This window comes from Astatotilapia calliptera, chromosome 17 (genome assembly GCF_900246225.1).
Source record: "Astatotilapia calliptera chromosome 17, fAstCal1.2, whole genome shotgun sequence".
Classification (NCBI taxonomy): Eukaryota; Metazoa; Chordata; class Actinopteri; order Cichliformes; family Cichlidae; genus Astatotilapia; species Astatotilapia calliptera.
In genome coordinates this window covers 36,052,750-36,113,697 of record NC_039318.1, presented here as the reverse complement: position 1 = coordinate 36,113,697, position 60,948 = coordinate 36,052,750, and the positions used below count along the sequence as shown (strand labels likewise).

Genomic DNA, 60,948 nt, shown 5'->3' with positions numbered 1-60,948 from the left:
ATTCATTCATTTCACACTCAACGTTTCAATCATATGTAAAGGCTGATATGTCACACTATCACACATTTATACCACATTTAACTTTAATTTTGCTGCATTTGTTGGAGTTACATACACTCTTAGAAAGGATGTGTTAAAAAATGACACAAAAAATGTGTTGTTACACTATTAACACATTTTGTGTAAATTTTAACATAACATGTGTAAGAAAATGTGTAAACATTGAAAAAATGTGTAAAACGCTTAACACACTTGATGTGTTGCACAGTTTAACACATTTTGTGTGTTATTTTCAGAATCTAACAACAGGACCTAAAATTAGCAGCTCAGTAATTTGATACTAGCCCTGTGTTTAGTGAAATAAATTGTAGATTAACAATGTATTATAACTATATTAACTGAATAAATAAAATGTTTAGTTATTGTTTGTTTTCCTTAATCCTTTCCTCATTACTTTCAACAAATAAAACATTTTATAATGTAATGTGGACCAAGGTATGGTGTACTAAAATTCTGAAAGAGGATTAATTTTTTATTTCTCAATATGTATGGCATACCAATTAATGGCCATGGCTATACTATAAGCATAAGTATCCACAAAGAACAGGCTTAATTTTGACCGTAACATGTGAATACAATTGAAGCAAAAGTAGAAAATGAAATGAGTAAGAACACACATGCTTAAAATTGAAACAAATTCTGCCCAGCAACATGACATACCGGCGGCGGCGGGAAGGGGGCGCTATCTTTCGCGCCAATGAGACAAAGGAGACAAAGATGGAGGTTACGTCGCCTAGTATGTTGTCAGACCTTACAGTAAGTATCATTTACCAGTTTATCTTAATGTACTGAAAATATGCCGGGTTTCTGGAAGAATGTGAATTTATATAAAATATAGGAGTTTAGAGTTTAAGTTAATTACTGCTTAACTATACCTAGCTAACCTTAATGTAACAGTCTTGCTAACATATCCTACTCTTAATTTTATTATTAGTTCTTGGATTTCGTGCCATACTCCATTAGAGTTAATGTGTTTTGGTAGTATTTTTATGTATTACTTTATTCATGTATTTATCTATTTACTTTATTTATGTATTAGAGTATTCAGAAATTGCTCTTAGAACCAGTGTGGTAGTTGGCTAGCGGCTCCGACAGGCATTATGTTGTCTACGAGCAACGCCAGAGTCAGCACCTAACCGTAGCAGTGTTGAGTAAAATGACAATATTGTCGTTAGCTCTGAATATAGCAAATGTAGTTATCACCGCGACCATTCGTTTACTAGCAGAGAATAGGAATAAAGACTGAGTAACTTTAACATGAAATATACCTCATATTGACAGAGATAATTATTTTTTCAAGCAGTTAAAGCAGTTTTTGCATCTAGTATGATTAACTAAAGTATGTGCACATTCTTTTTTAAGGCTTATTGCTGGAAACATGCTCTGATATAGTTTCTTTTTTATGCAGAACTTCTGAGGAAGTAATAGTCAGTGTTATTTAAAAAACCAAACAACAGCAACTTGACCATGCAAATTATCTTACTTATTTAGCCATGTGTTTCATTTTTTCAGCACACATATGACAACTTAGAATCTGTCAAAGTCCTTGTAACCACTTTTATAGATGAGAAAGAAATTTGTAAAAAAAAATAAATTCTTATTGTCAGCAGTGCCACAGACATCAGACATCACTATTAGTCAGGATCAGATTTATTCACCAAGTAGCAACTAGAAGATTATTGCAGAGAGGTAAAGTGTCTGGTGTTGCCTTTACACAGTCTACCATTACCACAGAAGAACAAAGTCAACCCCTGAAGTCACTCAGGAAAGCCCCACAGATTCTTAAGGAGTATGAAACCTGTCGGTGCCATCGAGGAGGCTCCTTGTGAAGACTTGCATTGGGGATTTGGTGGAGAGGTGTGGTTAGTAAGTATTGCACTTTACTGTACTTTGTTAAAATTTTGCAATGAATGTTTTCCTTTAAAAATGTTGAAGTGCACAGAAGTAAAAAAGTTTACCTTTGTTTTCCAGTTACCCTCTTAGTGCAGAGAAGCTAACTGTAGCAAAAAGCATCCTCACCACTTTTCCACCCTTAAGTGGCAGGACAGGGGGAAGGATTTGTAAGTAAATTTAGCATTTTAATAATGTAAATTCCACTACATACTGTAAATTGCACTTGTTCCCACTTACTGTGTATCGTTTAACCTTTATCTAATTATTTATTAGAGCTTTTTTTCTCAGTTAAAATTGCTCAGCTGTTACCCATATACCTCTGTCCTTTCTTCCTCAGGAGCATTATTATGATCCAGTCTCTCATTGTGGATTCCTAGAGACTAAACTGCGCAACCTTAGACGGAATCTCGACCAGGGGCAGAGACATTATAAGAAGCGAAAAGTGACAGATGACTGTGGTGAAGACAAGAAGCTCAGGCGAGAGGATGGGAATACCAGCAGCACAGATGAGTGGGTCACCCAAGTTATTGCGGCCCTCAGCTGAGAACCTTCCAATTATCATGTCAGGCATGGAGGAAACATACACCAGTCTCAGAGCCTGGAATATTCGGAGAGTACCCACGGTTTTTGGACATGCCAAGTCTGGTAAGTTGCTTGGTTCTCTGGTAATGGTTTATGTACTCCTTCTCCACTCAGTTGTGTTTTGCATACAAAGTATGTAACAGGAGTCGATACATTTGGAGGTATGTTTATGAGCTCCTAGTGAATATTTTGAAAGTTTTATAACTTCAGAGTTTGATCATTACTCCCTGCGCACTGATTACAATGAGCATCACTTTTCACATGGTCCAAAATCTTAGTCGTACCACCAAATGACTATCTAATAGTAGGGACATCAAATGACAATGCAGAAAGTGCTGCTCGTGGAAGTGAAAACCCTACAAAAAAATCACCTAAACCTGTATGAAACTCTGCTTTCAGCAGCACTATTTTCAACAAAAAAGCTCTACAGGACAAACCGCAGATAGACAACATAAGAAATTGTCTGCTAGAAAGTTGAACATCAGCTAAAAAGTCCTAATTTTTTCTCAGGGTCTGATGGGACCCAAATCATAGCTAAAATTAAGGAATAATGGACTTGTATTCAAATACCACTCCAAGTAAATTGTTGTTTAACTGTGTAGGTAAGCTAGATGTGGAATGAGTAACAGAAATGTGATACTGTAAAGTTTGATCTTAGCCATACAGCTACCAAATGGACAGAATGTACTTTTGATTTAATGTATTTAATGCTTCATTTTAAACTTAAACACTTCTTTTATTTCCGTAGGCTGGACTTGGAGTTTGGCAATTTTACAGGAGGAAAGGTGGATCTCTTTTTGCGAAAATGGGAAGCCAGTATCATTCCGAAGCTCAAATCAATAGCTGCCCTGGAAACAAGAACCCCCCCGCCATGTGTTAACACACCTACTCCCACCAGTTGGTGCCAGTCGTTGCAGCCTTTTTTGCACTGGTATGTATTCAGTAAAGTTCTCACGGTATTTACCTGAGGAAAGCATTTGTCTACACCTCACTGAATACTATCTTTATCTTCCCCCATCTCCAAGCCTGGAACAAGTATTGCATCGCTTTGCAGTGATCCTGAAGCATCATCCACAACACACCAACCCCAGCTGATATGCATCGGTGATCTAAAGAGGGCAACCAGGCAGTACATCATTGTTGCTAAGAATGACAGAGTAACCATTTCTCTGAATGATGGCCTGACGTGTGCTGTGGATAAGCTTTTCAAACTGTACTGGGTATGTAACTTGTCCTATCCAGCACCACTTGGCTCCGTCTTCACCTTCTTTGATTTTGTCTATGACCTGCCGCTGTCCACCCAAAGGAAAACCAAAGTACTGGAGCTGATTGCACAGATTAAAGGATGCAAGTAAAATGTTCACCTGTCCAAAATGTAGAGAGTCTCTGTTCACAGAGGTGAGAAACCTCATTTGGCATCTTTGTCAAATACACTGCTTATCAGGACTGACCATTTTTATGCCTATGCAGTGGAAAGGTCAGACAATATAAACTGATTGGCTGAAATTTTTGATTTTTGTATTTAAACCCAAGGTACAAAATTGTATAACCTGGATGCTATATTCGCCAAAATGTATGTTTTTCTGTTTGCATGCAACTGCACATTTGTTAAATGTTGACAATTTGTTGAAGATGACAATTGTTACCTTTAAAAATTTTAATTCATGTATTGTCTGGATTATATCAGAACATTATATATATACACTCAACAAAAATATAAACGCAACACCTTTGTTACTGCTCCCATTCCCCATGGGATGGACGTAGAGACCTAAAATTCATTCCAGATACACAATATAACCATCCCTCCCAAACAGTGGTCACAAATCAGTCCAAATGTGTGGTAGTGGGCACATCTGCTATATTGAGATAATCCATCCCACCTCACAGGTGTGCCACATCAGGATGCTGATCTGACATCATGAGTAGTGCACAGGTGTACCTCAGACTGCCCACAACAAAAGGCCACCCTGGAATGTGCAGTTTTTTGCGCTATTGGAGGTCTGGGGACCCAGAACCGGTCAGTATCTGGTGTGACCACCATTTGCCTCATGCAGTGCAACACATGGTCGCATGGAGTCTATCAGATTGTCAATTGTGGCCTGTGGAATGTTGGTCCACTCCACTTCAATGGCTGTGCGAGGTTGTTGGATATTCGTGGGAACTGGTACACGCTGTCGTATACGCCGGTCAGGCACATCCCGAACATGCTCAATGGGTGACATGTCCGGTGAGTATGCTGGCCATGCAAGAACTGGGACATTCTCAGCTGCCATCTGCCCTGAACAATGTGAACCATGATTCATCTGTGAAGCGCACACCTCTCCAACGTGCCAGACGCCATCGAATGTGAGCATTTGCCCACACAAGTCTGTTACGGCGACGAGCTGGAGTCAGGTCAAGACCCCGATGAGGACGACGGGCATGCAGTTGAGCTTCCCTGAGACGGTTTCTGACAGTTTGTGCAGAAATTGTTTGGTTGTGCAAACCAATTGTTCCAGCAGCTGTCTGGGTGGCTGGTCTCAGACGATCTTGGAGGTGAACCTGCTGGATGTGGAAGTCCTGGGCTGGTGTGGTTACACGAGGTCTGCGGTTGTGAGGCCGGTTGGATGTGCTGCCATATTCTCTGAAACGCCTGTGGAGACGGCTTATGGTTGAGAAATGAACATTCAGTGCACGGGCGACAGATCTGGTTGACATTCCTGCTGTCAGCATGCCAGTTGCACGCTCCCTCATTGCTTGTGGCATCTGTGGCATTTTGCTGTAAGACAAAACTGCACATTCCAGGGTGGCCTTTTGTTGTGGGCAGTCTGAGGTACACCTGTGCACTACTCATGATGTCAGATCAGCATCCTGATGTGGCACACCTGTGAGGTGGGATGGATTATCTCAATATAGCAGATGTGCCCACTACCACACATTTGGACTGATTTGTGACCACTGTTTGGGAGGGATGGTTATATTGTGTATCTGGAATGAATTTTAGGTCTCTACGTCCATCCCATGGGGAATGGGAGCAGTAACAAAGGTGTTGCGTTTATATTTTTGTTGAGTGTATATTGAAAAAATTGAAAAATTGAAAAAAGGGCAATCATATATATGATTGCCCTTTTTTCAATTTTTTTTTGACATTTTAATGATCTAGAGAGATAGAAAGCTAGTCAGATATGAATTTTGTTTGATTTTGTAAAGTAAAAATTGTGATATAGCTTTGGCTAAAATTGAATTTAAAACATTTTAATTGAAAAGATTCTGACAGTTGTTGTTCATTCAGTTTGTAATGATTTATAATATGCCAAATAAAAAATGGAATTCAATAAGTGTATAATATATACCCATCTTTTTTCTCCTTTTTTAAAAAAAATTTGAAATGTACACATTTTAACACATCTTTGTGTCAAAATAACACATCTTTGTGTTTACATTTTTTAACACAGAAGATGTGTTAAAGGAGGAGACACATTAATTGTGTTAAAACTGACACATCATGTGTTGTCCCTAATCTGATGCAGCACATGTGTTAAAATTTAACACATGATGTGTCAATTTTAACACATCCCTTCTAAGAGTGTAGTAATAATTAGTGTATTTGGCAGTATAATATATGTATGTACAACTTCTTTATTATGAGGTACGATGTCTTCTGCACATGTATCCAGATCTCTTGTTCAGGAATGGCTCTCCATTACTAGATGAGTGCAGTTGGGCAGGGAAGTGTCACGATATGCTCCTGATCCAGAAAGTCCTGCACTACTGCTTATCTAGTACTAAATCTGACAATAACAAGTGGTGGCTTTAGCAATAGTAGCAATTAAACTAACCGTAAATTAACTGCATTATTGGCTAATTATATAAATCACAACTCTATCAAAGTATCAAAAATAAAACTATTTGTTCTGCAGAAAAGAATCTTCCCTGTCAGTTTTATGTGGATCAATATTATTGCTGTGGATGTTTAAGGTTAAGGTTTTTACCTAGAAACAGCTAATGACATCAGACTTAAAGAGCGGGTAGTAAGTCTTCTGCTTCATCTTGTTCTGCTGTATTTGTGACTAAGTTGCTGTTTAAACCACATTTTCACATAACAGTGTTTAACTCTCAGTGAAGCTGCAGCGTTTGTTTGACTTTGGGACCTGAAACAGAGTTTGGACATGGAAATGGATAATGATGTGAGACTTGAAGACCGGATTTTGACGTCTATTGAACTTCTAGTGTTGACGTAAGTAGGAGCTCAGTGGGCGGGCTATTTATTGTCCAGATGTGGTTGCTGTGAATATCTTTTCATTGTCAAACTCAGACTCATTTTTAAAATGCTTCTACATGTATATGCTCTGTAGAAACAGTTATGTGTGAAGGAATGCAGACTGATCAGCGGACATCTCCAAGTGAGCAGATGCACGGTGGACGTCTCCAGCTTCTCATAGGCAGTCTGCAAAATGTGTGCATCGATAAAGACTGTCGAGCAGATAGTCCAGTTCATGCATACGCACAACTACCGATCACAACCACATTGACTTCCTCTTCACAATAAAACAGGATACAAACCTCACTAAAATAAAAACGAGCCATATTTAATGTAAATGTTCTTTTAAACTATGTTGTAGTCCTCTTAAAGGTTTACTAAATACTTTAACCATTATTAGTTTACATTTTAACATGGATTTCAACGGTTTTAATATTTCAACACATTTTAATAAATGACAGTCTTAACCTGGTTACAAACAAATAAGTTGATTAATTAAAAATAAATGAATCAGGTATAGAAAAACAGGAAAATGTAAAATGACAAAAACAAAAAACCTCACATGTACTGAATAAATCAATAGAAATCTTGTTTGTTTGCTTGTTAGTAAATAAGTGATATCTATCATTTTGATAACAACATTAATCTGGGACTCTCCTCAGCTCTTACTGGGACAGTGGCGCGGCTGCCCCTCTGTTGGTCTTCCTTGGTCTCTTGTGTTCTGGGGGCCTCTGGATGTCTGGAGTTTTGATCTCCTCCATACCTGCTTCACGCCCTGGAGGACGGGGCTGTGGCCCCCCCACACCCTCTAGCAGATTATTACATGAAGGAACCTTTTAAAAAAAACAAAAAACAAGCGCGTCCATGCTCACAGGTGTACACACGGGTGCTCACACCCACAAACTACACCCTTTTTGGCTCCTACCTCAAAGCACACTGTGTTCTGTTGATCTTATGTGCTGCACAATAATGTTTAACATTTAGTATTTACTGTCATATTCCCATATATCATTGTGATGTTGTTTATTCTATTACTCTTGTTCTCTTCTGCTTGTTTTCTTTTTTCTTTCTCAGCAGGTGATCCAGGTGATTGATATATGCATTTTTTTTTCTCTGCCTGTTCTGTTGGTTTTTGTCTTTTGCCCTTCTCCCCCGTCCCTCTTCTCAGCTGTTTCTCTTTCCCTCTTTCTTTCTCCCCCTCTTTCCCCCAGTCAAGTCTGTCCCATGTTCAGTAAGTGAAAATAAAATAAACAATAAAAGGTGAATCAAATGGGAAAATAAATAAATAAATAAATAAATAAATAAATAAATAAATAAACCAGGTATAGAAAAACAGGAAAATGTAAAATGACAAAAACAAAAAACCTCACATGTACTGAATAAATCAATAGAAATCTTGTTTGTTTGCTTGTTAGTAAATAAGTGATATCTATCATTTTGATAACAACATTAATATTTGTAAATAAAAAATATTTTTCCTCCAAAGACATGCAGTTAGTGGGGACAGGTTAATTGGAAACACTTAATTGCCCACTGGTGTGAAAGTGGAGATGACTGTGAGTGCGATGGTTGTCTCTGTCCATGTGTCAGCCCTGCGGCAGACTGGTGACCTGTCCACGGTGTACCCTGCCTCTCGCCCTAAGACAGCTGGGATAGGTCCAGGCAGAAGCGAGTGGATGCACAGTGATGGTGCTAAATTTATATTGGTTTGTCACCATTACTCTTATCTCTATGTGCTATTATGTATCTGGTGCTCCGGTCTGTCCTGGCTGAACAAAAGAGGACGTGAGGGTGGAGCTGACATGACAGAGGGAAGGAGGGTTCTTTGTGCCTGGTTTACTTATTCGCGCTGTGGTGTAATCACTTTGTGTTTACAGTGGTTTGCTCTGCTACATAGGCTGAGTTCTTGCTTTGGTTTGGTCAGTTTAAGTTCACGGTCTGTTTAAAGCAGCGTTCTGGTTATTTTACCTGCAGTTGTTTGGTATTCTTCAAATAAAATCCACTTTTTGAACAATGCACCTGTACCTGTGTGTTCTGCTCAGTTCCTGAATATAAAAATCAAATATTATTTGTGATTATCTGTTTGACTTTAAAGATGTGGTTGGACCATACTACGTGTCCTTTGGAATTGTACAACCAGCCACAGACCAAGTCACACAGCTGTGTGCTGGCTGAATAAAATCAAATGGTCTGAACATGCAGTCATTTATTGGCTGTACTAAAGCCAAGTTAAAGACTGGCGCTACAGGCAATTATATTATTGCCATTTTTGTAGAAATAGTGTTCCTCTCCCTTCGTCCCCCACGACTGGATCATACTCTATACAAATACTATATAATTGCCTACATAATGTATTTTATGTGAGTGCATGGTTGTATGGGCTACTAGCCCCATGCTAATGAGACAATCACAAGAAAAAACAGACATTTGTGAGGTAATAAAAAAAATGTGTGAAATTTTAAATGCCTTCAAAATGAACAAAGAAATGCAAAGAAACCATTTTATTAAAATTATTATTATTACTATAAATTATCAAAGTATTTGGAGTTAAATGTTTCATTTTATTATTTATTTACTTGTTAACCTTTATTTAACCAGGAAGATCCCATTGAGATTAAAAACCTGGCCAAGATAGGCAGCAAGTGTCTCACAGTTACAGAAATTACTCAATTAAGCACAGGCAGCAACAACACACATGCGAAAAAATAAAAAATAAAATTCAATAAAATTCAATAAAGTTCAAATAAAAAATCAGTTAAAATCAATCGAATTGAAACAGTTGCATGTTATGGACTTGGCCTCAAGGATTCGTAGTTTAGATTTAAAAGCACTTCATGAAATGAATTCAGTCATTTTTGTTCTGCAGTTTGTTCCAAGCCGACGGTGCTAAATCGACAAAAGCTCTTTTACCAAATGACCTTTGTCAAACTGACAGATACTGGCACAGTACAAGTGTCCTCATGCAGAAAACAACACAGACATAAGTAAATACATATATAATGTTTGTCTAGTATTACTGACCACACAAAGTGCTTTGGCTAAAAGTGTCTTGTTCTCATACTTTGTAAAATGCTTCATTCTTTACACTTGAAGCACTTTATTTACCTTTCAGTGCTGGACAATTTTGAATCACCAGTTAACCTCACAGGCATGCCTTTGGACTGCAGGAGGAAGCTGGAAAACTGAATAAACCTGCAAAGGCACAGAGCATGCAGACTCAAGAGTTGGAGTTCAAACCAGGAACCTTTCTCCTGTGAGATGACAGTGCTAAACACTTCACCACTGTGCCATCTATGCATGGACCGCAGGTTTGTTAACCCAAAATAAAAATACATACTGGAAAATTGCTGAATTAGAGCTGATTTGATAAGTGTACCTAATAAAGTGGTTACTGATATTGTCAAGCTAAAGGATTAATAGTACCTTCGTGCTCTAAAACTTGTGTCAGTTTCCCAAAATATATGAAAATGGGGGAAGTGAATTTTCTTCTTCTTCTTTTAAAGCTCCACCTGTCAGTAATTATGTTATCTAATGACTGTGTGTAACGGAAAACAGCTCTTTATCCGGTTGTTCAGTGATGCCGCGACGAATCCTACTTCCGGGTCTAAAGTAGTCTGCGTTTAATATGGCTTTTGTGTTGTTAACATGTTTAATGTTATGTATTTTCTTCTATTTGATCTCAAAAAGCTCCTAAAACAGTCAGTGATCACTGTTGACCTCCCTCGGCTTTTATTACCGCTAATCATTTATTTAAGCTCAGTTTTTAAAACCTTAGGATGTAACTACAGCCCAGCCCATGCAGCAGTATATGAATGACTAACCTCGTATTGTGGATGGATTATCTCAGTTGTTCTCCTGGCTGAAGTTTGGTCCTTTTACAGCATCCTGCCATGCGATTACATTTGTTCCTGACCACCGAGAACACTCACGGTAACTTTTATCGAGTGGAAAAACAGTTAGCTTGTTTATATTATGATAACATAGCTGTGTCGCTAGCGGTCACGTAGCACATCATTATATACCAGCTAGCCCAACTTCAGTAACCCTACAAACGTCACTGCTGTTTAGTTTTCTGTCTTCATTTATGCTGGAAGTGATAGCAGAGCTGTACGTTTTAATTTGTTTCCAAAACCCCGCAGTCAGGACATGCTATATTGTATTTAGATAGAAGCTAGCGAGCTAACTCCCTGCTAACTTCTAACTCCGTTAAATGTCATAAATTCCGTTTTCATGGATGCCTGGGTGTTAAACTCAATTGTTACACCTGGTAGAGCAGAACGCTGATCATTTTATTAAAGATGAAAGACTTTAGACAGTTTTTCAACTCTCAGTAATCCCATAGTGATCGTTTGATATATGGACCTGCAGCGGAGTTTAGACCCAGACACGGCTAGTGACGTCAGACTGAACAACCAGATTGCAATAAGCCTTCAGAAAATTACAACCGCACTCTGCAGTTTTAAAAAAGCATTTGATTGTCTTTCGTTGTTTGTAGCCCTTTAGTCTTTCTTTTTAGATAAAGTTGCTAAATACAACAATTTGTACTAACCCCAAAAGTCACTGACTAACTGTTCAACACTCAGTGAGCAACAGTTAAATATTTTACCCTTGGAAATCGGTGGAGACCAAAACAGAGTTAAAATGAGAGTGACTTTTGACCTTGATTAAAAACACAGTGTCAAATGTGCTAATGTTGCTCCTTCTGTGGGCGACTCTAGAGTCGTGTCCCCCAAGCAGACAAGTCAGAAAAGGTTTTCTTTTTAAAAATATGTTTCAAACTAAAATAGACCACTGGAAGAAATGCCAGCTTTAGTTCATATTCGCCTGGCTTCATGCTGTCTGAATAAGCCCTAGAAAATTCTGACTCCTTGGTAGTGTAAGATCAGGATTATGCCTTTTTAAAGTGTCTTTCTGACACTGAGCTAAAGAGGGATCTAGCCAGAAAATGACAGACCACTTGTGGAAGAACGAACAGCCAGTTCCTCACTCCCCAACCTGGCACTGCAGCAGACAGATGTGCTGATATGCCATCTATAGCCGCAGGCCTTTTCTGACTTCTAAAGGCTTCCGCTGTCAAAATGGGGCGCCTGGGAGCGCATGACACAAAAGTTAAATGAAGGTTAAATGGAAGCACTTCAAAGTGGGAGATCTCCACAGAAAAATAACGGAGGAAAGGTTAATGTGTGTCTTGTTGAGACACCAGAGCAGCTTGTAGCTTTTGGCCATATCAGTTTGAGGTCCAGTTTGGGTCAGAACGCCTCCGGGCCATCTTTTTATTGGTTTGGTTCGCTCCGTAGCTGATGCTTTGAGAGACATTTTCCTCTGATATAGCATCAATGCATAGACTGTGATATGAGGGGCAGACAATATTGGCTTTATATGCATTAGATATCAGGCAGCTGCTATCAACCACATCTAATACAATGTGAGTCCCTCAGGGATCGCTGACACAAAGAAACTGATTGGAAACGCTGCAGTAAAGCTTCTGTTTTTAAAAGAGGGGTTTCTAGTTCTGCTTTACATGATAAGTAAGGATTTATTTGGTGGTATGTAGGTTTAAGTATGACAAATCAGGAAATGTGTTTCCCATTTCTGAATAGAGTACGCCACTGCTTCTGGGCAAACAGCTAGCTTCCATTATGCTAAGCTAACAGCATCTGGTTAAAGCCTTACATTTAATGGATGTGCATGTGAATGGTATCAAGGTTCATTTTATACTAAATTTTATGTGGTATTTCAGTGTGTGCATGATCCAGTGGACTTTGTGAAATACTGATATTTTTGATTAAATAAGGACTTGTTGTTCTAGTAGTTATGAAGGATAAACTGTTCATATCTTTTCTAAACAGTCCCTCTCACATCTGCACACCGTGCTAGTTGTTCAGTGCTGTTGGATTCTCTGTTTCATGGACAGAAGGCTACCTCATCTTTAACAATGAATATGTTTTCCTACAACCTAAACAAACATTTGAATGAGGCGAGTAAAGACGAGAGGAGGGAGCAGGAATGAACACAGTTGGATGCTTTTGTCTTACTAAGAACTACAGCGCTGTAAAAAACCAAGTACACTATCGTTCAGTAGCTTGTAGCCTTTAGCAGCAGTAATGTGAACTAATCTTTTTTTGTGTGACTTTATCAGTTTATCACAAAGTTTTGAGATTTCGGTCGGGCTGTTCGATATGACGAAATATATTCGATGACAAAATTAAAAGATCTATTGTTTCATATTATAGGCTATCGTTTGTCACAAAATACACTGTTTACGAAATATTTTTTCATCGTTTGGATGGTCACCACGTGGATGCAGGCACAGAGAATACCAGCATGGCCAGTAAAGATGAGGCAGAACCAGTTAGGTCCAAACAGAAGGACCAGTCCAAATACATTGAGGACCTTATTCCTAAACGTGGGGCTACCTCTGCAGCATGGACATGGTTTGGTTATGAAAAGTATGACACGGACCAGAAAACTGTACTATGCAAATTATGCTGCAAACCAGCCCCCACCACAGTGTGGATTTTATACCAGTTTTTAAATTGTGTTGATCGGTTATGATAAAATTATATGCAATGTTTGTTTTTCTTCCTGAATACTATCGTTGTTTATATTTACTGCGGGAAGAAACTAAAAACTGTGTTTTATAAGGAAAACGCTCCAAAGCTCCGCTGTGAGCAAAAACAACACCAAAAAAACCCCACCCTTTCCTATTGGTCGAAAAATGTACCATGTCAACCAATCAAAAAAATGATATGGCAACATGGCATTTAGTTGTTTAGGGAGGGGGAAGTTTTAGGAGTGACACCGTGTTTTGACGTGAGAGATTTGCGACGTTTAGCACAGATCTTGTGTAGTTAGTGTTCAAGGTTCAAGGTTCTTTATTTGTCACATGCATAGTTATACAAGTATAACACACAGTGAAATGTAGCCTGACACGCTCCTCGACATGTGCAAAAATTGGGGGGGTGTAGAGGAAGAACATTATATATATACACATATAGTATATACACTGGGTGAATGTGCAGTAGTAGCAGCAAGCAGGTGAATTCTGTACATTAATATGAATAGACATCTGACTATTTTACAGGATAGACAATATAAACATATTTAAAATTAAAGGAATTTGAAATGTACATTGTGCCTTGGTTTAGTGTCTGGAAGAGTCCTGTCTCAGTCAATTATAGATGATGTGAGAGGGCGGGTGTGTGTGTTTAGGGCACGGATGGCTTGGGGATAGAAGCTCCTCTTGAGTCTCTCTGTCCTTGCCCGGAAGATGCGGAACCTTCTACCAGATTGCAGAAGTTGGAACAGTTTGTTGCCAGGATGGGACGGGTCCTTCAGTATCTGCGCTGCTCCAGTCCGGCATCTCCTAGTGTAGGTGTCCTGAAGCGGGGGGAGAGCAATCCTGCAGCAGCGTTCTGCTGTACGGATCACTCTCTGGAGAGCTTTTTGGTCCTTCACACAGCTGTTCCCAAACCACGATGTCATGTTCTGTGTGAGGATGCTCTCCACAGCGCCTGTATAGAAAATCCTGAGGATCTTTGGAGAGACCCTGAACTTCCTCAGTTGTCGTAGGTGATACAGGCGCTGCCTAGCCTTTTTGGTCTGGACCTGAATGTGGGCAGCCCATGTCAGGTCTGAGGAGATGTGGACACCAAGATACTTGAAGGACTGCACCCTCTCCACTGGAGCTCCATTGATGATGATGGGCTTGTAGTCTCTGTGCTGACCCCTTCTGAAGTCCACCACCAGCTCCTTGGTCTTGCTGACGTTCAGCTGGAGGTGGTTGTCCTGGCACCACGATGCCAGATTCTTCACTTCATCCATGTAGGCCGCCTCATCGTTGTTGGAGATGGCACCCAACACCACTGTGTCGTCAGCAAACTTCACAATGGTGTTGGAGCCGTGGGTGGCCACACAGTCTGAAGTGTAGAGGGAGTAGAGCAGTGGCGAGAGGACACATCCCTGAGGTGCTCCTGTGTTGATGGTGATGCTGTTGGAGAAGCACCTGCCCACCTGTGTGTAGTGTAGTCAATAGTTTTGTTGTGTGTGTCAGAACAATGAGGCCACTGCTGAATGTTACAGGTGTTACAGGAGTGATATGTCTCCTGCTGTCAGGCCTGCAGGTATCAGGCTGTTGTTCTCCTTTATCTCATAGTGGACAGAAATTATTTTTTGGAGTGCCACAAATAATTTGTGTGGCATCAGATTTGATGCAGAACAGCTGATTGTTCTGTAAATAGTTTGAAATGTTTATTTAAAAACGCCTTGGCTGCATTTTTAGGTAAACAGCTGCAAAAAACTTTGTTGTTTGCATAACTCAGTTACTTTTTTGAAGAAGTAACTATATAATTAATTGTCCAACATTGGTCATTATTTACTGTATTTTGCAGACAGAGAGTTACAGACTCTCTCCCAGACCACAGACTCACTACACAGGTCAATTTTTTTTTTTCATTGTAAGTGGGCTAAAGCAGTTAATTAAAAGTAGCCTAACATAAATGTAAATAATAAACCATGTAATTTGGATGGATTCGATGCTGGTGTCACCACAGTGCAGACGTCTGATGTTGCTCACTGTGGTCCATGTGTCCGCTCAGGGAGTTTGTGTGTTCGCTCAGACACATGAAAAATTAGAGGGAACATTGCTCGTGAGCACAATCGCTGTGTGTGTCGCATACTTTACAGTTGCGTTTGTTTTTAGTGCACCTTTTTTAAACGAACAATTCCTTGATCGACAAATGTGTCAGATCAGTTCGGTGTATCAAATTAGGGCTGTCTGAGAGTAAATTCCCACTGCAGCAGTCCACACTTGAATATGCAAGTACGACTGGATGTCAGAGTTAAGCCGGTAGCCACACAGCTGTGAACGAGCCAGTGATTGCAACGCATGAATGGAACAGCTGATGCCAATCAGCTAATAAAAGCACAACGTTTGCACTCTGCTTCAAGCACTGTTCCACTATTTTACTTTGCTAAAATGTCTTTAGCGTAAAAAGATACTTAAAAATATGGTTATAGAGCACATTTTTATACAGTACCAAGCATACAGTTCCTGATGAGCATTTAAATAGGTGTTTTCATGCATAAAGCATGAAAAACATTCAGAGTCATGAATAATATATAAAACCAGTGAATGCTTTATACATCTTTAACTTTTCCCCATTTTTCCATAAATATTTGGCTGCTGCTCGCATTCGAGGCATATTTTACATTTGCTGCATAAAATCTACCTTTCATAAGGTTATAAAAAAAAGTGGTTGGAGTGTGTTTATAGAGTCCTGTTAAAAGGCGAGAGACAAGAGAAGCGTAGGAATAAAAAAAGGATTGGAAGCAGCTGGATGTGCTGCGGTTACAGCCTCAATGCAACATCAAAGAATGGCTACATATCCGCTGGGCCGCCCGTGTCCCTTCAGTGTTTAACCTAATATCACAACATTGTTAGTGAAGTGCGCTTAGCCTGAGCACTAGTATGACAGCTAATTGCCAACCGGCAGCACTCAAAGGAGGCTGACCTGAAACTCTGCAGCTTTACAGGGAATATGGTTTGACACTGTTTTGAAGGTCAGCTTCTTCTGCATTCAAACCCCAACAGGTCCTTCCCCCTGGGGTGCCCCATCCTGCTGAAAAGGCGATCACAGGAAACTGGAGAGGCGTATTGTTCTCTCTTTGCTTGGTGACCCTCACCGCCCCATTAAAATCTAGCCTGAAACTCTGCCTGAGGGTCTTCAGCCATCATCGGCACGCATAGCCTCACTGATGCATTGCATACTAATGAGACAGCGGGGAGCGGGCCATGTGGAGTGGGCGACAGGATGGGGTGGGGGCATCTTTGAAGTGTGAGTTTTCATTGGTCACCATTAACCAGAATTAATATGAGAATGATGCGTGATTATTAGTGAGTTAATTATTGAGTTTGATGCAGGAGGAGCTGCACTGTGAGTGCAGTGAGAGTTGTTGGTCCCATCCAGGTGATTTTGTGTGCTGACTGTTAATGGAAAGACACACTGAGATATTATTCATTCTGCTGACTTGCTGAAGCATTATTGCCTCCACCTTGGAGGTTCTGTTTTCATTTGGCGGTTTGTTTTTGTGCCTCTGTGTCAGCAGGAAATTTGATATTTGAAAAACTTTTACAATTTATAAGCTGGGCATCAGACTAATGAGACCACTGATCATTTTTTTTGATGGGATCAAACTAATATAGCAAAGAGAGTCTGGTGGATTATAACTTAGAATCAATATATAATTATACTTGTAATTAAAATTAGGAATATTAATGTCTTGATGCATGTTCAGTCATCCAGGTAAGTAAATCCCCAAAAGTTGATTCTGTTCATCTCATTTTCGGCGTTCTCTCAATGAGCTTCACGAGGTCATCACCTGAAATGGTTTTCCAAAAGTCTTGAAGGAGAGATGCTGAACACTTGTTGGCACCTTTGCCGTTAGTCTACGGTTCATTGTCATAGGTTAGGTGACTGCAAGCCAGGCCATCTGACGCATCACTCTCCTTGGTCACATAGCCCTTACACAGCCTGGAGTGTGTTTGGGTTCATTGTCCTGTTGGAAAAGAAATGATGGTCCAACTAAATGCAGGATGCTGTGGTAGCCATGCTGGTTCAGTGGGCCTTCAATTTTGAATAAATTCCCAACAGTGTCACCAGCAAAGCACCTCCACACCATCACTCCTCCTCCTCCATGCTTCACGGTGGGAACCATGCATGTAGGGACCATCCGTTCACTTTTTCTGCGTCGCACAAAGACACAGCAGATGGAAGCAAATTTGGAGTCATCAGACCAAAGCACAGATATCCACTGGTCTAATGTGCATTCCTTGTGTTTCTTGGTCCAAACAAATCTCTTTTGCTTCTTGCTTTTCCTTAGTCGTGGTTTCTTAGCAGCTATTTGACCATAAAGGTCTGATTCAGGTCTGACACAGTCTCCTCTGAACAGCTGATGTAGAAATGTGTATGCTACTGGAACTCTGTGACATTTATCTGGGCTCTAATCTGAGGTGCCTTTAACTTGGGATTTCTGAGGCTGGTGACTCAGATGTATCCTCAGCAGCAGAGGTGACTCTTGGTCTTCCTTTCCTGGGGCGTCCTCATGTGTGCCAGTTTCCTCGTAGCATTTGATGGTTTTTGCGACTGCACTTGGAGACACATTCAAAGTTTTAGCAATTTTCCAGACTGACTGACCTTCAGCTTTTAAAGTAATAATGGAATTTGGTTCTTGCCATAATATGAATTCTAACAGTTGTCAAACAGGTTGTTTCACAGCTGACAGCCCTGACTTCTGCACAACACAACTGATGGTCCCAACCCCATTAAGAAGGCAAGAAATTTCACAATTGACCCCTGACAAGGTGCTCCTGTCAAGTGAAACCATTTCAAGTGATAACATCATGAAGCTCATTGAGAGAAGGCCAAGGGTTTGCAGCGCTGTCAACAAAGGGTGGCACTTTGTGCAAATCTAAAATATAAGACATATGTAGAGTTATTTATGAATTTCTTTGCTACATAATTCCATATATCTTGCATGATATATTTGATGTCTCCAGTTTGTATCTACAATATAGAAAGTAGTAAAAATAAAGAAAAAACAATACCTGAGAAAGTGTGTCCAAACCTTTGACTGGTAGTGCACATCTGTGTTATTGTCAAAGAAAACCACAGCCAACATTATCATAAACATATAAGTAACACTTAATAAATTAAAGATGCACTAATTGATATTTTGATATAATTATCAGTATGTTCATGTGTCCAGAGTCACTCTGTTAAGCTCTGAGCTTTTTAACATTTTCCAGTTTATTATTTTTGCAACCACCAGCTGCAACGGATATTCATGCCATGTTCTGTACGTGCTGGACAGTGTTTAAAGTTTTACTTAACAGAAAGTAATGAATTACATCCTTCCACAAGTCACGAGAATCATTAGTCCTCCTGCAGTATTGGAAGGAACTTAATTAAATGTGCATATAATGAATGGTTGCCTAATATGTCTTCACCCAAACTGTAAAGACCACATGTGGTCTTTACAGTTTGGGTGAAACTGGTTTGGATCATGAGGCAGATGTACTACTATGTCACTGACATGCTGATTTAAAAAGTTCTGGGTTATGTTACTTATTTGCTTCCTACAGACCACAGGTGGCTTTTCCTCCTTCTTTGGAATGTTTTTCACCAACTTTTATGTTTACTTTGTTACACTTAAGGATTGTGTGTGGCCTGATTAGGGTAGGAATTATTAATGATTGGGACTGTAACTATATTATACTGTTAATTTTTGAATTATGTGATTTTGTATCTCAGGTCATTTTGCGGGGTAACATAAAAGTAATGTAACGAGTAGTTTAATGAATTAGTGTCTATAGCAGGGCCGGTATCCTTAAACTTTTCCATGTGTCTCTGCTGCAGCACACCTGAATAAAATCAGAATCAGAATCAGAATGGGTTTATTGCCAGATGTTGAGGTTTACAACATTAGGAAATTGCTGCGGTGCTTCAGTGCAGACAATAAGAATTAAAGTGCTATGTAGAAAGAAAGATATGTGCATGAGATATACATGAGATATATACATGAGAATAAGAATTATGAGTGCTACGTAGAAAGATATATACATGAGTGCAGGTGGTGATCAGTGCCAGACATGAAATGATGCAGTGACACAGCGTAGGGTCATGTGTTAGTGGCGGGGACAGTCATGTGGTTATTGTTCATGTGTCCAACAGCAGAGGGGAAGAAACTGTTCTTGTGGCGAGAGGTTCTGGTGCGAATGGACCGGAGCCTCCTGCCTGAGGGGAGCAGGTCAAACAGACTGTGTCCAGGGTGAGAAGGGTCAGCTGAGATCCGGGCTGCACGCCGCAGAGTCCTGGAGGTGTACAGGTCCTGCAGAGATGGGAGTCTGCAGCCAATCACCTTCTCAGCAGAGCGCACAACACGCTGCAGTCTCTGTTTGTCCCTGATAGTGGCTCCAGCGTACCACACGGTGATGGAGGAGGTGAGGATGGACTCGATGATTGCAGTGTAGAATTGCATCATCGTCCGTGTTGGCAGGTTGAAATTAGTAGGTGATTAGCAAGACTCTATAGAACTTGACTGCAGGTGGCAATTCAGCCATTTGATTCATGTTACAGCAGCTCATGAATGAATATGGTTCAATAAAACTAGTTTTGGAAGTGCTTTTTAAAAAAAAACAAAAAAAAACTTAAGTACATTTAAATAAAAGTGTAAGTAAGGTTAGGTGTTGCCACCTCAGCATGCAGTCAAGTCTTGCTAATCACCTACAAATCTTATTCAGGTGTGTTGCAGCACGGACACATGGAAAAGTTTCAGGATATCGGCCCTGCTATAGACACTAAGGCTACATCCACACGTACCCGGGTATTTTTGCAAACGCAGATTTTTCTATGCGTTTGCACCTTTCGTCCACACGTAAACGGCGTTTTCGGTCACTGAAAACGGAGATTTCTAAAAACACCTGCCAGGGTGGAGATTTTCTTAAACTCCGTTTTTGCATTTACGTGTGGACGAGAAAAACGGAGAAAACGCAGCGTCAAAGGTGTGCGCCTTTTTTGACGTCACACTGTGCGCCACGTTATTGTTTCGGTGAAATTAATTTCTACAATACTGTTACTTGTACTCTCTGCAGTGTTTAAATGCTCACATATACACACACAGTTACTGTCCCTCCACACATACGACTCGGTTCTGCTTCTATGCCCCATCTTTGTTTACTATTTCCCACCGAGGCTTCTAGACTTCTGATTGGCCAACATTTCTACACGGTTAGGAATATATCGCCACCTGTTGCTTTGGCATGTTCCTAGCAGCATTTTCCTTCATTTCTGCGTTTACGTGCGGATGGGATTATTTTTTAAAACGAAAACGGAAAATCTCAGTTTTCAAAAATACCCGTGTACGTGTGGACGTAGCCTAATTCATTAAACTACTCATTACATTACTTTTATGTCACCCTGCAAAATGACCTGAGATACAAAATCGCATAATTCAAAAATTAACAGTATAATATAGTTACAGTCCCAATCACTGATAATTCCTACCCTAATCAGGCCACACACAATCCTTAAGTGTAACAAAGTAAACATAAAAGTTGGTGAAAAACATTCCAAAGAAGGAGGAAAAGCAACTCTTGTATCAACAGAATCAGACAGAAATGGAGTCTATAATGCTACATGTAGCATTATAGCTACATGACTGCTCATTCCTGCTTTTGTCACCTGTTGAATTCAGCTGCTCGGCTGGCGTCAGCATTCACTCCCTTTAACATCACTCGGCACTTGCCAGACTTCATATATCTACAGATCTATAGCTTTGTGATAAAATGATGTCTTTGCATTTGCTTACAGAAGAGCTAATTTAAGTCACGTGGAAAGGTAACTATGTTCTAGATCAACTAGCCTTCTTTCTGACAATAGAGGAGTCGCCTCCTGTTGGCCATTAGAGAGAGTGCAGGTAAAATACTGCTAAAAACCTCACAGGTGGAGGCTACATTATGTCCATCTTTATATCCAGTCTGTGGCTTGGTTTAACTTTCATTAGCTATCAGTCAAAACGTAAAATCATAAACAAAGTCAGGGACAATCGTTCATTTGAATACATACATAGTTTATTTAGCTAATGTGATTTGTGATATCTTTATATTAGTTACAAAAACATAATTTAATTTTCTATACCCGTGTGGTTCTGTTCCCCACTCTGACATGACAGTTGCAGAGGTAGTGGAAATAAGTGACGCAATCTGAAAAAGGATCATGTTGTACAGGATAGTTGCCCTGATTGAAAGCGCATATTACATCTGGTACTCGAAGGATGAAAGACACTGAGATTACTGCTGAGACAAACTACAGTATGAAGGTCCAAACACACCACACGCACAAAAAAACGTACATGTGTACATACACAGAAATATCTGGATGTGTGACTATGTGTACAAAGCTCCATAAACACAATACATAGTGAGTTCTGTCAGACAAATGACAAAAAATACTTTTCCAGATTCAGTGCATACACATTCTCACATCATCAGCGTATTTGTTCATATGTGGTTTAAATATGGAGTGAATTTCTTTTTCCTTTCCTTTACACAAGTTGATCGTTTAGAGTAAAAAGAAGGACTGCAGTGATGTGTAAACATACACACAACATAAGCAAGGGGAGAAGTTGCACTATTGTCCATGTTTATATCTGTCAGTTTAAAACAATAAGGCACAGTTAGCTTACATTTCCTCCTCCTCCCAGAAGCAAATGACCTTCTATACAATCAGCAGCAACACATACTGATATCCACATCAACATAAAGCAGTGTGATACACGTGTGGGAAGATTCCACCTGCAAGCTGGAATTTTGTTTGCTTGTGTTTTTTAAAGGTAATTTGAAATGCACAAAAAGACAAATTTAACTGAGAATAAACCTCTAATTCCCCAAATTCTCATACAAAAAGAAAATAATTTTATTGAAATGTAATACATATTATTTAAAGAAAAACAGATCATTATAGTTAACAGTTCACGATTTGTTTTATATTATTTAGTATATGAATGAAAAGCTCCAATCTGCTGTCATTTCAACAAGCTAAGGGTGTTAGCTGCAAAGTGCTGTCCAGTGTCCAACAACGTTAGCATCTGCATATATCTTACAGCGAAGTGACACCTCCTCCACACACCAGGATAATAAATTAAGCTGCTTAATAGTTAACTGTGTTTAAAAAAATAATGCCACAGGGGGAGGAGTCATTATTATTCGCTTAAATGTCATCGCTCTGCTAAAATTGGTTTTAAGCAAACTTCAAAATAAATGTCTTCTTTCTAAATATACACACATAAAAAGAAAATAAACACAATCTTTGAGATGCTACACCTTATAATTGATAATAAACGTAATTTAAAAAAATACACAAAATGCTTGTTTTGGATGTCAATATGTAAATATAAGAACATTCCAAGCATGTTATTTACCTTATCACACATTAAATTTAATGGTATATGATTTTTTTTTTTTTTTTGCATAAATAACATTATCCATACTGCATCATTTTAATTACCGGGAAAATTGGGCACTGGAAAAAATAGGAATGAAACTGAAACTGAAATTAATTTATATTCCCCTTATTTTCACATGACAAGATTTTGCTTTGTTATTTGTGTATAATTCAACCTATAAATATCAAGAAAATATAGTTTAGAAAAGAAAAATGCTCATGCATTTATCCCATGAAAAATTAATTGTTTTTGATATTATAAATAGGTAAATGTAACAAACAACAACCTGGCTTTCTTGACCTTTCATGTGGCTTGAAACCAGCAGGGGGCAGTGCTATTTGATAGAAGTGATTTTGCAGCATTCATAGTGAACCTCTTTCCACTAATTAAGTGCAGGCTGAATAAAGTAACATTCACAGACTTTAAATGTAGGAGGGTACAGACATGACAGTATATAAAAATACTGTGTGATACGGGAATGAAATGCTGATGAACTAAAGTGCATTTCTGGAGACAAGCGGCCATGACAGGAGATTCAGATTAAGTGATTCTTAAAGGAAAATATATGTGAGACTAAGTCCAGGACAAAAAAGAGCTCAAAGAAACTGAACAATCTTACTTGCAAGAAACAAAACAAACAAAGAACACAGCAGTGGTCAATACTCATACCAGAGTTCACACAGACAAGCAAAACAGCAGCCGATTCAAACCCACCTACAGAGGATATCACAGCACTATTATCATGAGTCTTAGATAAAGACAAGATATGGTTGAACCACTGATACACAGCTTGATATCAGGATTTCAGAGTTCTGAATACACATCCCACCATTTATAAAGGGACCAGTGTGTATGTTCATGATTACTTGCAAATGTGTTTGGCTTTCTTATCTGTGGCAGGATATCATTTGGTCATTTTTAGCTCCAGGTTTTCAGACAAAAACTGATCAGCAGCACAGCAGGGTGACGTTTACAAAAATACACATGTAATGGATATCATACTGAACAACACTGACATTTATAACAACCAAAATATCTGAGTGAACACGACACACTTGGACACAATTAGCTTTTCTTAATTAGTGACGTGTTCCTTCATTTTGTTAACATACTGGTGCGCGGGTTGTTAGTGAATTAGTTTGTTAATGACTACAGCATATAGAATACAATTACTTAAAGCTTTATCACGTAGTATACACACGTTACATTGATTTCTCATGAGTTGGGAAGTTAATCAAACCAAAGAGGTGGACCACGTTTAACACAAAGATTTATCAAGATTCATCAAGTTTTCACTGTCTCCCCTGCACTGATTGCACTAGATTTAAGGCAATGTATCACAGTATGGAGAGGCAATGGTCACTATAAATATGTTTCCCTGTATAGCTGTGTTACAATGTGAGCATATTGCTTATGGGCTTCATATGTAGAAAACCACTCGTAATCGATGGTTTTTGGTCATTAATACCTTCTTAAGGCCCACAGAGGAAATTACATTCAACCATAATTAAATTCACTGAATTGCAGCAATTTCATAATGAAGTCTGGAATGAAGTGTGGCCATTTCACTTTTAGTGCGGCACACGGTATATGTGAGTATAAGAATATGGGACCCAAGACATTTAACGTAGCATTTTATGACCCGATCAGAGCTTGGACTTTTTGGCAGGTTTTACTGCATAAAGTTAGAGTTCTCAGATGGACAGCATAATACACAGGCGCCAGCTGTGAACACATCTGTACCTTATTTATGGAAGTTGGAATTTTAGGGCACCCAGTTGCCATATAAAGCACAGTGCAATTAGGTACAGTCCCATTCTTCACAACTTTGCATTTAAATGTTGATACTTGTAGAATGGGTGTGTTCATTACTATGGCCAAAGGTGATTCCTTCATCTGCCTTTTCTGGTAAGCTATTTGCACTAGCAATTTAGCACCCTCCATTTAGCTTAAGTCAAACAACCCAGATGCTGAAAAAAATGCAATGAAATTGCTTGTTGGCTGAAGCCAGAGGTTGAAATTAGTTCAACTTCAAGAACAGACTGTATATAAAAGATGGATTTAACCACCATGTCATTAAGCATCAGTTAAAGAAGTCCCAATGCGAAGCCTTGAGCTAAGCATTTTTTCCATCGCTACCTTTGAGCTTTGAAAGGATTGGTTCCCACAAAAAGGAAGTCCTGCAATGTAACAATGTGTCAATCACAAATCATGCCCAAAAGGATACTCTTAAGTTTTATATGCACAATAATTAATGAAAATTTATGTCATTTTAATAAGATCTAGTGATCTGTATTGACCTTCATTAAACTGGACTACTGTTTGCACCCCCCAGTGGCCATTAAAAAAAATGCATATTTAAGGCACTTCCATACTGGCTTTGCGTTTATGAATCAGAAGTTATGTCCATCTTTTATCAGCAGTCTGTGGTCAAGACATCACAAGTAACGGAGACTGGTTTAAGTGACGGAAATGTCTTTGAATGCCAAAAAAAAACCCCTATCTTATTCAGTTAGGTTGTTAAGGAGGCTTATTTATTTTAAACATGTGGTTGCTGGTGCTGTTGGAATTATGATGCATTCAGGTCAGAAGACGCAGCAGGAAGAATGGAAAGATATTTGCTGTTGGGTCACACAGAAAATCTATTTAAAACAGAGTCAGTACTATTATTATTTTAATAAACGGCAGCAGATAAATCTTTGATGAAGGTTTCAAAATTATCTGCCAATTTTTTTAATTTGCTGCTACAATTGCTCCCACTTGTCCTAGTTTTATAGGACAGAAACAATATTCCCTTGTACTGACTCAAACAGCCACTGTGTCATGTGAGTGTTTCTCCACACGCCGCAGTTTATAGTATTTCCGATACAAGCTCAATGTTGGAAAAAAGAAAATACAGTTAGTACTACCACAAACATTTTGACTTTTAGCCTCTTCACATGCAAACAGTATGTTACACTTTACTTTTTGTCAAAGAGAATTTATCCCTCACAGCCTCTCCTACAACACTGCTGTTGCTTTGGCTTTAGAGAAGTAGAGGACCCCAGATAGAGCCTGGCGGAACACCGGGAGGCACCTCTTAGCTCGGAGCTCAGTCTGATCATAGTGGAGGGTGTGGCAAGATTGCAGCAGTGGTGACAGTGAGGTGTTTGCAGAGTAGTACAATCTAGATGTTGGTTTCCCGCTGCATAGGTTGCTCGTCTTTCTGACTTTCGTCGACCAGTTCTTCAGTGGCCTGGGCTTCGCCATCAGCCTCCTTTTGATCCAGAGTTTGGTCCGGATCTTCTGTCTCAGTCCGTTTGTACATCTCTGCACGCCTGCGCTCACGATCTAAGAGTCTGTAGTTAATGAAGTTTCCGATGAAGAGCCAAATACTGGCCAGAATCACAATAGCTCCACAGCAAAAATACATATACTTGTAATTTTTTGTGACATCGACCAGTTTCCCTGCAAGACAACAGAAAATATTAAGATATAAATAATATACATTTTAGAGTATCACATGTAAAACTGAGGTACACTATACCGAAAACATGTTTCAGCTAATGTCACTTAATTTTGAATTGTGGGTTCGGTCAGTGTTTTCCTTAAAGTTGTGTTGCCAAATCATTTATTTTCCATTTCTGGGATTCCACCAATCAGCTGGTTAACTTGTGGAGGGCAAAATACTAAAGTGTTTTTCAGGACTGGTATCATTTTCAACTAGCTGCAGTAGTCCAGGATCTATTGACTGCAAATAGATGCTATCATTCGTTGTTCTTGACAGCATTAAATTGAATGGAAACAGGTAAATGAATGAAATATGCTCAAAAATAGAAAGACTGTACCTGCTAATGGTGGCCCAATGAGAACTGGGCAGCACTCCACAATGGTGGTCAGTCCCACAGCACTGGAGAACCTCTGAGCTCCAACCAGGTCCATCAAGGTCTCAAACAGCACTGAGCTGACCATTCCAAAGGCAAAGCCAAAGAATATTGCATACACCACCAAACCAGTGTAACTTTCAACCAGTGGACAGAGGATATGGCATACTCCATTGTACAGTACAGCAAAGCTGAAGAAGTACTGGATCTTGGGTCTGACCCAGCGTGAGTTGGCCAGTAGCCCCATGGAAGGCCTGGCACCCATGTCCACAAAAGCCAGGATTGAGAGCAGGAAGGCAGCAGAGTACTCATCTACACCCATGTCCTTTGCATAGGCAGCAAGGAAAACAATAGGTGCGAAGAAGCCTACGAACATGATGACATTGCCCGACAGGTAAATGAGAAAGCCACGATGCTTGAACAGAGATAAGTCCAGATACTTGTTAACTATTTGCAAAAAACTGCGCTTCTCCTTGCTCGTGGTAGCAATGGCGGCCAACTCTTCATCCTTCTTGACCTTGCCAGGTGGAGGTCCTAAAGGCCTCATGAGCGAACCTGCCACACAGCAATTCAGCAGCAGGCCACCCAAGATGAGGAAGCTTCCTCTCCAGCCAAACTGATTGTAGAGATACTGGTTGAGAGGAGCCAGGGTGCTGAGGAAGACTGGACTGCCTGCCATTGCCAGCCCATTAGCAATCGGACGCTTCTTAAAGAAGTATTTCCCTATCATAGTCAACGCTGGCTGCAGGTTGAAGGCCAGCCCCAGTCCTATATTGAAAGAAAGGCATTGAACTTGAAACAACTGTGCTTTAACTGCAGTTACAATAATCAATACTACAGAATACTACTTTTATTTTTTTGTTTACCTAAATAAGAACTAAAATTAAAATAAAGTTTGAAAAAAAAAAAGACTTATAAGAATAGCTTTAAGCAAAAAAGGATTTTTGTTGATGTTGCTTTGGTGCTTATAGCTATGCTACAGCAGCAGTTTGGCTTGAATTTATAAAACTAAGGACATTCCTGTCAGCCACAACTATAATTTGTGCTTATTAGGAGGCTTGATATTAGCAGGCTAATGCACGAAATGAAAAAGGTCATCATTATCCCTGCTGTGGAACAGCATTAGCAGTGTGCACACTGCCTGCACAGAGAAAATACCAGCAAATAGAAAAATGCTGCAATACCACAACAATTTGAATAAAACACTGGATATATTAAAAAAAAAAAACAGAATGGAAAATGAATAAAACACAGTGGAAGTAAAAAAACAAAAACAAATCACAAAACATAAGGAAAGTGCAGCTGGTTTTTTTTGTTGTTGCTGTTTTTAGTATTTCTGTTGTTTTTGTATGTTTTTTTCATGCTTTTGCAACAGTTTTCTATTTGATGGTGTTTTCTTCAGTTGCACTTGAGTTTTATTCATAAAGAGGTAAGAAAAAAACCCTTCCTAATGCAATGCATTGCGAGCGAATGATTTAAAAAGCTATTAAATAGTTTAACAGTACAACAGGACACTAAATGGTTTGTTCCCCACATGTGAATATTGATCATTAGATGGTAAATTTGTGACATTTTAATGCTCTGTATTGATACTGTTGTACTGTACTGTAGCTGATTTCTGGAAAACATGAAACAAGTGCCACGTCCAAATATGGAAATGATTAATCTTACAAAATTTTAAATAAAAGAAAATGACTTAAATATATACAGCAAACTATTTTCTTTTCTAACCAGATTCCAATGAATAATCAAATTAACCCAAAATGGATTTAAACGGATTCAGATGGACTTACCAGTAACAACTCCCATACAGATGTAAAGCTGCAACACGTTAGTGCAGAAGGAAGCTGAGATCATGCCCAGGGCACAGAGGCAGCCCCCCATCATGACGATGGGCCTGCAGCCATATGTGTTCACCAGTATGCTGCTGATGGGACCTGCAAAATATAGAAGACAGAAAATCAAACCACATGTTTGCATGTTTACAGCTGTCAGGATCACTGAAAGTGAGCGCATAATGACTTAATCTTGTTAGCGCCGAACACCACCCAGAACCCAGCAGCTATTAATAGCAGAAACTAGGTTGTTTCAATTTTTAAACGAGGCACTCCCACCATCGTGTGTCAAATTAATTTAAGTAAAGTGACAGTGTGATTAAACAGAATAGACTTGCATGTAAAATTACTTTTTAAATTCCATTTGACAAGTTTAAGTTATGTAAAAAAATGCATTGTGTCGAAATACATTAACTAATGTTTTATTCTCCCGGCTGCACATTTAGAGGCTGTGCAAACAAACAGCCTTAAGAAAACATTCAGTTTACTCACTGAATTCAGATTTGTAAGGGATACAAAAGAGTCGCCTACTGCGAGCATGTGAGGTCACTAATTATGCAACTTCAGCATGTAATGACACTGAAAGCTCACAGCCAAAGTCTTAAATTAGGTTAATTAGGTTATAAGAAATCCCTAATGTAACCATGTTATCTAAATGACTTAATGAAAAGAAAAAACAGAGGTCTGTGTGAATATTATTAAACAAATGTTAATAGGAAAAGACTGATTAGATCTCACAAAGGCACTTCCATAGTTTTACTATGCTATGAGCTGTAGGTATGTATGACTTGTAATAAATCTCCGAATGCACCTTCATTATGAAATCCATGAATCTCAGCACTGAATTCATCAGCCAGGATGCACTTCCAATGTGAAATCCAGCACTGAGCAAGACTTTCAGTGGAGCCTGCCTGATTTATTCACACATCGATATTATCAGCCAACGTTATAATGGAAGAGAATTGAATAGAATAGGGTTTTTTTTGTTGTTGTTGTACATGTAGAACAAAATTGTGGGCAAAGAAATTTTGAAAAGTCGAGACTGGAGAAACACCCTTCAAGCATTCAAGCACTGTTTAGATTGCTACAAATGTAACAAGCAGTTGATCCCAGCAGAGTTGGGAAGAGTGTAAACAAGCAAATGCTTAACTACACATAACAAATGTTAGGGAAATCGAATTACATTTCATGTGTCAGAAAGAACAAGAATCATTTTTTTCTTTTTATCACCATTATCATCATTAGTCTCAAAAATTCCACATCAGTCAGGCTTTAATTTTTAAAGCTGTAGTATATTTGGACAATTGTGGTCAACAGGACACCATGTAATCACATTACTGACATATAATGATCTAATAAGACTAGTAGACTAGTAAATTTGAATCCAATATTAACCCTCAGCCTTGGTTCAGCAACTCATGAAGGAAAATATCTGGCTCTCTAGCTGCTAACTGCTATCTCACCGCTTTGCCAGCTTAATCAGGGTCCTAACTGTTAGTACAAAGTTTTCACTGTATGCTACTAGTTACCATAATGTAAATAGATGCCTGGTGCTAATGGAAGCAAAACTCATAAGAGTTAAACATGAAGCTATAGCTGTAGTGTATAGAGTCAGAAAGTAAGACAAGTTGAAAGATGGAAATTGAAGCTATCGCTCTATTAAGCTAATAGAAACTGGAGTTGGGTCAACAACACAAAAAAATCATCAAATTATTCAGGGTTAAAATGAAAATATTTTAAAATATTAGTAAGGATGATAACCACAGGTATTTACTGTATTATCTCCGCCAAGGAGGTTGTGTTTTTGGTGTGCATGTCACTCTGTCTCTAAACACAATAGCTTGAAAATCTTTGAATGAATTCAGATAAAACTTTGAAGGGGAGTAGAGTGGGGTCACAATCCGTGTTTGCCTACTGGTGGTGGTCAGAGGGCCCGGTGGCGCCTGTGTCCGGCAGCCTCGCCTCTGTCAGTGCGCCCCAGGGCAGCTGTGGCTACAATGTAGCTTGCTATCGCCAGTGTGTGAATGTGTGTGTGAATGGGTGGATGACTGAATGTAGTGTAAAGCGCTTTGGGGTCCTATGGACTAGAAAAGCGCTATACAAATGCAGGCCATTTACCATTTACAATCCATCCAAATTTGGCTTGCATCCACCAAGGTTTTCAAAATAAACTCAATGATTTATTGGTGGAAAATTTACAAAAAGCCTTGTAACTTATAAACTATGATTGGTGCAGGTGGTGTGTATTGTCAACATGTAAAAAGTACCGAAATATGATTTAAAATCATATGACATTTCAAGGTCAAGGTCAAATAAGGTCAAACGTTTATATCTTTTATCTTAAAAACTATGCTTAAAATAAATTCTGCCTTTTTGTTCGTATTAGCAACATATAGGAAATGACACTGTTTATGATTATTATCTAATTCAACTCAGTTCAATTTATATAGCGCCAAATCACAACAACAGTCGCCTCAAGGCGCTTTATATTGTAAGGTAATACATACAGAGAAAAACCCAACAATCACATGACCCCCTATGAGCGAACACTTTGGCGACAGTGGGATCGAGAAACTCCCTTTTAACAGGAAGAAACCTCCAGCAGAACCAGGCTCAGGGAGGGGCGGGGCCATCTGCTGTGATTGGTTGGGGTTAGGTGTTATGTACTTTACAGTAACAGCTTGTAACCAACAATATGTAACAACATTACTAATAATTTTACTAAACAATGAAATGAATGCTACAAATGTACTACATCCACATAAACAAATAACAATTATATACAAAATGATGTCAAGAATGTTGAAATGGGATTCATATAACAAAAGCCTGCATCTTGCACTTGCTTTAAGTGCACTTCAAAGCTATTGCAGTGCTTCTTGCGGTCATTAAAATCTAGTTCTTCCTGCATTAAAAAAAAAAAAAAACTCAGAGAAAGTCCATTTCCGTTCTAATAACAGTGATGGGAAAATCTCCTCTAACTTAATGACTTACTGTTTGTTATTCTCTGTTGGGCCTGGAATGAATTTTCATTCACATTTTTCTGCTTTGCTGCTCGTTTCACTGATTTTAGCTAAAAATGGTTGACTCAACAACTCAGATTATATTGCTGCTGTGGCACTTTATGTTCTATTGTTTACATTTTGTTCCACTTGAGATGTGTGAGAACATTTGATTGCTTTCTCTGTACAAAGCACCCTGCTTATAATGAGGCAGCAATAAGAATTGTTTGAGAAATCTAAGCATCTTTTAACTCACCCCGTCTCCTAACCTTTTTGCTGAATTTTAAGTGCAGGAGGTGTAAATCGAACAGAAAGAGAAAAGTAATGAAAGATGTTTTTTCTTCTTCTTCTTCTTTTTTTGAATAATGCTCTCATTACCAGGCAGAAGGTGTATCATATTTCTGCCAGGCCCAATGCAATTTAAAAAGCCACACTGGGCGAGGAGTCATCTCACTTAATTTGCTCTGCATGAATCTTTTTTCGACCTTGAGGAAAGTTCCCCTCATTTGCATCCGCAGCAGTGATCGGTATTCTCGGGGGCTTGGCGGGACCCGAATCGGCCAAGATGAGGAAGCCCCTGAGCCTGCACATTACCTCTCTTGCAAAAGGGCTTATCATCTCCTGGCCAGACACAGCGTGGACTTCATTACACAGTGGACAAAGACCCAAACTAAATATAAGCACCTAGATCCCAAAAGGGAATGACACATATAGAGACGCGTCTAACAGGTTTTTTTTTTTTTTTTTCCACGAGACTTTAATGTGAGCTGCAAGCGAAGAGGCTGGTTCAGCTCACGATAGATGCCGGCTATCCATCACACTTCAAACAGGATAAAGAGTTGACAGAAATGGAGGCAAACAACTTTTAAAAGCTGTTCTGCGGTTTTTTGAAGTGACTCACCGCCGACCCATTACACGGATGTTTTAAGGGAAATAACGGAGAGTGAACCAGCCCGAAACCCAGTTTATTTATGTGATAAAAGTTTATCCAAATTTTCGGGCTCACAAGAGGCTTTGATGTAAAGTTTACACTTGTAGAGCAGTAAGCAGCAACATCCTGGATGATGCTAACACGGTGGCTTTAAGCCGGAAAAAAAATAAATGCAGATTTTTAAAGGTACTTGAAATTCACTGGCATGATCAGTCAGGGCGGGTAAAGTTTTCACCACAGAGGTGCTTCTGAATAAGTTACATAAGTTCTCATTTTTAAAGAGACGACAACACTTACATGTTTCCTCACAATATCCACATTTCTAATGATAATTCATGCACGTCACTGGCAACAGTTCTCTTTTCAGCTACTGTGCAGTGTGGTAAAAAGGACTGCTCAATCACTTTGACATGCAGCAAATACAGCAACCTTAAGGTGTTAATGAGGTGGAAATGACATCTCAAGTTCAAGAAACAAGGTTCCCATTGACTTTTTCCACTGAGAAATAAGAGTAAATGAATGTATAAAAGTATATTTACTCATCATCATAAGCAATATTATTGTTAATATTTTTCTAAAATGACCAGGTAAAACATTAAAAACCAAAATATTTGGCTGTATTCCTTATGAGAAACCAGCCTTTGTATCCTGTCTTTAAGACTAACCGTGAGAGTGATACAGTGTGCAGCGTTTCCACAGCCAAGGTCAGCGCTCTCTCTCTCTCACTGTGGATTAGCGACACTAATCCAACATAAACACACAGCATGCAGATTAAACACATCATCACAGTGCGACACTCGCTGTGCTGAGTGGATCATTGGCGGTTGCTTCACTGCTGCCTGATGTAATACGAGGCAGGATTGCACTCTAGGGCTGAAGTATGCCAAAGGCCGTCACAAAAGATTTCCCATGTTGGGTTTACAGCTTTTAACCACACCTTCTCTTACAGAGAAACAAAAGAATAGCATCGATAGTTCTTTTGTTCTGGAAAACATGTTGTCAGCCAGGTGATATGCACATCAGGGCAAGCAAATGACTACGCAAATTTTTAGTAGCAATATCTGTAGAGCTTCTGTAGAGGAAGCTCTGTCATGCAAAAACTGAAACTGAAATGTAGCTACACAGTTGTACTGCCACTCAAAATGTCTGGTTCCATAACTGAATGCTCAGGGCTATAGACCCGCAGCGAAAGATTAGCTTATTATTTATTATTTATTATTTTAGTTATTGTTTTTGATTTTTCCTATAAAATAACAACAAAAGAGATCAATACAAATATCAAAAAGTAGCCAAAGTGGCGATATGGAGCGGGGTTCTGTGAAACTGAAGTATAAGCCTAATGCTAACCTCCTCTGACAGAAGGATAGCTTAGCATGCTAAGGTTGACATGATGTGGATGATAAACTGGGTGCCATCAGGACGCTACAACACAGAGCGAACACCATCCCCACAGACACAGCGGCCAGGGAAGCAGAAGAACATCACATCAAGAAGTCCCTGAGTAAATGTGATTATCTCAGCTGGACATTTGTCAAAGCTGGGAAGGCGCCTAAAGAAAGCTCCAGCTGATCCAGGAGAGAAGAAAGATAATTCCTGCCTAAGTGAAAACCTGTAGTGATCCCTTATGTGGCACAAACAGAGTAATGTAGTGTACAATGTTAAGTGCCAGCAGGTCTTACACATCGAGGAAACCAAACAAGCAGATGGCACAACACAGAAGAGCTAAGGACTAAACAGTCTATTTACACCTACAGGCCAGTGGACACATCCTGGACAGGGAGGAACGCTGGTTTGAGGGCGGAGTCAAGGAGGCCATTTACGTTTAAAGGGAAACGTAAATGGCCTCTGAATCGAGGTGACAGATGGCCTAAGGGTCCATCTGTCACCATCCTATATCTCTGTGATTGCAGCCATTCCCCAACTCTCTGTGAATGTAATAATAGCCCAACTTGCCTCATTGTCTATAACTGTTTTCTATGTATCATTCACCAGCATTCATAGGCCGATTGATGCATCGCAGAACAACTTGGGGTTAGTATCTCGCCCTTGACTGGAGGAGCCAGGGATCAAACCAGCAACCTTCCACACACATCTCATGTCGTGTGGGACTTTACAAATGTGACCTAACTGGCTTATAAACTATAATCCACTGAGCCAAAACCATCATTTTCAGTATTTTGTTCATCAAAAAGCTTAGCAGGTTGAAGAGACACAGGGTAGCTCAGGGTAGAGGTAATAAGTAAAAGGTCATTTCAGTCATTTGGATCAATTAGATTATTACTTGTGGGTGTCTGGGGCTGTCGGCTCATTACCAGGCAGCTCCACAGTAATGACAGGGCCATGCAAACACCAATACACACACGAAAGCAGCAGTGGGGAATTAGAAAGGTGTTAAACTCTGATTGAATCATCAGCGTGAGAGTCAGAACAAGAGAGCAGGTGTTTAATGAATAGCTGAATGGCTGCGATCAATGTGAACGAATGAGAAACAAGAGCGGCTCGCTCAGTAAGCGCATGTATTGATGCCGTAACCACGTGATAGCGGCATATAGACACTGCTAAGCTAAAGCAGCAGTTAGCGATCGGTTAAAAAGCCAAGACAATCAGCAATAACCACTTAAGTTTTTTACTGTTTGATAAATATGTTTCGCTAGGAACACTAGAGAGGTTGTGTCATTACCAGAACAGCAACCATTGGCTTGTTTCAGCCTGATGAACGCCACCTGTCCATAAGGTGTTTACTCATAATCAGAATTACTCACAATCCCAAATTACTTTATGAGACCACAATACTTAATTTTGAGCAGAAGACTTTACCTTATAATTACTGAATGAAAATTTGTTTTCAATTGAACACAACATAGGAAATGAGCTTTGCGGGTCTGACGATGACAACAGCACACGACAGAGTGACAGGAGGATTACAGCGTGGACAGATGGCACTACCGAGCCGGGAAACTGCAGGCTTGAAGCCAAAGTGGGGAAATACAGCAGGTGATCAGAGCAATATGGTGGAGAGGGCGACCTGCTGAAAACAAATTTCAACCCTTCAAAGGTTCCTTTTTTCAAAACAAAATGAGGGGCCAGCTGCAGCAATGTGGCAGCATTTTGAGAAGATAAAGGATTTGTCTGAATCGTGCTCTGAATTTGATTAGAGGCTGAAAACTATTAGAAATTCTAGTACGCGGAAATAAAAATTCTGCCTCAGTGAAATGAAAATTCGCCTCTTTCCATGTCAGAAGACAGATCAATTTATTTCAAAATCCAATCAACAACCAATAGATTATTTTTTCCCAATTTCCAGGCTGTAAGTGATTCTGACTCACAAGGAATTACAATTTGTTGTTGTTGCTGTTGTTCGGCTTCAATTTCTCAGGTTATCTGCAGGCTGTGCATGTGATGCTTTGCTAGCATCTCGTGTGGATTCAAATCCAGGTCATGATCCAATGACACAAACTAGTTCCATTTCAATTCTGTCACTGCATATTGTGTTTACAGGTAGAAACAGTGTGACAATGATGAGAGAAACTATTGAATAAACCATGTCCCATCCTATGTGCCTTTCCTCATATCGTGCTTTTCAGATTTCAGATGGTGCATCTGCTAACTCCAACTATCTAGATTCAAGTTATTTAGCATTATTAGGTTGTAGCATTGACAAAAACACAAGTACTCAGATATTAATTAATAACAAATTATTACTGAATAAAAATACTAATTTGCAACTGTATCAATACCAACAATAGCATCTTTGCCTCCGTCAGCTCACACACAACAACCCAAAGCAAGGCTGCTAGCTAACAGCTGCTAGTTTACACTGAACAACACTTTAGAAAGAACTTCAGAAGTCAGTAAAGCTCTCGTTTCAACAGCAGTAAAGTATTAAACAGTTATCATAAATTTTAATCTGGCTGGCAGACATGTTGACGTTCGCTGTTTAACAATTAGCAATTAACCCATAGCTGTGTTAGCCATCAGTTATTGTTAACGGAGCAGCAAGTGGACTTTAGTTAGATCCAAGAGAAATAGTTATTGCAGGCAGCCACGATAAAGCAGATTATGGACATATGGAGAACAAGCCTGTTCTTTTCTACTTTAACAATGATTTAATTAAACGTTCTCTGGGTTAAATTTTGAAAATGCAGACAGAGACCGGTTCAATCAGTTTCATAGTGGGAGGTCTGTTTTTATGTCTTCTTTAGCATAACTAATATGACGCCTTATACAAAATTCATTTGTAACTTTTCCATAATACTTTTATGCAATAATTAAATGATCTATGTTTTACGTCGTGTAGTTGCTGTAGCAACAACCCATGACAACCCCACTCTAGAATACCAAATTATTATTAGAGGCTTTCGAAACATGAACAGGTTTAACTATGTTAGAAAAATTTCATTTAGCTTTTCCTTTGTTTTAACCAGTTATTTACCTGCAGCATACATGACGGCGAGCATGATGGAGGAGATCCATGCGATCTGACTGTAGGAGGCGCCGAAAATGTTCTGGATTTCTTTGAAGAAGACTGTGATGGCTTTCGGGAAAGCGTATGAGAATCCTATGGAGATGAAAGATCCAAGTACCACAGCCCACCCCCACCCACCATCTGGTGGGGGCACAGCAGGACTTGTGGCTGGGGTTGGCATCACTGGCCCAACTCAATGCAGATTTGCTGAACGCTGGAAAAAGAAAGAAAGGAGGATATCAAAACTCACAGAGAACTTTAAGGTTACGGAAAAAATGACCCGAGAAGTTCTGTTTCTAGGAAAATGTCATCGATCATTAGGGGTAGTATATCCTGTAGATAAATCACAAGCTGTAGCTCATATTGACAGTATACAGACACCTGTGGGATGACAAAGGAGGTTCAAATGTTTGTTCTCTCTGTTTTTCAGATGCGCAGCTGCAAACAGTAATGTGACAAGAGCAAGGAGGACATGCCAGAGGCCCTTATCCTTTATAGGGTGTGGGCAAACACAGGATCACGAGATTCCAGAGGGCATGCACTCATTATACCTGAGAGGCCAGATCTCCCCCGCCCACTGCTCACCGTGAGCACACCTCCTTCCCACAGGCATTAATGAAACAAGGGTAGAGCTTGACTTACAGAAGTGTGGTGGCAGTTTAAAATCACGTGGTGTGTATACAGAGTAAACCTGACCTAATTATACGTAAGGGAAAAAAAAAAACAAGTATGGAAACTATCTACTGCCACACATCGCTGTACTGATGCTACAAGTCAAGTAAAGAAAGATGCACTTATATTCACGGACACGTGATAAACCAAAAAGGCCAGCTGCTATGTTTTTAGCTCTGTGTAAGCTCATTAGCCTCACCTCTGTCATCAGTCAGAGGTGAGGCTGTATAATTTACAGCTGTATAATTAATTTGAGGCACCCACTGAGATGATGGCAGCTAGTGTGGCGTCACAGAAATGAGCAACCTGTCGAAGAGTCAACATGTTTGCTCATGTCAGCGGTGCAGAATCACAAGTGAGTAATTATTGAGATTAACACAGCCAGACTCGGATTACCGGGTACGAGTCTGAAATAATTGGCACCGCTGATTTCACTTCAGCTTTGTGTTATTATGTTTTCATTGGAGAGCGAGACCCATTTTAAGGTTTAAAAGTCAAACTGGTTCCCTGTTGATCGCTTAATGATGACCTGTTCCTAGCAGACAGGTATCAGCAATAGCTGGTTGCTAGAATACCTGCCAGTCAGAACAGTCATTGTAAGCTTAAAGACAATCCAAGCGTTTAAATCCACCATGAAGTTGTTAGTAAGGGGGAAATTAGCTATAAAGACCTCAGGTCTCAGTCATACAAGCCGAGAGTACGGTCGGCGTCCCTTTGGCAACCACCAGTCTCTAGGGAGGAAGCTGCATTCCTACATGTGGTGAGCGGTTGCTGGAAGTTGCTGGCAGGTGTAACTGGTTGCAAAGAGCTATGTGGTGCTGCACTTTGGTTGCGTACTGCTAATACTTACCAGCTACTTGTCATGAATAGACCATAAAACGTGTCTATAATTCTTTCAAACTGGAAGGAATTAATTAATTAAATGTGTCAATAATGAATTACAATTAAAATAAATACATAATTATTAAATGTTTTAAATTTAATTAATTAATATTTTATTAATTATTTTCTACTTTTATTTGTAATTTAATCCATTATTTAATTATGTATTTAGCTAATTCATTTTGGCACCCATGGCCATCTACAGTCCAGTGGTAGTGAAGCTGCAAAACCAAAAATGGACAGCATGCTTCAAGGTAAGGTTTACAAGTTTTGAAGCATGCTGCATAAGGCAGAGAGTTTCCATTCAGTACAGGTATCTGCCAGCAACCTCCAGCAGCTGCACACCAAGAAATCCACATTTTTACCTAGCGACAGTTTCTAGGCCTCTCTGACCGAGGGCTAAAATGTTTCTTGTTGTAGACTGTGGCTGAAGTTGGGCATTTATGGGGATGGAGTTCTTTTTGGAGTCAGACTCCAGTGGCCATTAAAGGAACTGCAGTTTTTTGCATTCTGCATTTGATTCATTGTTTAGGGGAAGAGATTGCTGCTGGGGTAGCCGTCACCCGCTATTTCTCAGACATCTAAATAATTGTCAGTGTTTTATTATTTATTTAGAAAAAAAACAATGGTCACGATTAAAACTCAGACCGGCACAGTGCATATCAAGTTTCACCTGTCTGTGCGCTTAATGATAACATCTTCCCTGTGCCAGTTGACTGATCAAGCAGAAAATTGACTAAACATAAACATCATACGAAACCTCACTATCCAGCTTTGTATCTGATCAAGTGACTCGACCATCAGCTCTGACAGTTTCCTCTACAACACAACAGGCAACCACTGGAAAATTCAAACCACAACTTTAAGTGAAATACAACATCATTGTTTTTAACTTTTACATGAAAATATTCAGCTGGCTGATCCAAACGTACCGGCCCTGAGTCGACATCTTACCAGAGCAAGTTTCATTTAAGAACATCAAAGGATTTAACCAGGAAACATATGGTTCTCCTGTCCGAGTGCATCAATGACTCGTAAAGACCAGTGTAAATAAATGATGTCACTCTGCTTCCTTGTTCCAGCTCAGGTATGAGCAGACTGCATTGTTGTGGAGACTCGTACATTTGCTACTGTCAATAATTTTGAAAAGCTAAAGAAAGTCAGGAAGCAGGAAATAAAAGACAAGATTATTTCTTGGCAGGAGGCCAGAGAGTGACATCACAATGAACACTTTTAAGGCTTTAAAACGAACGAACTACAGTAGCAAAGTTGGAAAAGCAAGTTCAAACAGGATTTGTTCTGTTTCTTAGCAATGTAGAGCCATTCGTGCATTATTAGCATGACAGCACAATACCTGCTGTTCTGTGCTTAAAAAGTTCACAGAAAGAAATCTGAATCGGAGCGGTGTTTCATTTGGGAATTTCGACTTGGATGTCTATGGATTTCTAACTTTCCACTTCAACTGGAACGCACCAGTAAATAAGAAACTTCAGGGGCCCTGAGACGTGCGGCTGTAGCAAGTCTGTAGAGATTTTGTGTAGTAGATGCATTTCGCTTTTAGCCAACTAGAACATTTCCTCCAAGTAGATTTTCAACTCATATAACAAGTAAACTATACTAACAATGTTGTATGGACTTTTGTGACTAAATGAGCCACACAGGCACTGACTAGTTTCAATGTGCATCACTGTGTTCAAGTGATAAAAAACAGGCACTGTGTTGATGGATGAATGACTCTACCTGGCTAGCAAGCAAAAGGAATATTGTGTTTTTCCTTCCTTTTGTCTGTTTTTCCTTTACCATATTGGCAGATATATTGGATATCCAAACTGATATCGTATTGGTACTGGTCTTAAAAATCCTGTATAGTTCAGATAATAATAATTAAAAGCCAAAGGGGAATGATTAAATTTGCTTTTATTTTGGAATTCAATAGTTGTGGAACTGTGTTTTAAATAAGTGAATGATTTAAGCAAAACATCACTTGTGCTAAAAACTGTCCTCTATATATATATCTTGTATTGCCCCTTTAATCAAAGTTAAAGATTAGTCTTTCTTCCCGGAGTTTCATATAGTAGGTCTAATCCGTGCTAATCAGATTACAGACTGTCCAGAGCGGCAATTGGTGGAAATACTAGTTTTGATTGATTGAACGTGACAACAGTGCACGAAGGATCCTCAGAACCCATAAGCAGCTTATAAATTGATGGCTGTTAATATGAAGCTCCAAACAGATTGGTCATAAAAGATCTAGTAGGTAAAAAAAGGGAATTGTCCGCACAAGCTTGATGGATCTGGTTTATGATCAACCATATAAGTACACAAGAAGTCAAACAAAGTAAAGTCACTGTTCGGTCGTTACAAAGTCAACACTTACTTCCTTCCAGATCAGTGTCATGTGCCGTCTCCCCTGTGCCCTTCACACCAGTGATCATGAGAGCAGCTACTACAGCCCTGACTGCTGCTTGGGTCAAAGCTGGTGGGTTATAAAACAGTGCCAAGGAACAAGTCAGGTGACAACAACAGGACTGTACAACCACACCCACTTGAAAGACCACTTTTAGAATAAAACATTCCAACTCACCAACCAAACATAATTCATTGTCAAGGTGGTAATAAAACTTTGACTCCTGTCTGGAATTTTTTTCAGATTTGTCTTCCACAGAGGTCAGCAGTTACAGACCAGTATGCTAGTTTGACTAAGTACCAGCACTGATGGGCTGATTGCCATGGTGAGTATTTGTATGTTTCACATAATAAATAAGGGCTCGTTTACAGTGGTCATAAAATATGACTGTAGCTGTGAAGTCTTTCCAAAGCAGCATGTTAGACACAGAGCAGCTTCTGTCCTCCATCTGCGTATACATTCACTGGGTCATCGATCATTTAGCCCAAACCTATGAAAAGCCCATTGTCCATTTTCTAGCAGAACCATGTCAGAAAGATCCACAGTCATATTATTTAGTGGTCCAATGTCAGTGAATTAAGATTCAATCACAATCTTTCCTGAAGTTCTTATGTCTTCTTATTATATGTTTTTTTAGCATGTTTCCTTGGCCTAGCAATGTTTTCCACTGAGTTCAGGAAACATGATTAGGAAACATATTAGCACTTTTCTTGTTTTGCTTTTTATATATATATATGACTGCTATGTTATCTACCTAGCATTAGCTCAGTGACATGAAACAGCTATCTAATAATAACACAAAGGATACATGAAGCTTACTTTGTGTTTTGGCAGAGACCAACGTAAACAGAAATCTTGATTGGAAGACGGCAATAGAAGACAAGTCAAAATGAGCTGAATTCATTATTTTCCAGTAATATCTGCCAAGTATTTTTAAAGATATCTCACTCTGACCCAAGAGGAAGGATTGGCCAACTGGCACTGATTTGGATTAACTGCATTTTTCAAGCATCATAATAAATCCCCCAAAGAATCCATCACAAGTCACCATGTTAGAAAGTGTTCTACAGAGCGACTGTGAAACCGCATTTCTCAACAAGTGTGGAGCCATGCACAGAGTCGCTCAAGCTGAACAGACTGAGTTTTTTTGGGCCTGTGTGATCTCAGTGCACTTGAATTGACCACCTGACTTCACCTTGATGAGTCTTATCCGGACAACAGAGCTCAGTGGAGGGGGCAGCAAGGACACGGCAAGGGGAGCAGAAACCAAAATAGAGTTTCTATAATCAAATCATAGAACTGGCAAAAGCTGGGTTACATACTGGACAGAATGTGTGTGCTGTTTGAGCTACAAGTCTTTGTTTGTAGGGTAAGGTTAGAGTTTGGTTAGTCGTGACAGGTTAAGGTTACAGTAACTGTGCATTATGACAAGAAATGTTCTCCGTGCAAACAGGTCTGCTCACATCTGTGTGTTTGTGTTTTTGTGTGAATGTGTATGTGTGTGTCCTAGAAAGACATCACTTAGTGCCTTGGTAGGAAGCCAAGACATGAAGAAGAATGTCAGGTTTCATTCACAACAAGGACAAAGCTGAGACTCAGTGTTGGATTTCATGTCAGTAAAGAGGAATAAATGAACTTTGCCCTCTTTGAGTTGGCACACCAGACCTACTGCATTTCCTGCTAACGGTAGTAGCAGCAAATCAATGACTACATATGATCATGTGTAGATCCAAATCTGACATTAGCATTCTGCCAATCTATTAGTATCTGAATTTATAACACCCGATAACTGAATGATGAAGAAGCAGACGAGACGAGAGAAACATCCTCCAGCCACGTCACGTGTGTTGACATTGAAAACTTTGTCATCCACACCAAAAACACAACAACCAGATGATCCGGGCAGAATGGTGCAGAGCTAAAATGAGTAAATAAATAACTAAACATAACAAATTGAAGTGAAAACTGTTTATTTGATGTATCTCAAAAATAAATAATATTGTCTCATATATCAGATTACCTAATATTGATATCTGTATCAGGCTTAAATATCCTATATCGGCTCTGCAGTAAAGCTAGAGGCCATAAAAAAATCACATTAGAAAAGCTTAAAGACTCTAAAACAGTAAGTGCAACAACTCCTTGTACAAAACACATTGAGAACTTGATTTATTGTTATTACAAAAACACTGATTACCACAGGTTTAAACTTTAATATCTCCTTAAGGGAATCATGATTCTCAAACTCTGCCGACACAACTTCAACATCCAGTTATTATTTTTAGATGGAGGTTAATTATAGTTTCCTGAGAGAGATATTGCAGACACCTTTTAAAGGTAGCCTTCAGGGGCCATTAAAGGAGGATGAAAAGAACAGCAAAGACATCCTTCAGAAGAGCAACAATTCCACATTTTCATGTTCACATCTAATTAAAAGTTTTCTTTGAATTCTTATATGTTGAAGTACTTTTTCCACTTTTACTGATAGTGGAAGGTTGAGCAGTGGTCAATTACTAATGTTTTTTAATGGGCTTTTGTGGAGCCTTGTAAGACTTGAATTGTAATGAAGGACAACAGAAGGTTAACTAAATCAGAGTTACGGAGCAAGAGGACACCGGTTTTACCTGGAGGAGATAAATTAAAGCGTAGGATTTGTCTGTATTTGTGAAGACCTTGAACAGAAGAAATACTCAAAAGCTTCACTTAAAAGCTATTCAGGTGAACATATCCTGTAAGTACAAAAGGAAACTTGACCTCTACACTCAGCTTGCCAGCATGCCCCCCGCCTCCTCCTGACTCCGCCAAAGCCTCATGCTGGGACTTGAAGTTATGGCAATGGAAGATTAGCTCTAAGGTAACCTCCAAGTAACAGTACACCCATTGTTAAAATAGAAGTTCATTATTAACCCAATAAACACCTCTCTAAATGTTGACTAAAGCACACATGCCATCTTCTTATCATCACAACAACAATCTAATCTCACTTCAGCAGTCAGGCAAACACACTCGCCCATATTCTTTCACAAAGAAATAATTCCTTTAAAATCTGCTTTCTGATTAAAAAGGCCATCAGGCAGAGGGTCTCCCCATAAAGTACACTAACACTGTAGTTCCCTTTCTCCTCAGCTTCTGGCCTTTTACTAACTCCGGGATGCCTTGATTTAGAAAATAAATTTCATGTGTGGACACAAGAGCATGCTGGGAGGCTTATTCACTTTTCCATATGGGCTGCCAACACCCACATTAAACATCCAATCCTGAGCTCCCTCTCCGCTACACACCTCTGACCATGTCATGAAGGTCACAGAACTGTAATCATGTTATATTTAATAGTCAGACAGCAAACGTTAGTCATGTCTAGAAATGTGTATGGGGGGAAGGATACTAATGTTATGTAATGATACTAATTCTGTTGCTCAGAATATTTGTACTTTTTGTACCTTATTACTTGACGAATAGGGTACAAAAAAAACTTAACAGCCATCATAAGAGTCCAAAGAAACTGTTTTTGTAGTTTTTGATCAGTGCCGAGTGGTTCTGTGATGGTGTGTCATGGGTGGGTTCACATCTGGCATGATTTCCATCTTTCAAATAAGAATCAGGTAGAATCAGTTTGAGTCTGCTCTTTGCTCTTTCTTTTCTCTTTTTAATGTAGGGAGCTAACTTTTTTTCATTTGTGAACTATCACTATTTTTCAAACCCTTGCAACTGTACTGCTGATCCATCAAGGTATGGAACTTCTGAGGGTGACCTGTGGTACCAGATCCTTTGGGTCTTGTGGGTTAAGCTTCTGGATAGGCCATGTTTAGGGACATCCTGTGGACGTTTTATCGAGCTGATCTGTGGAGTCTGGAGGCTTGCTCCGTACTTGGAATCTTTGACCCTCTTACTTATTCTTAACTGTTGTGTTTTCGTGATTTGCAGTACACTGTTGAGGAGGCAGCTGTTGTCAGAGTGCATTTACATGGGTTTTACATGACAAAATAACAATGCTGAAACCCAAGGCCTGGCTGTAGTTTGACTATTCTGGATGTTAAGTGATTAACAGTAAGTAAGTAACATATTTTCTCAGTGTGGAGTATACGCCATGTTTAGTGTTCATGAGGTCATACTAATGAAACCTAATCCAGAGGTTTAGCAGGTTTCCAAAACAGTCCTGTCCTGTTAGAAAACCCAGTTGTGTCCAAGTTTCTATCATCCAGCTGTTGATGTGAAGTGAAGTTAAATAATTTGAAGGTAGTCCTTCTTCATTATTCCATCCACTGTGCAAAACAGGCCCAGAGCATGATGATACCACCACCGTGCCTGACAGTTGGTACGGACGATCTGATATCCTCGTGTTCGTGTTGTTCCCTCGTCATCATAAATAATGTTGTTCCAAGTTCAGCATTGCAAGTGACCTTCTGCTGACGTCATCCGCGACCTCGAAAAAAAACAAACGCCTTCAAAAAATCTACTTCACTTGCGGGAAGAGAAACCGCCTCTGTAAGGACAATATGTATAATGCTTACCGTTTATTAAAGGAAAGTATCCTGAAATGCAAAGAATTCAAGTTCCTGGATCGGCGGACAGAAGCGGTTTCTCTTGTCACAAGTGAAGTAGATTTTTTTAAGGCGGTATTTTTCAAAGGCACAAAAGGGGGACGTCACAACAATGTGATTGGTCACTTGCAATGTTGAACCTGGAACAACATTTATTATGATGATTTGGGAACAACATCGACACGAGGATATCAGATCATCCCAGTTGGAACAGTGTTCTCAGGTTTGACAGCCTCACCTTAACTCCATTCAAACATACTGTACCTCTTGTTAATGTGACCAAAAAAAAAAAAAGCTATAATAGGCATTTTGTTTTTTATGTGTATAGCTGCAAATTTCAATTGAGCTTGAAGTTGTGTATTTTGGAGCAAGGGTTTCTTTTGCTGGTTAGCACCCTTGGCCCATGTCCATCTAAAACTCACTTCTACGTGGACAGTTATGGTGGGGTTTCAGCACTTTTCAATTCATGGCAAGCCGGAGCCGTGATGATTCCTGGATTGTTTCTGGTTCTCCTAACCAATTTCCTCTCACCTTAGATTGACGGTTTAGCTCTTCATGCAGATTTTGGAAAAGTGATGACACATAAAAACAACTTGTACTTATGAACCTCAAGAGACTTTCCTAATTTGTGTCAGTTTGAAAATTGTGGAGTTAGCTGGACTTCCCCATTGTTTTGCGTATTGGAATGCTGTCAAACAAATACGTTTTATGCTCGCAAAGATAAACTGAATAAGCCTTTGAAACCTAGCCCTAGAACCAATTCAATTATTAATTGATTTAAATGAATCTATATATTTGAGTCTTTATGAATACTGGCCCTGTGTGCATTAGAGACAAATATAAAATGAATTCAAATTTGTTCACCTGATTCTTGTTTTTCTTAAAAGACATTAAAGATATATGCTGTACAATCATTCCACCCAGAAAAAAAGTTCAAATAAATTACCATGACATTCATGCTCATGAAGAGTGAATGTAAACTTCTGACCACAACTGTAAGTATAACATTTACAACAACAATCTCCTCGGGCAAAGACATAAATGCTAGCCAAAGAGTAACTTAGTTAAAAACAAACAACAACACACATTTTAAGATTTCTGCCCACATGGTCAGAAAGGTCACTGCTTTCGGAGAAACAAACAGTGTGGACATTGTCAACTGCAGACTGTTTAGGTTAAATCTACAGACAAGACAACATTAAAAGCAACAAAAATAGGACGGAGACTAAATAGAGAAAAATGCTAACTTCGTTTCTGATGGAAGGGCATGATATGACAAACTTAGGATATTAAAAAAAAGCTAAAATGGAAATTCTAATCATAAGATAATTCCGGACATATCAGTAAAGTAAGTTAAAGGAGCACAGATGACTAATATCACACGTATTACTTTATAGCAATTATAAGTTTTCGCTGGTTAGCCGTGCTTGCACCTGGTCAAAAAAAACTGTCCCACACATCTCCTCATAAAACAACACAGATGTACAGATTTGACATGTTAACTGGTGAGCTTTGGAGGAGCTGAAGCATGTTTTATTTTTCTTTCCTTTGGTACAAAGCAAGCTAGCTGCTGACCAGTTTATATGCTATACTAAGCTAACTAGCTGCTGATGGTAGTTTCATTTTTTTGGTGCGGGTAACAATATTATTATCAGACTCTCAGCAAGAAAGTTAAAAACAGTATTTCCAAAAATTGTGAGCTTTTTAAAGTTTTTTTTTTTTTAAAGTTTATGCATAGTCCCATGTAAATCTAATGCAAATAAATAATGGATGCAAAAGACCTTTTCATCTGCTAGCAAAATGTCATTAAAATGACGTTACTTTTTAATAACAAATTGTGACTGAAAAGTTGTACTCATGAGACATTTAACACACTGAAACTCGACTCAGAACATTTCAGTTCTGCTCCTATGGCCACAAGTGGTTTGATAAATCCGGTTTATACTAGCTACTGTAAGCCACCTAGAACTTAATGATCTTCAGTTTACAACTCTGCCTGTGCTTTAGCATTTTAGCATCTCACCACGGAGGGCGCTGTTACAACCACATATTTGATAACCTGCTAAGATGCTCTGTCACAGCCAACTTGCACGACAGGATCATAGATTACAAACTACAGACTTCATTTTTTCACTTCTACTCAAACCTAAAACTGGGGTCGTGTAAGCTTTTTGCCATTTAAGCTAAATACACATAGGGTATTCATCACATGCAGAATGTGAAGTTATTCATACAGATCACCAACTGAGCAGGAGTGAACCAGACCTGACGTGGACATAAATACTTGTGACATCCTAAGATAATAATATACTTTTTTCTCTTTCAAAGTTCGACTCGATCAGAAATGCCTATAGCTGGAAAGGCGCAGGAACCGGAGAGTGATTCCTCAGCACTGCAGCCTAATCATATGATGCTGCTGATTGAGACCGGATATTGACCGGATGAAGCCAGTCTTAATGCTCACGGCCTGCTAAACCGGATGCTTCAAAACAGCCCAAAAATCAGTGCAAATATATTTTAGGACTGTGCACCTCAGCTCTTCCACCTGCGACAACTGACAGAAAAGCGGCAGATGGGTTTCCCTTCTCTCCTCTCTTCAAAGGCTCCTGAACGCATCATAAAATGCGGTCACCCATCCGACTGGGACACTTGCAGCGCCGCAAGCCGCTGGCTTGACAGGCTACAGCGCTCATTCACCGCAGCGCACACGCATCCCTGCATCGCTCGGTTAATCCTCGGGCTCACCGGCAACGTCGGCGCGTCCTTCACTGCAGTCAATGACAACCGGCCACTGGATGTTACTTTACCTTCTGAAGGAGGCTGTGCGTGCGTGTCCTCCGCGGGCTGCCGGCTGCGATGACCTTGGAGCATAAAGATGCGTGCGGCTGTGTTGTGGACAGATCGCTATTTGAATTTCCTGAGTGAGCCGCTGCCTGACGTTGAGCTGTTGCGCACCACAGAGGGCGGCGCTGCCTGCCCCGTCTCCGTTTTAGATCGTGATCCGAGCAGCCCAGCTTTTTTGTTTTTTGTCACCATCCCTAGACCCTGATTTGGAGTGGCGTGGAAACACCACAGCGGAGAAAAAGACAATAGATTCTGGCGTTTTAAGCGTTTAAACAAAGTACATGTCTTTAATATAATAATTGAATAGTTATATAATATTTTAATAATTAATTATAATTAATAATTAGTTATAATTTAATTATATTAAATTCATATGGATTGCTTCTGAAAATGTCTGTCTGGTCTACTGCTGCACTTTAATCTCTGTCAGATGAGCTTGGCATTGTTATGAATTTAGCTTTAATTATATTTCCTCTTTGTAATGTAAGGAAAAAATGAGGATGTTATACATTTTTGTGTGTTTATTACAAACACACACACAAAGAAGGATAAGAGTAGTGATGTGGGTTACTGCAAATATTGGCATGATCTATGCCAAGTACTGAAGTAAGTATTGCCAGTACCAATACTGATAACCATCATAAGCAGCTTGTGTTGGGGAGATCAGAGTGGCAGGACTTATTACATGAGTTGTCATCAGTTTCTGAACACATTTTAATGACCACTAAATCCACAATAGACAACACAACAAAGAATAAAACACTCCTTCCAGTTATTCATGTATTCTAAAACAGGGTTTTGTTTCTTTGAAGCTCTGGAATGTAAATGTACATGTCTCTAAAACACTTCGGGTGAACCTCTGTTGTTCAATCTGCTACAGGCTACAAATAAAATAGACATGACATCACAAAAAGATGCAGGCGGCATTTTTCAGAATGAATGCGTGAGGTATATTTTTTAATTCCCCCTAAAATAATTTACTTAACACAATTCAGTGGGACAGAAACAAAGTATTGATCCTATCGTGCTTGGATCAATTCAACACCAACACCATCAGTATTGCTACTATCGATATTTGGATTGTTCTACCACCGGTAACAGAAATGTTAAATCATTTTATATAATTATTACTTATACATTTACATTTGCAAGTCACGCCTCTTTTATAACTGGTAGTGCTGAAAAGAGTTTTGCTAAGGATAACACCAGTGCGCCCTCTTTCCTTCAGACGCATTTTAGGAATTGGGACTTTGACTTCTTAAGACTTACAGATTGTGTCAGTCTAAAGGTCACTTTGATGGAGGAGACATGGAATGAGGAAGAGAAGAGCTCTACATCCTAAAAATAAAATTTTAAAAAAAGAAAGCTCATGCATGTCCATTTGAATGAAGGTGCAAATGAAAATGACAACAGGTGAACTGTAGAGCCAATAACAGAAGTTACAGCATACAGTGGTTTTTAGGTTTGGTTGGCTTTTTTAAAAATTGCAGTGATGAAAGGGACCTGACAGAAAGTTTGGGAACAGATCATTTAAAAAAGACACAAATGAGCACAGTTCATTATCTTACCATTTACCACTGTATGGTTTAACATTTAAAACTACCTGATGTTACCTGATACAACTTAAGCTGACTGTAAGCAAGCATTCGAAAATGATGATATAGCACAGTAAGTACTAACCTATGATGCACATACTGGTATTCAGAAATAGTGATGATTGAAAAGTTAATTTGTTAGATTTGTATAGTTTTACTAACATCTAGAACAAATAGATTCCAATTGACTCTATGGCTGATCTTCTTTGAGAACTGTCAACTGACTAAGTTTCTGGCCTTTGAAGGATTGTAAAGAAAAGCAGTCTGTGGTGGCCGTGATAAGGGAGGTGGCAGTCATGTGCCCAACAGTCTTGCAGGCACTGCCAAGTCCTCACCCTCTGCTCAGTGCAGTGCACACACAGATAATTAAACATATGTACAAACCTTTGGATTTCAAATTAGCAGACAAATAAAATACATCACAGATGTGTGTTTAAATGCTGTGTTCCTGCAGGTAGTTTGAAACTGGAAGATGTTTGATCAGATGTACCATTATTGTCCTACTGTCACCACCAGCAGGACCATTCTCTGCTCTTTGGTGTGAGGAGGAGCCAAGGTTATTACAGTTAACTACAACTAAACTAAAAACTAAAATTATATATATTTTTTAAAATTGTTAACTAAAATACAAATAAAATTTTGAATTTTGGACTGAAATGATTTAATTAATTTGGTATAAATAAATACATAAATAAAACATGTATTAAAACTTGCCTGGTGAGGCTTTGACAGATATATTTATTGAGACTTTGGACGTCTGCAACACTTTGAGTCAACTGCGTTCAAAAGGTTGTGTGTTTTTATTGTAATACCTGTACTATTTTGCCTCTGATATATTCCCTGCATACAAAAATAATCATTAAAGCCTAAAACTAAGACTCAAACTAATAGACGCTAAACTAAAGCTTAACATTTTCAAACTGTAATAACTGTGGGGGGAACAGGGGGAGCACTGCCAGAGACCTACAATATGGCCTCCAGCAGGCTACTCAGGTGCCTGATTCAAATAAACTGTCAGATACAGAATCCATGAGGGTGGCATTTAGTGCTCACAGGTCGGTGCCACCGTAAAGTACTCGACGGTGCTGGGATGGAATCCATCATCGAGAGTTTATGCTGATGCAGTGGGCCCTGGATTCCCGACAAAGGGCAATGCCTGGCCTCGTGTGACCGGAGTTTCTTGCTCTTATCCGGGGGCCAGATCACAGGGGTAGTTGAGATGGTTCCTCCTTTCAATGTGGACCAATAACGGCTCTACTCTAAAACCCTCCCAAATGACTGAACTCTTTGCTCTCTCTCTAAGGGAAAGGCCTCAGTGTGTCAACCCTGCCAAATATTCTGGGAGATTCCCCAGGACACCGTCCACTGTCTCATCAGAAACATGCTCAGGGGCTGTCAGGCATATATGAACACAACTGAACAGGCTTGGTCTGTGATTTCAGATTTGAACTTTTGTTAAAAGATTTTGCTCTGTATCAGTAAAATTTTTTAACTTTAACATTGCTTTCACCAGGCTCCTAGAAGCTGTTTTAGTGTTCCCTTCATTTTTCTGTGCAGCCTGTAAGAGAGACAATCTTACAAAATCCCAAAACGTTACAAAAGTATGCTCACTGCAGAAAATGTGCATGCAAAGGTCTTGAAATCAGCAACACTAGTGGATCAAATTGAAGAGACAATAGAAAAACAGTTCCAGAGTCAATGGGCATTAAAAATGGCAGTGTCTGAAGAAGCTGATATCTGTCACTACTGAGGGGAGTAGAAGTGTTGGTACTGATGAAAAGCCTCAAAAATATACCCAAAATCTGAGGAAGGAATCCAAAAATGTCAGTTTATGAATAATCTGTAAAAGTTTATATCAAATAATATATAGTTTTTTGTGGAATTCCATTATTCTAAAAAGAAGAACGTAAGACATGACTAAATAACTCAAGTTGAAATTTGAAATTAGTGGAGGGTTGATTTACTGCATACAGGGACCTTTGTTTTTTCTGTGATGTGAGGGTTTTAGTCTTTCTCTAAAATGTTCTTGTGTGTACAAAACGGCCGACATCAAACACACCCGATCTGGGTCATTTGACCTCAATCCACAGGATTAATCTGAAAGGAGCACAGTGACGCTTCTACATATGGTAGCACTGACTTGGCACGTGTAAAGATGACATTTAACAGCAAAGGCTCAATGAAACTTTAAAGATGCAATGAATAATGAAAAACATTCCTTTTTCAATTTTTGCAGGTTTTGCATGTTCTTCTTCTAAATGTTTCAAGAGATTATCTCAAGTGATTTCATCAGTCGTCTCTTCAAGCTGCAATGAGACATTGTCAATTTCATGCCTTCGTCTATAATCAAATGATCAAAAACCAAACCTGCCAAACAGCAACATGTTACCTTTATGCAACCAGTCACATCATAATTAGTTTTGTTCAAAGTACAGATATGGCTCTATTCTGTGAACTTAACAGAATTTTTCTGTTCTGCTTTTCTTTGGGCATTTTCTCATTACATTTATTACTTTCAATTTTGGGGTCATTTTAATTCATCTTTGTGCATTTTTTCCACGGCAAATTAAATGAATCTAAAGTGCAGCTCAGGTGATCCTGGCATTTAGAGAGGGTGCTCATTATATTTTCAAAGTCCATAAGCAGCCAGAGGTCATTGGATGGGGCACTGAGAGAGAATACCTAAAAATGAGCCAAGTGCATCATTCAGCGCATTTGGTCAAATGATGGGTTATCCATTCCAGAAAATATATCAAGAGCCCCGTTACCTCTAACACTAAATTCACCCATCCATCCATCTATTCATCCATCCATTCATCTACTTGTTCTCAGGTCATTTAAATGCAAGAGGATATAAAACACATGAAACACAAACCTCCGTTGTTCCTTTTCCACATGGGATTTTACATAGAATGAACACATTTAAATATGTGATCCAAAAGTGGATTTGTTGATTTATAACTTACACAAGTTAATTGTTGGATGAATATCTTATTTTTCTGTGCATGAAATTAAAATTCGTAATAAGTGTGTAAAAACACGTGAAAACAAACGAAAGCACAATTTTAGATCAAATCGGAACAAAAAGGGGGGAAAGGATCGATTAAAAACGGCGTGTGTATAACTTCAGTTTATGTCATTAATTCATCTAGCTTTTCACATTCTCTGTAGTTTTAAACCACAGACTGTATCTAAAAGATGGACATGCCTGCTGGATGAGCTAATAACGTTACAGATAAAAAAAACAAAAAAACAATGTCATTGTCAACTCGTCAACCACACTAGTGCCTTGCTCATTTCTGTCAGTGGTACGAGTCTTAAAGTCTGAGGTGTGCAAGGTGAACAGGAATGGAGACACCACAGTTCCCCGTGTAGCTCCTGAACTGCACATCACCAAATCAAACAGCCCAATCTCACACAGTGCAGTCTGTCTGTCTGGTAGTCAGTGATCCATGAGATGGTTCATCCATGTGTTTCCTGATGTTTCCTGCTGCTTCTCTCTCTTGTGTTAATTGGAGATAGTTTAGCCAGGAGCCATCACCATTCCCCTCTGAGGCCTTCCTCAAACCGCAACTGCAATTCATACTCATGCCATCAGCCATTAGCTACTACAAATACTGTCAACTTTAAAACGAGGATGTGGTCCCACCTAGTAAAATACACTTAAGAACTCAAAGAAGGTGACCTGGATCGTGCAGCTGTTACTACCTAAAATAAATAAGCATAAGCTCTCTGCAGGATGGCTGCTTCATTCATTCACCGATTTGCTCTGTATAAAAAAATGAGAAGGGTTCAGGAGATGTTTTCACCTGGAGTCTCTCCAGCACTTTGATCACATACAATGTGAGAGTAACTGATTGATAGTTTCTTAAACTCAGATGGTGTCAGCATGTTTGGTATAGGAACTAGACAGCGTGTTTTCTATAATACCAGCATCTTATCCTATTTCAGACTGTGGTAGCCAGCCGTCTGTGACTGGGGATTAGAGAGGCCAGTGAGGACAGTGTAGGGTGTGTGGTGGTGGAGGAGGCAGCACAAGGCTAAACCTGTTGAAGAAATTCAATTTGTGATATAGCTACGGTAAGTATAGCAATTAAATATTTTAAACTACACAACTTCATTTTAGTTAACATCTAAAACGTGCATCCATTTGTGATATACAGGCTATTGTTGCAGTCAGTGTTTCAGGAGCAACAGAACTAAAGGCTGACTGAAGTCCATGCTCATTACTCAGCTCTCCAGGGATTACACAACAACTTTAGCTCTGGGCCCTGCAGTCTGTTTTCTTACCAGAGATCACCAGACGACATGAAAACACTAATCATGGACCCTTATTTAAAGTAACATAAACATAAACTTCAATTATGGTGGTTTCAAATACAACGTTGAACCAGTGGAGACTTTAGATTTGATTCTGACTTTATGAAAAGCAAATAAACTGTCCCCAGTGCTGCACCATTCTGGCCTTATCCAAAACCTCACAAAACACTTTGTGTGTCCATTTTGAGCTAAATATTTCAGAGGCTTCAGAGGGGGAAGCTTTGAATGATCTAACAGTGGTTTTTACCAGTTTTGCTTCTTGAGCGCTTTGAAAACTATCAAAATGCTTATTTTCAAAAGTCTTTCATGTTTGGCAAAAGCTGCGAGCTATATCAAAATCATTGTTTTCTCTGTCACGTGTACAGACCTCTAGATGCCTCAATGTGTGACTGTGGATTTTGCAGAAGATTACATGCAGTTTTCTTAAACACCTACAGCGGTCCTTTGCTATAACACGGTTCACCTTTCGCGGCCTCGCTGTTTCGTGGATTTTTTTGTGCAACTTTGCTTGTTTTTTGTTTTTTTTAACAGCGCATTGTTTTCTGAGTCCTGATTGGCTGTAGACCATAGTCAATCAGTCTACTGCCATGTCTTCTGTCCAGTACAGAATGCGTTCAGCTTGTCAAATGTACATAACTCTTTGATCGCTAGCAGTGTGACTCTGAAGTGCTGCACTGTATGTTTGTCAGTTTTCTCCCCAACAAACACAACAATGTCGACGAAACATTTTGCACCGTCAAAGGCGCCTGCGGTAGCTCCCAAAAGGCAGAGGAAGATGATAACCATCGCACAAAAAGTTGGACTTCTGGACATGCTAAAGGAAGGTAGAAGTTACTTTTTGGGATTATAAGGTGCATTAAGCGAAACAAAACAGTCAGATAAGTCAAACTTTACTCAGCTTCCTCTACTTTCGTACCATTGATTAACTAATGTTGAATTCTCTGGCAGCTGCTCTATTCCCATGTTCTGGACCTAAAACAGGGTTTGATCTTTGGTTTCATTCTATAATACTGGACTTATTTTTCTGCGAAGGTTTGAACTTTGAGAGTTTAAACAAGAGAGAAAAGTGTGAAAATGTTCATGCCTGTCTGAGAAAATTGTATAAAATGTGTAGTGAGAGGTTTTACAGCCTTAAAACATCTATAATAACTCTAAAAAATAAAGCTGGCTACTTCGTATATTTCACCTATCGCGGGTTATTTTTAGAACGTAACTCTCGCGATAAACGAGGGACCGCTGTACTTGTTTAAATTTACTATGTGTAAATTTAAACTGGTTTAACAGCTAATATAGGCAGAGTTTTACCATTTTGTAAGTTAACTAAGGAACACACAAATGGTTTGAGAGCATTTTTAATTCATTAATGCTTCTCTTGCACATTTTACAAGCTCATCCTATATTTTCTGTCTCAAACCCTGTAAAGTCAGGTAATGTATACATCAGACAGCCATCCCACAGACTTTTATGTAGTGTAAGTTTAAAGAAAAAGTAGGTTTCTGTCATTGCTCACACAGCAAAATCTATATCATAACTAAACCTCAGAAATCTCAGCCAAAGGAAGAATAATCAAGGCCAAGCAAATATGTGATTCTTGACTGACTCCACTGACAAATCTTACAGTTGTTTGTGTTATGCCCCCTCTAGAGGTGACCAAGAAACATCATTAAAGGCATCCATCGGCCACAAGTCCCAAGCAAACAGAAGAACAACCTGAGATAAAATGTATTTATTTTTAACAACATTTTTACAAATAGAGGAGCATAAATTGATGTCAAAGTGAGACAAGGCCAACATGACAAACAACCAGATATGTCCAAAGAAGCACTACCACGATAATCTTACCAAGAGAATTGACATAAATACACTTATTTAAATGTAAACACAAAGCACACAACTGCAGGTGTTGCTCGTTGGAACGACATTATTGAAGCAGTGTGGGATCATTTTGACAGAAAATAGAACAGCCATCTTTCAAAGGTGGGCTTTTTCAAGACATCTGGAGAACGACTCCTGAAGACTACTTTAGTACATAATACTGTATATAAATTATTTTTTTCTGTGCAAAACACTCATGCATGCAAAGTTACAGCGCAAATCAGAGTCCACACTTTATTTTTTAACCTGTATTAGCATTGAAAGCCTTCCTGTAACAGCTGGGTGCTGCAGTTTTTAAGAACAAGAAAAGAAAGAAAAACAAAGAAAAAGGACATTTGAAGGACTATTTTTGGTCATGGATTAATACATATTTGATATTCTGGTGAGGTTTTTTTTCTGGCAGCATGATGGTGAATGTGTCATGTTCATTATAATGAAGGAGAATGTCAGCTAGTCCGTTTTGGCATGGCCTTAATCATGCATGGATAACAGAGGAGCTCTGTGGCAAAAGTTGGTTTGGGGATTTTAGTGGGTTTGGTTTATGCTGTGATAAATTGGGAATTATTGTTTATCCCCTGCTGAATTTATTTATGAATTTATAAGCTTGCTCACTTCCAAACAAATGGAAATAAAGCCTCTTTTTTATTGTATAATTATAATGAAGAGAGACAGAATAGCAACCAAAAATCCAGAACAAAAAAAAAAAAAACACATTAAAGAAAAGGTATAAACTGACCTGCATGTCACTGAGTGAAATCAGGAGTTTGATCCCCTACAACCCAGCCAGAATTCTGAGTTCCACGATTGGCTGTCAGGGACTTTAAACTTGGCTGAAATGGACTACAATACCATCATTAAGAAGCTTGGTGAGAAGCTAAGAGCTTCTTAATGATCAGAAAGTAGTAGGTACCACAGTCACCAAGAAAACTACTGGTAAGACGCTGTGCTTTAATGGCATTCCAGTAGCTACATGCTAGCAGTTGCTAAAAGTTTAGATGTTTGTTATCTTCTCACTGCCTTAATATGAACCTAAAACATTTTAACTATGTATTTCTTCTAAATGCTGTCTAAATAATATCATTGTCACATGTCAAATCGCACAGTTTGAACAACTAAATTGCCGTTTATCAGTAAGCTAATAATCGCTAATTAGCTTACATAAGCGAACATACTTTCAGAAAAAGTGGGTAACATTACCATAAAGTTAACTTTACTGGTTTATATTATTTTAAGCAAATGCCAAAGGCATACACTACTTTAGAGTTTTGCTCATTATTTAGTAAGAAATATGTATTTTGTGTAAATTAACTGATAGCAATGTTAATGACATGTTAAGTAATATTAAGTAATGTTTCTATTTTATAGAAAGGTTTAAGAGTACGCAAAAACCAAATCTCTGAGAGATGCAACCAGAAGACGGATGAGAAACATACTTGAGGCTGAGATGACAGAATGACATGGGTAAGAATCAAAAATGTAAGATATAAAGAAACATTTTAAACATTGTATTATTTTTAATTGTGATGTTTAATGCCAATTATTGAATTTATACACTAGGACATCTCCCCCTAAAAGCGTAAGAGTGATGTATGCGCAGGGCATTGTTGCTCTGTCTCCATATCTGGAAGACCCATATTCACAACATGGATATGTAAGTAAAGGGAACTTTTCAACATTAAATACATAATTGCCCTCAGAAATGTTGATAACATAGTCCTTCTTCATTTATTTAATTACATAGAAACATTACTACGATCCAGAGAGCAGTTCAGGATACATTTGCATGGCGGTTGAAGACCATTCAACGAAAAGCTGTGGAGGAAAGAAGCGTCTCAGTTTGCAAATCTCCCAAAAGTAAGTTCACTTATCATTTAAATGATACTGATGTACTGATAGAACAAGATTTCCGACTCCTGTTTTGTGAGGTCACTGGGAGCAAATTCTTGGAGAGGTGGCTCACCAATCTCAAAGCAAAGGTTGTAAAGAAAAGTCATGGACTTGTCCCCACCTCAGAGCTCTTGGAGTTAATGTGCAATGCTGAGTCAGGTACTGAAGTTGAGAATGGTATGATTGTGACTGTTTTTATTTGCCATTGTTGGTTATATAGGTAATTCTGTCAATTCAATGTATTTTTGGAATAATTCTTTATTTATTCGTCTGTAGGCTGGGACAGTGACTTGTCTACTATCTTGCTGCTGCTACATCTGCTACCACCATCTGCACAAGGGCGAAAGAGACCAGGAAAGATGTCTGCATCTCAAGCTGTCAATAACCTCATCAAATTCCCAAAGGTATGTTGTTTGAAATATACTTTCCATCACCTCTATTTTCATGGACAGTGAGTTGAGCTAATCTACTGTCAGAGGATAGTCACTTAATACTGTTGTTTAATGTGTTGTTGTAGGCTGGAACCAGTGTACAGCAGCATCTAGACAACATCACCCGAAGCAGTCAGCCCTACCTTCTTACTCAGGGATCCACAAGAAGCAGCATTCACACCTTCATTGTGATTGAGAAGCATGCACTTCCATGTAATGCGACAGGTTCTGTAGGAGCCCTTGATGAACTCTTTAGGGCCCATTATGTCTTTGGTACATCATACAGTTCATCCCTGACGAACTTTTTTACTTTTCTGCAACTACGACATTGGGGAAATGTCATATTGCTTTCTCTAGTGAGCATCATAGAACTGTGAATTGTAAAGGTTTGTTACGTTAATTAAATGACACTGAAATGAGAAACATAATAAATGCTGTTACTTTAACCTGTATATTTGTTATTTCCATAATGTAGGATAGATCACAGTTATTTAGTAATATAGCATCATAAGATGAATATGAAAAAAAATCACACTACAGAGAAATAAAAATGATATATACACATCAGAGTGTTATTATTAAACTAAATTTGGAGTAAAAATAGCTCTATAAAGTGTAATCAAATTACTCTGAACAGTGTGAATAACCCTCAGTGTTAAATATTTTTACACATTTTGTTGTTAATTTTGACACTAAATTGAGTACAATTAACACTGAAAAGTTAACACTGGCCATAGAGTAAATTTAACTCTAATTTTGAGTGGGACCAAATGTTATCTGAAGCAGAGTTGAAATTAACTCCCTAAGTGTAAAATTTACACTTGGTTTTTTACTGTGTATGTGACGCAGAAAAGAAAATGCTGCAGTTATGCTATTTAAGCTCTGAGCATGAACATTAATAGTGGAATACATCATAATACACTGAACTGATTCTTTTCACAACTTTTTAAAGAGAGAAAAAGAAAATCACCAGATTTACTGCAGCTTCAGCTGTGGTGTTGACTAACGTGTGAGTGACAAAGTTTGGTTGATGGTAATGAAAATTAAACCAACAAAATACTGTGTACATAAAGTAAGAAAGCGCTGTGGTTATTTAATTAGTGTCTTTTGGCCCCATTCATTTGCATACTGGTAAAATATTTTGTTGATATTTGTGTACTGCATGATGTGTTTTCATTAGAAATCGTGACAAGCTGTCGGTGCCCTTTTAGGTTTTACTTTTTAGGTGACCTTTAGCAACACTGACTGCAGAAAGCTGCCAACAAATGGTTAATGACAGCCCACGAATGGGTGTAATAAATCCAGCCAGCAGAGGGAGGTGTGGTGACTTCCTCCACAAGGTCATACTGCATGGACAAATGTTTTTAGTGTCCTCTGAGGACAGGAACTTTATTCAAGTCCATTTCTTGTTCTTGGTGAAGAAGTGAATTAAATAAGTGTTTCCTAAAACATCACATCAAGTGCTTCAAAAAGAGAATCATTCAGTTTATGAAAGTGTGGTAAAAGTGTAGAAGTGTGTATCGTGTGTATTGTACTAACAAATATCAGTGTTGGTTTGCAGTAACTAGGTCACATGAGAAATACCCTATTGATACCAAAGGACAAATAAGGATAAAAAACTGGCACAATAAACAGTAAGGCATAACAAAACTGGTACTTCTTTATTTTTAAACTCTACTGTAATAACTGGCATGGATCTGGAGTAATATTAAATGGAAGGGTGGAGGGCTATATAGGTTGACATCTATTTAAATTTAAATGCGTAAAATGTTTAATGCAATTACCCATTAGCAATCAAATCAATTGCATGCATTTGCTGTATGGCATCAGACATGGTATAAGCTGTGTCCCAAAACATAGGCATCCTCCTGAGGACACATTTGTAGACTGATTACATGACAGCGATGCGACGAAGGCTGTCCCAGTTCGTAGACTCCTCTGAATCCGGCCAACAAATAACCGACCATGTTATTTCTGTGCCCTTTTGTTTGCAACCTCTACAGCAGGAGTGCACACACTTTTTCAGCATGCGACCTACTCGTAAAATGACCAAGTGAAAATTAGCTACCCTACTATAAAAATGCAAAACATAGATTTGCAAACATATTGAGTACTCTTTATTTGTACAATATATGCTGATGTACCTTGCATAACTGTATGAACCCATATTACACAACACAACTCTGTACATTTTTTGATATTACCTTACTCTGATGACTTGCACTGAATGGAATCAACCAGGGATGCATGGTCAGTTAATTAACATCATCATGGTGGAACGGTATTTGGACTTAATAATCTTCATGTGGGAAAAGGCTGAGTCACATGAATAAGTGGAACTGAATGATGCAGGTCAAGGAGGTAACACATTTCCTAATGTTGGGGTACTTTTCCTCTGCAAGTTCCAGAACTTTCCATGACCCCTTAAGTTAAATGTCAGCCTGTAGTGTCAAAATCTCCAGAGAAGTTCAGGTAAAACAGTGTTTAAATTTTTGACGCGAGTGAATCAACCTCAGCATCTTCCCGAAAAGGGGAGGACATGAATGTAGTAACTGGCTCCAGTAAAACAAAGTCTTGAAAGTGTTTGTTAAACTCTGACAGACAGTTCTTGATCTGCT

General features: G+C 39.0%; 1 protein-coding gene and 1 long non-coding RNA gene across 3 annotated transcripts; one reads left to right on the top strand and one right to left on the bottom strand.

Moving 5' to 3' along the window:
* The first annotated feature begins 506 nt into the window (after positions 1 to 506).
* On the top strand, positions 507 to 4,245 carry LOC113008577 (uncharacterized). Its single transcript, XR_003270046.1, has 6 exons — positions 507 to 816; positions 1,779 to 1,926; positions 2,032 to 2,120; positions 2,291 to 2,598; positions 3,284 to 3,466; positions 3,561 to 4,245. It is a non-coding gene; the product is annotated as an uncharacterized LOC113008577 (long non-coding RNA).
* Positions 4,246 to 21,385: 17,140 nt separating this feature from the next.
* Positions 21,386 to 48,546, bottom strand: LOC113009195 (monocarboxylate transporter 2). Of its 2 annotated transcripts, none has more exons than XM_026147378.1 (5): positions 48,186 to 48,546; positions 36,844 to 37,090; positions 28,437 to 28,580; positions 26,608 to 27,411; positions 21,386 to 26,227 (listed from the first exon to the last, which is right to left on the bottom strand). In XM_026147378.1, exons 2-5 carry the CDS (start codon positions 37,055 to 37,057, stop codon positions 25,947 to 25,949), a joined length of 1,443 nt encoding a protein of 480 aa, XP_026003163.1. In that variant the 5' UTR covers positions 37,058 to 37,090; positions 48,186 to 48,546; the 3' UTR covers positions 21,386 to 25,946. The 2 variants fall into 2 exon arrangements, with proteins under 2 accessions (XP_026003163.1, XP_026003164.1); XM_026147379.1 differs by lacking the exon at positions 48,186 to 48,546 and adding an exon at positions 40,808 to 40,871.
* Between the last annotated feature and the right edge of the window lie 12,402 nt (positions 48,547 to 60,948).

Coding starts and splice junctions, on each gene's coding strand:
- LOC113009195 (XM_026147378.1), bottom strand. CDS start 37,057: ATGCCAACCCCAGCCACAAGTCCTGCTGTGCCCCCACCAGATGGTGGG. Junction 28,581..36,843: donor CGCCGTCATGTATGCTGCAG/GTAAATAACTGG, acceptor TATATTTTGCAG/GTCCCATCAGCAGCATACTG. Junction 26,228..26,607: donor CATTGGGCCACCATTAGCAG/GTACAGTCTTTC, acceptor GTTGTCTTGCAG/GGAAACTGGTCGATGTCACA.